Source organism: Triticum dicoccoides, chromosome 5B, assembly GCF_002162155.2.
Source record: "Triticum dicoccoides isolate Atlit2015 ecotype Zavitan chromosome 5B, WEW_v2.0, whole genome shotgun sequence".
Lineage (NCBI taxonomy): Eukaryota > Viridiplantae > Streptophyta > Magnoliopsida > Poales > Poaceae > Triticum > Triticum dicoccoides.
The window spans coordinates 507,195,973-507,268,061 of NC_041389.1; positions in this window are offsets into that span (position 1 = coordinate 507,195,973).

Below are 72,089 nucleotides of genomic sequence, written 5' to 3' on the forward strand. Positions count from 1 at the left end.
TCACGGTGCACAATCTAAGGCTACTCATAGTGGGTACACTAGTATCATATGCATGATACTAGTGTATGATACTACCTCCATAGTGCATAGTATCATAAAGTAGTATCATAGGTGATCACATTTATTGCCATGCATGACATAAACTAGCATAGCATTTAACATGATACGGTATCTACCTATGTTACTCTAACCCTCTGTCTCTTCTTTAATTGTGTGCCACATCGGCATGTTTGCTAGTCCCAAGTGCATGTTACCGGTTATATTACTCCCACTATGGCCAACCTAAGATGACTTATTCACCTAGACGGAGGGAGTATACTGTACTATTTAAAAGTCGAGGGTGGGGATTTTCCTACGCGGTAGGCGGGGCAGTTCCGCGTAGTCAGTTCGATAGAGACGTGAGAAGATGAGGGAGTAGGCTGCTGCAAACGTAGGGCTGTGTGATTTGACAGCGAGTTACCGCTGGACAGGTGGGGCCCTGTGATTTGACTTGGCATTATCATTTTAACTGCGGCGCTACGCCCGGCGTGAGTCTCCTGATTCCTGACCACCTCCATACAGGTGCCTCTCCACAATGCTCCACCATATATGTAGAGGCTAGCTCTTGCATGAGATCCAACTTCTCCACTCTTTCCTTGCCTCTTTCCTCCACATATGCAAAAATGTCGTGTAAAGCGGGCTTATAGCCCACTATTGTACTTACCGTTGAATCATAGATGGGCTTTAGGCCCATATGAACAATGATTCATGTTTAACCTTGAGGCCCATGTATGAGATGGCAGGTGTTGGGAAGTTTAGTCCCACCTTGCTAGTTGAGGAGAGTTGAGACCCCTTTATAAGGGCTGCTCTACCACTTGCCATTGGGAGCTTGGGAAGAGGACTGGTACACATGCGCTCCTCCTCCTCTGTCGCCCGCCTCGCCACGCCTCGCCTCGCCTTGCCATGACGCGCGCGCGCCATGGGTTGCGGGAATGAGCCATGCCAGAGCTTATTTTTGCCGCTCATGAACGAATTAATTAATCATGGATTAATTAACAAGTCGCTAACAGGTGGGCCACTGTCCGAGACGTTGGACTGTGGGCTGACTTGCGTTGCCGGGATTCGCTGACTCCCTTGCCGGGAGTGCGACGCTTGCTGGGACACTCCCTTGCCGGGGAGTGCGTCGACTCGGTCGTGGTCCTCCGCCCAGGCCCACGACTTCCTGCCCGAGGTAAGAAGGCTCTGCCCACTGGAGTGACCTAGTTCGGTTCACTCACTCCCTCTCGCATGACTTAGCCGTCATCTACTGTTCCTTGCTATGTGCTGCTTCTGGCGATCCCATCCCGGCGACCGCGTGCACGGTTGGTCGGGAGAGCAGGTGTGCCTCTAGAACCCTACCGTTCGAGATCCTGCCCGGGAGAACGGCAATAAGGTTTTTGGGGAGCGTCTCGACGCGACTGCTCCCGATCCATCCCCAGCTCCCTCAGCCTCTACTTCCACTACTTCCCCTACATCAACACCATGGCCGCCGCCGCCGCCGGCAAGAAGAAGGCCACGGACAAAGTCGAGGCTACTTCTGCCGCCGCCGCGTTGGCCTGGCCAACCGGAGGATATGATCTATTCATCCCTCATTTACTCGTGTTTGTGCTAGCCGTATATGTCCTTCTCATAGATGGTCTGCTTCTATGTTCTATACGTGTTGGTATGCTTAGGAATCGGTATGAGGTGCATGCCGTATTTGCCATGCTTATTGTTTACTCGTGGATTAGTCTAATTGGAAAAGTGCTAATATTTCCAACAATCCAAAAACCTTATTTTAGGCACGTTCCGATTCAAGGCTTTGCTGCGGCACTGAAACTGGAAAAGTTTACTGGGACACATTTTAAGCGTTGGCAGACAAGGACCACCTTGTGGCTTACAACAATGAACCTGTTCTGGGTTGGTGTTGTGTCTCCCATAGAAACGATTGTTCCTGAACAGGAAAAGGCGTATAGGGAGGCAACCACCATCTTTGTGGGAGCCATTCTTACTGTGATCAGAGACAAGTTGGTTGACGCATATCTCCATATGCATGTTGCCAAAAACTTGTGGGATGCGCTCGAAGCTAAGTTTGGCGCAACCGATGCTGGGAGCGAACTGTATGCCATGGAGCAGTTCCATGATTACAGGATGGTTGATAACCGTTCTGTATTGGACCAGGCTCATGAGATATAGTGCATCGCTAAGGAGCTGGAGCTCCTGAAGTGTCAGTTACCAGACAAATTTGTCGCAGGTTGCATTATTGCAAAACTCCCTCCTGGATGGAGGAACTTTGCTACTTCTCTCAAGCACTTGAGACATGAATTCTCTGTTGAGGATGTCATCGGTCATCTCAGTGTTGAGCAGGACTCGACAGCAAAGGACTCACACGTGAAAGCAGTAGAGGGTTCTTCTAGTGCCAATGTGGTGCAGAAGAACTCCCACAAGTTCAAGGGAAAGAACTCTGTCCAGCAGAATACTACCTTTAAGAAGAAGGTTAAGAAGAAAGACAAACAGAGAGATGGCTACTTTACTTGTGGTTCAGAGGAACACTGGGTAAACAAGTGCCCAAACAAGTACAAGAAGTCAGGACAAGACTCCAAGTATATCAACGTCACTCTTAGCAACAATGATGGGGCATCTAGGTATGGTAATCTGATTACCATACTTTCAGTTTGTAAGTCCACCGATTGGTGGGTTGGCACTGGGGCCAATATTCATGTGTGTGCTGATGTGTCTTTGTTTTCTTCTTACCAGGTCGCACGAGATTGTTCCGTCCTGATGGAGAATGGCTCGCATGCTTTTGTTCATGGTGTTTGCACGGTAGATCTGAAGTTTACTTAGGGAAATATCATGCAACTGAAGAACGTGCAGCATGTCCCCGCCATCAAGAAGAATCTCGTTTGTGGCTCCCTTATATGTAAAGAAGGGTTTAAGTTAGTATTTGAGTCTAACAAAGTAGTCGTATCTCGATATGGATTGTTTGTTGGTAAAGGATATCATTGTGGTGGTTTGTTCCGCCTTTCCCTGGAGGAGTTCTGTAATAAAGTCATGAACCAAATTCATTCTAATGTGAACGAATCTGAGGTTTGGCATTCACGCCTTTGTCACATAAATTTCGGTTGTATGACGCGGCTAGCTAAGATGGACTTAATCCCGAGTTTCAGTTTAGCCAAAGGCTCTAAGTGCCATGCGTGTGTGCAAGCTAAGCAACCTCGTAAGCCTCACAAGCTTATGAAGGAGAGACACCTGGCACCGTTAGAGCTCATACATTCAGATCTCTATGAAATGAATGGTGTGTTGACTAAAGGTGGAAAGAAATACTTCATGATGCTGATTGATGATTCCACTAGATTCTGCTATGTGTATTTGTAAAATACTAAGGATGAGGCTCTACACTACTTTAAAGTCTATAAGGCTGAAGTAGAGAACCAACTTGAGAATAAAATAAAACGAGTCTGGTCTGACCGTGATGGAGAGTAATTTTCTAATGAGTTTGATTTATTCAGTGCGGAACATGGTATTATTCATGAGAGGACGCCTCCCTACTCACTCCAGTCAAACGGGGTTGCCAAACGGAAAAATCATACTCTAACTGATTTGGTTAACGCCATGTTAGATACATCGGGTTTATCTAAGGCATGGTGGGGGAGGCTGTATTGACATAATCATGTCCTGAATAAAGTTCCCACAAAAGATAATGAAACTACTCCCTATGAGCAATGGAAAAATAAAAGAACTACACTCTCTTACTTACGCACTTGGGGCTGCTTGGCGAAAGTCAACGTGCCGATAACCAAAAAGCGGAAGTTGGGACCAAAGGCTATGGATTGTGTTTTTCTTGGCTATGCCAAGCATAGCGTTGGCTATAGATTTCTAGTGGTGAAATTTGATGTACACGACGTGAAGGTTGGTACGGTCATGGAGTCTAGGGATGCTACATTCTTTGAGGATATTCTCCCCATGAGAGATATGCAAAGCACTTCTAGAATGGAATCTGATGAGACTCCTGAACCTGCCATTCCGATGGAATATTATGAACATAAAAGTGATGAGAGTTCCACGGAGGATGATGAAGTAGCTCTTGTTAGGAGCAAGAGATAGAGGACTGCAAAGTCTTTTGGTGATGATTTCCTCATGTACCTTGTGGATGATGGCACTCCCAGGTTCATTTCAGAAGCTTGTGCATCTCTGTATGTTGACTACTGGAAGGATGCGGTCCGTAGCAAGATGGATTCCATCTTGGCTAACGGGACATGGGAGATCACTGATTATACCTATGGTTGTAAACAATTGGGATGTAAGTGGGTGTTCAAGAAGAAGCTTAGGCCCAATGGTATGGTGGAGAAGTACAAGGCTAGGCCTGTGGCCAAGGGTTATACCCAGAAAGAAGAAGAGGATTTCTTTGACACTTACTCACATGTGGCTAGACTGACAACCATTCGATTGTTACTCGCTTTGGCTACCTCGCATGGTCTCCTTGTTCATCAGATGGATGTTAAGGCGGCTTTCCTTATCAGGGAGCTAGACGAGGAAATTTACATGCAACAACCATATGGCTTTGTAGTAAATGGTCAGGAAAGAAAGGTGTGCAAGCTAGTGAAATCCTTGTATGGCCTGAAAAAAACGCCTAAGCAATGGCATGCTAAGTTCAACACTACTCTGACATCTACTGGCTTTGTTGTTAATGAAGCTCACAAATGTGTATACTATCGCTATGGTGGGGGCGAAGGAGTTATACTCTGTCTGTATGTCAATGACATACTGATATTTGGGACCCACCTCAGTCATTGAGGAGGTCAAGGCTTTTCTATCTCATAACTTTGAGATGAAAGACCTGGGCGTGGCTGATATTATCTTGAACATCAAGCTACTAAGAGACTCTAAGGGCGGAATTACACTTTTGCAATCCTACTATGCTGAGAATATTTTGAGCCATTTTGGATATTCGGACTGCAAACCTTTTGCAACACCATATGATCCTAGCGTGCAGATTCGAAAGTTCGAAGGCACGGCTATAGATCAATTGAGATATTCTCAAGTGGTTGGTTCACTGATGTACCTAGCATGTGCTACTCGACCTGACATCTCATTTGCTGTGTGCAAACTGAGTTGGTTTGTTTCGAATCCGGTAGATGTGCACTGGCATGCTGTTGAGCAAGTGATGCGTTACTTGCACGGTACTGCGAACTATGGGATTCACTATTCTGGGTACCCGACGGTACTTGAGGGGTATAGTGATTCAAATTGGATATCCGATGCTGATGACATAAAATCCACAAGTGGACATGTCTTCACACTTGGTGGTGGTGCTATTTCTTGGAAGTCTTGCAAGCAGACGATCTTAACCAGATCGACTATGGAAGCAAAACTCACACCATTAGATACATCATGTTGTTATGTCCATTTTGCATCATGCTTTTATATCAATATTTATTGCATTATGGGCTGTTATTACACATTATTTCTCAATACTTCTGGCTATTCTCTCTTATTTTACAAGGTTTACCATGAAGAGGGGGAATGCCGGCAGCTAGAATTCTGGCTGGAAAAGGAGCAAATATTGGAAACCTATTCTGCACAGCTCCAAAAATCCTGAAACTCCACGGAAGTTATTTTTGGAATTAATAAGAATTATTGAGTGAAGAAAACACCAGAGTGGGCCCACACCCTGGCCAGGAGGGGGGCGCCCACCCCTACTGGGCGCGCCCCCTGTCTCCTGGGCCCCCTCGTGGCCCTCCGGTGCCCATCTTCTGCTATATGAAGGCTTTTACCCTGGAAAAAAATCATAAGCAAGCTTATGGGACGAAACTCCACCGCCACGAGGCGGAACCAATCTAGGGCTCCAGCAGAGCTGTTCTGCCGGGGAAACTTCCCTCTGGGAGGGGGAAATCATCACCATTGTCATCACCAACGATCCTCTCATCAGGAGGGGGTCAATCTCCATAAACATCTTCACCAGCACCATCTCCTCTCAAAACCCTAGTTCATCTCTTGTATCCAATCTTGTATCAAAACCACAAATTGGTACCTGTGGGTTGCTAGTAGTGTTGATTACTCCTTGTAGTTGATGCTAATTGGTTTACTTGGTGGAAGATCATATGTTCAGATCCTTAATGCATAATAATACTCCTCTGATTATGAACATGAATATGGTTTGTGAGTAGTTACATTTGTTCCTGAGGACATGGGTGAAGTCTTTCTATTAGTAGTCATGTGAATTTGGTATTCGTTCGATATTTTGATGAGATGTATGTTGTCTCTCCTCTAGTGGTGTTATGGGAACGTCGAGTACATGGCACTTCACCATTATTTGGGCCTAGAGGAAGGCATTGGTAAGTAATAAGTAGATCATGGGTTGCTAGAGTGACAGAAGCTTAAACCCTAGTTTATGCGTTGCTTCATAAGGGGCTGATTTGGATCCATATGTTTCATGTTATGGTTAGGTTTAGCTTAATACTTATTTTGTAGTTGTGAATGCTTGAAATAGGGGTTAATCATAAGTGGGATGCTTGTCCAAGTAATGGCAGTACCCAAGCACCGGTCCACCCACATATCAAATTATCAAAGTACCGAACGCGAATCATATGAGCGTGATGAAAACTAGCTTGACGATAATTCCCATGTGTCCTCAGGAGCTCTTTTCTCATTATAAGAAATTGTCCAGGCTTGTCCTTTGAAACAAAAAGGATTGGGACACCTTTCTGCACTTTATTTACTTTCATTGCTTGTTACCCGTTACAAATTATCTTATCAAAAAACTATCTGTCACCTACAATTTCAATGCTTGCAGAGAAAACCTTACTGAAAACCGCTTGTCATTTCCTTCTGCTCCTCGTTGGGTTCACACTATTACTTGTCAAAAGGACTACGATAGCTCCCCTATACTTGTGGGTCATCAAGACTCTTTTCTGGCGCCATTTCCGGGGAGTGAAGCGCCTTTGGTGAGTGGAACTTGGTAAGGAAACATTTATATAGTGTGCTAAAATTTTCTGTCACTTGTTAGTATGGAAACTAATCCTTTGAGGGGCTTGTTCGAGGTATCTTCACCCCGACCAGTAGAGCAAACAATTTCTCCTCAAGCTACTGAACCTACTGAAAATGTTTACTTTGAGATTCCTTCGGGTATGATAGAGAAACTGCTAGCTAATCCCTTTGCAGGAGATGGAACATTGCATCCCGATTTACACCTTATCTTAGTGGATGAAGTTTGTGGATTATTTAAGCTTGCAGGTATTCCCGATGATGTTGTCAAAAGGAGGGTCTTCCCTTTTTCTTTGAAGGGAGATGCATTGACATGGTATAGGCTATGTGATGATACTGGATCTTGGAACTATAAACGATTGAAGTTCGAATTTCACCAGAAGTTCTATACTATGCATCTTGTTCATCGTGATCGTAATTACATATATAATTTCTGGCCTCGCGAAGGAGAAAGCATCGCTCAAGCTTGGGGGAGTCTTAAGTCAATGTTATATTCATGCCCCAATCATGAGCTCTCAAGAGAAATGATTATTCAAAAAATTTATGCTCGACTTTCTCTCAATGATCGCACCATGCTCGATACTTCATGTGATGGTTCTTATATGCTGAAGACTACTGAATTCAAGTGGGGCTTATTGGAAAGAATTAAATGCAACTCTGAAGATTGGGGTTCCGACGATGGTAAGGAGTCAGGTATAACACCTAAGTTTGATTGTGTTAAATCTTTTATGGATACCGATGCCTTTCGTGGATTTAGCGCTAAGTATGGACTTGACTCTAAGATAGTAGCTGCTTTTTGTGAATCTTTTGCTACTCAGGTTGATCTACCTAAGGGGAAGTGGTTTAAATATAATCCTCCCATTGAAGTAAAAGTAATTGCACCTATTATAGTTGAAGAAAAGACTATCACTTATAATGATCCTATTGTTCCTACTACTTATGTTGAGAAACCACCTTTTCCTGTTAGGATGAAGGATCATGCTAAAACTTCAACTGTTGTTCATAAGAGTAATACTAGAACTTATACACCTCCTGAGCAATTCAAAGTTGAACCTAGTATTGCTAGGGTTAAAGATCTCTTGGATGATAATTTAGATGGGCATGCTATTTATTTCTGTGGTGAAACTTCTAATATTGCTAGACCAGATGCTAAGATACATAGACCTGTTGTAGACATGCCTGTTATTTCTGTTAAAATAGGAGATCATTGTTATCATGGCTTGTGTGATATGGGTTCTAGTGCTAGTGCAATACCCTTTGACTTATATAAAGAAATTATGCATGATATTGCACCCGCTAAAATAGAAGGTGTTGATGTTACTATTAAGATTGCCAATAGGGATACCATTAAGCCAGTTGGGATTGTTAGAGATGTTGAAGTCTTGTGTGGGAAAGTTAAATATCCTGCTGATTTTCTTGTTCTTTGTTCTCCACAAGATGACTTTTGTCCCATTATATTTGGTAGACCCTTCTTGAATACTGTTAATGCTAGGATGATTGCAAAAAGGATGTTGTTACAATCGGCTTAGGGGATATGTCCCATGAGTTTAATTTTGCTAAGTTTCGTAGACAACCCCGTGATAAAGAATCACCTAATAAGGATGAGATTATTGGTCTTGCTTCTATTGCCGTGCCTCCTACTGATCCGTTAGAATAATATTTGCTAGACCATGAAAATGATATGTTTATGAATGAAAGAAGGGAAATAGATGAAGTATTCCTTCAACAGGGTCCTATTCTGAAACACAACTTACCTGTCGAAATCCTAGGGGACCCCCCTCCACCCAAGGGTGATCCCATGTTTGATCTCAAACCATTACCTGATAATCTTAAGTATGCTTATCTTGATGAAAAGAAAATATATCCTGTTATTATTAGTGCTAACCTTTCAGAGCAAGAAGAAGAAAGATTACTGAAAACTCTGAAGAAGCAACGTGCTGCTATTGGATATACTCTGGATGATCTTAAGGGCATTAGTCCCACTCTATGCCAACACAAAATTAAAGTGGAGAAAGATGCCAAACCAGTTAGAGATCCTCAACAACGATTGAATCCTAAGATGAAAGAAGTGGTAAGAAAGGAGATACTAAAGCTCCTTGATGCAGGTATAATTTATCCCGTTGTTGATAGTGATTGGGTAAGTCCTATCCATTGTGTTCCTAAAAAGGGAGGTATTACTGTCGTTCCTAATGATAAAGATGAATTGATCCGACAAAAAGTTATTACAGGTTATAGGATGGTAATTGATTTCCGTAAATTAAATAAAGCTACTAAGAAGGATCATTACCCATTACCTTTTATTGATAAAATGCTAGAAAGACCTATCCAAACACACACATTTCTGCTTTCTAGATGGTTATTCTGGTTTCTCAAATACCTGTGTCAGTGGAGGATCAATCAAAAACTACTTTTACTTGCCCTTTCGGTACTTTTGCTTATAGACGTATGCGTTTCGGTTTATGTAATGCACCTGCTACCTTTCAAAGATGCATGATGGCTATATTCTCTGACTTCTGTGAAAAGATTTGTGAGGTATCCATGGATGATTTCTCCATTTATGGATCCTCTTTTGATGATTGCTTGAGCAACCTTGATCGAGTTTTGTAGAGATGTGAAGACACTAGTCTCATCTTGAATTGGGAAAAGTGCCACTTTATGGTTAATGAAGGCATTGTCTTGGGGCATAAGATTTCTGATAGAGGTATTGAAGTTGATAAAGCTAAAGTTGATGCTATTGAAAAGATGCCATGTCCCAAGTACATAAAAGGTATAAGAAGTTTCCTTGGTCATGCCGGTTTTTATAGGAGGTTCATTAAGGACTTTTCTAAAATCTCTAGGCCTCTGACTAATTTATTGCAAAAGATATTCATTTTGTCTTTGATGATGATTGTGTAGAAGCATTTGAAATACTTAAGAAAGCTTTGATCACTACACCTATTGTTCAGACACCTGATTGGAATTTACCCCTTGAAATTATGTGTGATGCTAGTGATTATGTTGCAGGTGCTGTTCTAGGGCAAAGAGTTGATAAGAAATTTAATGTTATCCAGTATGCTAGTAAAACTCTTGATACTGCCCAGAGAAATTATGCTACTACTGAAAAAGAGTTCTTAGCAGTCTATTTGCATGTGATAAGTTTAGACCTTATATATATTGTTGATTCTAAAGTTACTATTCACACTGATCATGCTACTATCAAATATATTATGGAAAAGAAAGATACAAAGCCTAGACTTATTAGATGGGTTCTCTTGCTCCAAGAATTTGATTTGCATATTATTGATAGAAAGTGAGCTGAGAACCCCGTTGCAAACAACATGTCTAGGTTAGAGAATTTTCTTGATGACCCACTACCTATTGATGATAGCTTTCCTGATGAACAATTAGCGGTCATTAATGCTTCCCGTACTGCTCCATGGTATGCTGATTATGCTAATTACATTGTTGCTAAATTTATACCACCGAGTTTCACTTACCAGCAAAAGAAAAAGTTCTTTTATGATTTAAGACATTACTTCTGGGATGACCCACACCTTTATAAAGAAGGAGTAGATGGTGTTATTAGGCGTTGTGTACCTGAGCATGAACAGGAACATATCCTATACAAGTGTCACTCTGAATCATATGGAGGACACCACGTTGGAGATAGAACTGCACATAAGGTATTGCAATCCAGATTTTATTGGCCTACTCTCTTCAAAGATACTCATAAGTTTGTCTTCTCTTGTGATGAATGTCAAAGAATTGGTAATATTAGTAGACGTTAAGAAATGCCTATGAACTATTCTCTTGTTGTTGAACCATTTGATGTTTGGGGCTTTGATTATATGGGACCTTTTCCTGCCTCTAATGGTTACACACATATTTTAGTTGTTGTTGATTACGTTACTAAGTGGGTAGAAGCTATTCAAACTAGTAGTGTTGATCATAACAATTCTATTAAGATGCTTAAAGAAGTTATTTTTCCGAGGTTTGGAGTCCCTAGATATCTTAGGACTGATGGTGGTTCACATTTTATTCATGGTACTTTCCATAAGATGCTTGCTAAGTATGATGTTAATCACAGAATCGCATCTCCTTATCACCCACAGTCTAGTGGTCAAGTAGAGTTGAGCAATAGAGAGCCCAAATTAATTTTGCAAAAGACTATGAATAGATCTATAAAGAATTGGTCCAAGAAACTTGATGATGCATTATGGGCCTATAGAACTGCATATAAAAATCCTATGGGTGTATCTCCGTATAAGATGGTTTATGGAAAAGCATGTCACTTACCTCTTGAACTTGAATATAAAGCATATTGGGCTATTAAAGAGCCCAACTATGACTTCAAACTTGCTGGTGAGAAGAGGTTATTTGATATTAGCTCACTTGATGAATGGAGAACCCAAGCCTATGAGAATGCCAAGCTGTTCAAAGAAAAAGTTAAACGATGGCATGACAAAAGGATACAAAAGCGTGAGTTTAACGTAGGTCATTATGTGTTGTTACTCAACTCTCGTTTAAGATTTTTTGCAGGAAAACTTCTCTCTAAATGGGAAGGTCCTTACGTTATCGAGGAGGTCTATCATTCCGGTGCCATAAAAATCAACAACTTCGAAGGCACAAGTCCGAGGGTGATGAACGGTCAAAGAATCAAACATTATATCTCAGGTAATCCAATCAATGTTGAAACTAATATTATTGAGACCGTAACCACGGAGGAATACATAAGGGACACTTTTTAGAACGTTTCAGACTCCGAAAAGGTAGGTATGTGGTACGGTAAGTAAACCGACTCCAAAACAATTCTCATTGCAATTTTTCTTCGTTTTGGAATATTTAAGAATTTTAGGAATCGAGAAGTAATCCAGGAAGGACACGAGGCCTCCACGAGGGTGGAGGGCGCGCCCACCCTTACTGGGTGCGCCCCCTATCTCGTGGCCACCTCGTGTGCCTCTCGGACTCCGTTTTCTTGCATGTTACGTATTTTGGTCGGTAAAATTTCATTATATAATCTCCCGAAGGTTTTGACCACCGTATCATGCAAATATCTTTTGTTTTCGTTTCGAGTTGTTTCTGCCGCAGGTTAGAGCAATATGTCGTCCCAGGACTCGGAGGGAGAAAGCTATGTGGTTGATTTCCTTGCAGACCCTAAGGTCTACGGGGACTTGGAACATGGTGGCTGGACCACTGAGGAAGAGGAAGACTATGAGCCTAAGGGAAAGGAGGAGACGAGTTCAGACGAAGACGAAGCCCCATTACCCCAACCTGGGGACATGCATGTGGAGTTTAAAAAGTCAAGCCTCCCTGATAGATCAAAGAAGACAAAGATCGAGTTTATCCCTTTTCGTCTCTTGTAGGAAAATAAACAAGAACTATGCAAAAGAATATTAAGCCTTGAGCAGGAGATCGATGATCTAATGGAGCAAAATATTATCCTCAAGCGTAAATTGAGGAAGAATCCTACATCATCAACAACTCCAACTTCACCACCTCCGGGGACATAATCACATGGGAATGGGCACTCCCGTTGGCAACTGCCAAGCTTGGGGGAGGTGCCCCGGTATCGTATCACCATCACACTCCTATATTTACCGTTTTATTTAGTTTGATCCTTTTAGTAATAACTTGATATAGTGATATCAAGTAGTTTTTGAGTTTTGCTTTGTGATCTCTTTTTGCAATCGAGTCCGTGAGCTATCTATAATAAAGATTAGTGTTGAGTCAAGGGCTTTGCTATCTTGTTATGATCTTGAGGAAGTAGAAAGAACAAAAAGAATAAAAGAGTTCATATTGATCTTATGGATAGTAATGACTTCACACATAAAGAGTATGAGGCATAAAAGTTGTTGAGAGATGACAAATGTAGTTTTGGTCATCATTGCAATTAATAGGAAGTAATAAGGAAAGAGAGGTCTTAATATATAAATATACTTTCTTGGACATCTTTTATGATTGTGAGCACTCATTAAGTATGACATGCTAAAAAAGTTGATGTTGGACAAGGAAGACAACGTAATGGTTTCTGTTTCTCACATCTTAGTTAAAGTATATTGTTAGTGATCTTCCCAACATGTTGACCTTGCCTTTCCCCCTCATGCTAGCCAAAATTCCTTGCACCAAGTAGAGATACTACTTGTGCTTCCAAATACCCTTAAACCCAGTTTTGCCATGAGAGTCCACCATACCTACCTATGGATTGAGTAAGATCCTTCAAGTATGTTTTCATGTTGCAAGCAATAAAAAAATTGCTCTCTAAATATGTATGACTTGTTAGTGCGGAGAAAATAAGCTTTATACGATCGTGTGATATGGAAGTAATAAAAGTGACAGACTGCATAATAAAGGTTCATATGACAAGTGGCAATATAAAGTGACGTTCTTTTGCACTAAGATTTTGTGCATCCAACCCTAAAAGCACATGACAACCTCTGCTTCCCTCTGCAAAGGGACTATCTTTTACTTTATGTTTTTACTTTATGCTTGAGTCAAGGTGATCTTCACATTTCCCTTTTTCATTTTATCCTTTGGCAAGCTCCTCGTGTTTGAAAGATCTTGATATATATATCCAATTGGATGTAAGTTAGCATGAATTATTATTGTTGACATCACCCGAAGGTGAATACGTTGGGAGGCAACACAATAAGCCCCTATCTTTCTCAGTGTCTGATTGAAACTCCATAACCACAAGTATTGCATGAGTGTTAGCAATTGTAGAAGACTATATGATAGTTGAGTATGTGGACTTGCGGAAAAGCTCTATTCTTGACTCTTTCTGATGTTATGATAAATTGCAATTGCTTCAATGACTGAGATTATAGTTTGTTAGTTCTCAATGAAGTTTTTGAACCATACTTGACATTGTGAATTAATTGTTACTTGAGCATAAGAAACCATATGACAAAAATCTATATATGTTGTTGTTACAAGAATGATCATGATGCCCTCATGTCCGTATTTTATTTTTATCGACACCTCTATCTCTAAACATGTGGACATATTTTTCGATTTCGGCTTCCGCTTGAAGACAAGCGAGGTCAAAGCTTGGGGGAGTTGATACATCCATTTTGCATCATGCTTTTATCACAATATTTATTGCATTATGGGATCTTATTAGACATTATGTCTCAATACTTATGGCTATTATCTCTTATTTTACAAGGTTTACCATGAAGAGGGGACATGCCGGCAGCTGGAATTTTGGCTGGAAAAGGAGCAAATATTGGAAACCTATTCTGCACAGCTCCAAAAATCCTGAAACTCGATGGAAGTAATTTTTGGAATTAATAGGAATTATTGAGCGAAGAAAACATCAGAGGGGGCCCACACCCTGGCCAAGAGGGTGGGGGGCACGCCCACCCCTACTGGGTGCGCCCCCTGTCTCCTGGGCCCCCCGGTGGCCCTCCGGTGCCCAGCTTCTGCTATATGAAGGCTTTTACCCTAAAAAAATCATAAGCAAGCTTACGGGACGAAACTCCGCCGCCACGAGGCGGAACCAATCTAGGGCTCCGGCAGAGCTATTCTGCAAGGGAAACTTCCCGCCGGGAGGGGGAAATCATCACCATCGTCATCACCAACGATCCTCTCATCGGGAGGGGGTCAATCTCCATCAACATCTTCACCAGCACCATCTCCTCTCAAAACCATAGTTCATCTCTTGTATCCAATCTTGTATCAAAACCACAAATTGGTATCTGTGGGTTGCTAGTAGTGTTGATTAGTCCTTGTAGTTGATGCTAATTGGTTTACTTGGTGGAAGATCATATGTTCAGATCCTTAATGCATATTAATACTCCTCTGATTATGAATAGGAATATTCTTTGAGAGTAGTTACGTTTGTTCCTGAGGACATGGGTGAAGTCTTGCTATTAGTAGTCATGTGAATTTGGTATTCGTTCGATATTTTGATGAGATGTATGCTGTCTCTCCTCTAGTGGTGTTATGTGAACGTCGAGTACATGACACTTCACCATTAGTTGGGCCTAGAGGAAGGCATTGGGAAGTAATAAGTAGATGATGGGTTGCTAGAGTGACAGAAGCTTAAACCCTAGTTTATGCGTTGCTTCGTAAGGGGCTGATTTGGATCCATATGTTTCATGTTACGGTTAGGTTTAGCTTAATACTTATTTTGTAGTTGCGAATGCTTGCAATAGGGGTTAATCATAAGTGGGATGCTTGTCCAAGTAAGGGCAATACCCAAGCACCGGTCCACCCACATATCAAATTATCAAAGTACCGAACGTGAATCATATGAGCATGATGAAAACTAGCTTGACGATAATTCCCATGTGTCCTCAGGAGCTCTTTTCTCATTAAAAGAAATTGTCCAGGCTTGTCCTTTGCTGCAAAAAGGATTGGGACACCTTGCTGCACTTTATTTACTTTCTTTGCTTGTTACCCATTACTAATTATCTTATCAAAAAACTATTTGTCACCTACAATTTTAGTGCTTGCAGAGAAAACCTTACTAAAAACCGCTTGTCATTTCCTTCTGCTCCTCGTTGGGTTCGACACTCTTACTTATCGATCGGCCTACGATAGATCCCTTATACTTGTGGGCATCACATGCATCGAAGTAGAATGGCTTCGAGAGCTTTTGATGGATTTGCCGGTGGTTGATAAACTAGTGCCGGATGTCCTTATGAACCGCGGCAATCAAACGGTGATTGCCAAGGCTAAGAGTTCGAAGGACAACATGAAATCCACAAAGCACATAAGACGAAGATTGAAATCTGTAGAAAATCAAGAAACTCCGGAGTGATAGCGTTGGATTATATCTAGATGGCTAAGAATCTGGCAGACCCTTTTATGAAAGGGCGATCACAGGTTGTGATAGAAAATGCATCGAGGGAGATGGGTATGAGACCCACGTAAATTGCCATGGGGGTAGCCCAACCTATGTGATCGGAGATCCCATGAATTAGGACTTGGGAAAACAATCCAGCGGTCAACTGAGGAGAGTATCCTTAATTATCCCACTCAGTTGGAGATGCAATAATACTCTCAATTCTGTAAGGCAGGCTGAATTTTGTCTTAATGTGTTCCAAAGCTTATGTAAGCAAGATGCTAACCTACAAAGCATTCTTTGGAGGAACACACCTATGTGAGCCTGACTGTTGGTCATAGTCTATGAGATTGGGTGATCTCTAGGAAGCTCATGAGAAGGTACATAGTATGACTAATAAGCTCCACCCGTGGGGTTTAGCCTTCGGCAGCCACGTATCAGCTGACAATAGGTGAAACTTCTGCACGCCAGACTAACAATTCAAGGCATAGTCCATTGTTCAGTTGTGAAGAAGTCTAATCCTGTTGCTCTAGGTGGAAGTTCAACTTAACAGTCTCCACTGAAATTTCTGATATATCAAACATTGTTTGGAATAGTTGACAAACTTATGTGCTTCGAGATCTTGTGGGGGATTGTTGAATCATAGATGGGCTTTAGGCCCATATGAACAATGATTCCTGTTTAATCGTGAGGCCCATGTATGAGATGGTAGGTGTTGGGAAGTTTAGTCCAACCTTTCTAGTTGAGGAGAGTTGAGACCCCTATATAAGGGCTGCTCTACCACCTGCCATTGGGAGCTTGGGAAGAGGAGTGGTACACACACGCTCCTCCTCCGCCGCCGCCCGCCTCACCATGCCTCGCCTCGTCACGACACACGCGCGCCGCGGGTTGCGGGAATGAGCCGAGCCGGAGCTTATTTTTGCCGCTCAGGAACGAATTAATTAATCTGGGATTAATTAACGAGTCGCTAACAGGTGGGCCACTGTCTGAGACGTTGGACTGTGGGCTGACTTGCGTTGCTGGGATTCGCCGACTCCCTTGCCTGGAGTGCGACGCTTGCCGGGATGCTCCCTTGCCGGGGAGTGCATTGACTCGGTCGTGGGCCTCCGCCCAGGCCCACGACTTCGTGCCCGACGACCTATATAAGAAGGCTCTGCCCAGTGGAGTGACCTAGTTCAGTTCACTCACTCCCTCTCGTGTAACCTAGCCGTCATCTACAGTTCCTTGCTCTGAGCTACTTCCGGCGATCCCATCCCAACGACCGCGTGCATGGTTTGTCGGGAGAGCAGGTGCCTCCCGAACCCTGCCGTTGGAGATCCTGCCCGGGAGAACGGCAATAAGGTTTTTGGGGAGCGTCTCGACGCGACTACTCCCGATCCGTCCCCAGCTCCCTCAGCCTCTGCTTCCACTACTTCCCCTGCATCAACACCATGGTCGACGACGACGCCGCAAAGAAGAAGGCCATGGACGAAGCCGAGGCTGCTGCTACCGCCGCCGCGTTGGCCTGGCCAACCGGAGGGTATGATCTGTTAATCCCTCATTTACTCGTGTTTGTGCTAGCCGTATATGTGCTGCTCATAGATGGTCTGCTTCTATGTTCTATACGTGCTGAGTATGATGTGCATACCATATTTGCCATGCTTACTGTTTACTCGTGGATTAGTCTAATTAGAAAAGTGCTAATGTTTCCAACACTTACTTGCTCCAACAGGTGCTAAGCTTGCCACATAGGCATAAAGTCTGATGTGGCAAGTTAATTAAGAAGAGAGAGACTAGTTTGGTGACCCAAGGAAGAAACGGTGCTAAGCGCATGTACCTAGGTGAAAAGACAATTTTGAGTCTATAGCTAATTAAATGAAGCAAACTTAGCAACAAAAAAGTAAGCACCTATGCGTTGGGGACTTGATTGCTAAGCCATTTAATGCCCTTAGCACCTCATCTAAGCACCATTTCATTGGAAGAGGTCACTCCTTGGCAAATACAATAAATACTACTTTGATAGCCAACCTTATAGCTAACCTTCTTGTAGTATGAGTGACTAAGTGATGATTATGTATGACATGCCAACATCAGATAACCTAACGCACCGTGTTAAATCTCCAAGGGCGCGACCGCGTGAGCGACGTGACGGTTGTGGTAGGTGCGACCATGATACGGACTGTTGGCAGCCCTTGGATCTGAGATCAAACAGTCGCATGCTAAGTTGCTGAAAATTTGCAGAATAACCCTCCAGGATAGGATATTCACCCATAGGTCTAGAGTCACGCCATGCAACCGTTCGATCTTAGATCCAAGGGCTCTCGGAAGCCTGTATCATGGGAGAATGGAAAGCCACTACCCTGCCGTTCGCATGCTGGCAGTTGGCTCCTACTCGTCCAGGCACGTCCTTTAATATTATGGCGGTTCGCTCCTAAGTCATCCCGTCCTTCCACATTACGACAGTTCCACTAATCCTAACCCTCCTCCCAAATCCATGGTGTCCCAAATCTCCACGATAGGTGATGAGTACAAGGTTAGAACCATCATCGGCGATGAGTTCGACGTCATCTACACCCGTTCTTCTACGACGGTGAAAGGCTGCCTTGCTCGCTTCAGACGCATGTTCAAAAACTCAAATCATGAGTGGGTCGCAGGGCTAGATGTTGAGTACACCATAGTCCTGGGACGAGAGAAGGATATAAAGGAGGAAGAGAGGAAGAAGCCCGTCGTGATCCAGGTTTGCGTGCATGACTTCTGCTTGGTCTACAGTGATCAGCCACCAACCACACCCGCCAGCGGCGGGGGCGGCCTGTTGGCTCCGTACCAGACCAGTCGGCGGGACCCACCAGGCGGTGGGCCCCAGCTGCCGGCGGAGAAGCCGGCGACCAGAGACACTCACAGCCAGGACCGGCACCCGGCGGAATTACCATTGTACCCCTGGGGGGTAGGCCTATATAATCCCCCCAGGGCACCCATGCAAAGGGCTCCCAACCTGTTAGAACTAGCCTCCACCCTAGAAGAAGAAGAGAGCTAGCCCTGCCTCTTTCTGCCTCTAGCATACAACTCGAGGAGCACCATTGTACTCACTAGTGCTTTAGTGATCATGCGGAGACCCCCAGAGCAGGACTAGGGGTGTTATCTCCTAGGAGAGCCCCGAACCTAGGTAAAGTGCGTCGGCATTTGTGTCTACGCCTCATCCCGCTTCCAGGCATCGGTGATGTTCTACTCGCTCCCACCATGATAAGCCATCCTTTGGCATATGTCGCACCCAACCCCCGACATGCACGGAGACCAACAGTTACAATACCGCCCTCATCTACATAATAGGTCGGGGCTGCTTTGGTAACTTCCGGTTCCCCATTTCCTCTCTCCCGTTCCGCAAAAACGACTAATAACTCCACAGCACCACAGCATCTTACATCACGCAGTCCGTACTTCATCGGCCTTTCTCCCCTCCCCTCTCGAAACCCTAGACTGCTCATCCACCGGCGTACCATAGCCCATTCACTGTCAGCGGTGTCCACCTCGCCGGATCTGCTTCCGTGGCCGCATCTACCCCTCCCACCTCCCCTAGAAACAAGTAGACTGCTCATCCACCACTGTACCACAGCCCATTCAGTGTCAGCATTGTCCATGGCGCCGGATCTGCTTCGCCGGCACTCTCGTCAACTGTCGCGCATCTGCAGCGGCTCATTCGTACTCCCCACCCGAGACACTTCGTCCACACCCCCCGGAGCCGCCCCACCGACGCCCCCGTTGACGACTGAGGGAGTCCTGGATTAGGGGGTATCCGGATGGCCGGACTATGACCTTTGGTCGGACTCCCGGACTATGAAGATACAAGATTGAAGAGTCCGTCCCGTGTCCGGATGGGACTTTCCTTGGCGTGGAAGGCAAGCTTGGCGATACGATATGAAGATCTCCTCCCATTGTAACCGACTCTTGTAACCCTAGCCCTCTCCGGTGTCTATATAAACCAGAGAGTTTTAGTCCGTAGGACGAACAACAATCATACCATAGGCTAGCTTCTAGGGTTTAGCCTTTCTGATCTCGTGGTAGATCCACTCTTGTACTACCCATATCATCAATATTAATCAAGCAGGAGTAGGGTTTTACCTCCATCGAGAGGGCCCGAACCTGGGTAAAAACGTCATGTCCCTTGTCTCCTGTTACCATCCGCCTAGACGCATAGTTCGAGACCCCCTACCCGAGATCCGCCGGTTTTGACACCGACATTGGTGATTTCATTGAGAGGTCCTCTGTGTCGTCACCGTCAGGAAGGATGTCGCACCCCGTCTTTAAAGACGGCGCTGCCGCTAAAGGAGCTTTGGCTGTCGGCCAAACTCTCCGGCTAGGCAGGTTTTTGATGACCGCCTGTTCGGCCGCCGCAGCGATGATGACCTCTCGGGCCATCGAAAGCAATCTTCACATCAGCTCGGAACTCGCCGAGCAGTTAGATCCGACGGAGCTCTCTTCCCTGAATGAGCTCATGGATCGCATTGTCGCCCTGGGAGTCACTACAGATTACGGCCAGATTGGGCTTAAACCCGATCAGAGAGAGATCGACTCTCCCCAGGTCAACCACCACGTTGAAGTGGTGGAAGAACAATGCGGCGCATCTTCGCCCGCTCTAAGGACCAGATGTGTCCGGATTCCCGACCCCTTCAAGCCGGATACCCGCGGAGGGGAGGATGATGCCCAAGTCCTGAACCTAAAGTTAGGCAGCAGGCCTGATTCATTGAATAATGTCCAAGAAAGCAAGTTCCGAATTCGGAAACTTCTTGGCCCCTGAATCTTTTATCGGGCAAGGTTCCGGATTTAAATCCACCCGCCCACCCAACTATAAAGGATTTATCCCAAATACGGCAAGTGCCCGGGGAAACAGTACACCACTATTGGGCCAGACTCCTCCTGGTTATGAACAGGATAAAGGACTGCCGTGAGGAAGAAGCAATTTCATTCTTCTGTAACAACTGCACGGACATCGGAATCCTCAATGCCATAAGTCGCCGCGAAATTACACGCTTCGCCGACTTGACATCCATAGTACGAAAGTACTGTGCGACAGAAAGCGTTCGGAAAACCGAAGATAAATTCTGGGACAATCTGGCCCTGAATACAACACGAGTCCAAAACAAAAGGGCGCATTATCACCAGGCACCTGAGCCAAACATCAAAAAACAAAAACCCTCTATAGGGTATGGGACCGTACTGGAGGGTGGCTCAATGGACCCTGTAAAAATCATAGTTAAGGGGAAGTCACACCAACTCACAGCCTTAGAGCATGTTGGATACTCCGGCAGGTGGCCAGAAGTGGCAAGGAGCTTCTAACTCCAGAATACAAAGAACACCACCCCAGAAACGCCAGTATGGTGTCGACAGTCTTCGAGACCTTCACATCAAACAATGCGAGGAAACGAACCCTCCGCAACCTTACCGAAGTCTACCAAGTAGCAACAATAAACCCATGGAGTGACACGGCTATTACTTTTAATGCCAGTGACGAACCTAAATTCCGGACAGCCCGAGCACCAGCCGCATTGGTCCTCAGTCCGATAGTGGACGGCTTCCGACTCACAAAGGTACTCATGGACGGCGGCAGCGGACATAACCTCATCTACGAGGAAACCCTGCGAAAATGGAAATAGACTGTTGCCGCATTGAGCGAAGCAACACAACCTTCAAAGGAATAATACCAAGCCGGGAAGCGTGCTGTTCAGGAAAAATCACACTGGATGTGGTGTTCGGCACGCCGGATAAATACAGATCCGAGGAGGTCACATTTGAAGTGGCCCCGTTCAGCAGCGGATACCATGCTCTACTAGGGCGAGAAGCATTTACAATTTTTCAAGCCATACCCCATTACGGGTACATGAAGCTCAAAATGCCCGGACCCAACGGAATCATCACTCTTGCAAGTGATCCGGACACAGCGCTCTGCGCCGAAAACAAGACAGCCGCACTGGCCCTAGAGGCATTATCTGAAGCCCTAGCGGTCGAGGAACTAATTGTGTTGCACTCCACGGTGGACAGGGACGATGTGATACTAGATAAGAGATCCAAGTCCACCTCTTTCAAACCAGCGGACGAAATAGTCAAATTCCAAGTCCATCCAACGGACCCACAAAAACGGCCTCCATCGGGGCACAACTAAAACCCGATGTAGATGCCGCACTCAGAGAATTCCTGCGAGAAAACTGGGACATTTTTGCCTGGCACCCTTCAGACATGCCAGGAATCCCATGCAGGCTGGCTGAGCACAGCCTGAACATCCTAAAAGGGTTTAAGCCTGTTAAGCAGACTCTGCGGCGTTTCACCGAACCCAAGAGACAAGCCATGGGAGAAGAGCTAGCAAAACTACTGGAAGCCGGATTCATCAGAGATATAAAACATCCGGACTGGCTAGCAAACCTGGTGATGGTACCAAAGAAGGACAAATCCTGGCGCCTATGTGTCGATTTCAAAGACCTAAATAAGGCCTGCCCAAAGGATCCTTTCCCGCTCCCCCGAATTGATCAAATCATCGACGCCACCACAGGACACGACTCATTGTGTTTCTCGATGCATACTCTGGCTACCACCAAATCAAGATGGCAGAGTCAGACCAAGCCGCAACGACATTCATCACCCCATACGGCCCATTCTGCTTCAACACGATGCTCTTCGGGCTCAAAAACGCCGGCGCAACATATCAGCGCATGATTCAGACATGTCTGGCCATCCAGATCGGCAAAACAGTTGAAGTATACATAGATGACGTGGTCGTCAAAACAAAACACGTCGACACTCTAGTAGACGACTTGAGGCTCACGTTCGACAATCTCCGAACATATGACATTAAGCTCAACCCGGAAAAATACGTTTTCGGCGTACCAGCCGGAAAGCTCTTGGGCTTCATCGTATCCGGTAGAGGAATTGAAGCAAACCCAGCCAAGATCCAAGCTCTGTCACAATTGGATACCCAAAAGACCTCAAACAAATATAAAAATTGACAGGATGCGTGGCGGCTCTAAGCCGCTTTATCTCCCGCTTAGGAGAAAAGGCATTACCCCTCTATCGCCTCCTGCGGCGCACCGAACACTTCGAGTAGACGGATGCCACCACGGCCGGACTCGAAGAAATAAAAGCCATACTAGCAACAAATCCGGTCCTGGCCGAGCCCAACACGGGCGAACCAATGCTATTATACATCGCGGCAACACATCAAGTTGTAAGCGCGGTGCTCGTCGTCGAACGAGAAACGGACGGACACAAGTTCCCTCTCCAAAAACCAGTGTACTACGTGTCCATTGTCCTAACTCCATGCAAGTCACGGTACCCGCATTATCAGAAGATAGCATACGCGGTGTTCACGACATCCCGGAAGTTGCGACACTATTTTCAAGAGTGTTCCATAACAGCGGCATCCGAAGTAACGCTTAATCATATTATAAACAACCGCGACACAACAGGCCGGATTGCCAAATGGGCCATCGAGCTCCTCCCGTTCGACATAACTTACAAGCCAAGGCGAGCTATTAAGTCGCAGGTTTGGGCCGACTTCATCGCCGAATGGACTAAAGACGAGCTCCCTAAAGAGTACGGCGCATACTCCAACTGGATCATGCACTTCGACGGCTCCAAAATGTTGGACGGCCTAGAGGCTGGCGTCGTTCTGACGTCCCCAACCGGAGATACAGTCCAATACGTACTTCAGATAATGTACACGGATTCCAACAACGCAGCCGAATACGAGGCCCTTCTACATGGTCTCCGGATGGCAGTCTCCATGGGCATTCAGTGCCTAGAGGTCCGCGGGGATTCAAACCTTGTAATATCCCAAATAAATGGAGACTTTGACACAAAGGATCCAAAAATGGCAGCTTACCGCAACGTCGTCTTAAAAATGTCAGCCCGGTTTGAGGGGCTCGAATTTCATCACATAGCCCGGGAGAATAACTAGGCAGCAGACGTGTTGGCACGCATCAGCGCCAAGCGCGATGCCGTCCCTCCCAACATCTTCCTAGAGAGGCTGTTCAAGCCATCCGTATCATGGGAGGGAGAGTCCGGAAACAATAGCTCAGACACAACCGCACTTCCCCTCACCGAACACTCTGACACAGTTGGTGGCTCCGCCAACGAAACAACACCGTCAGCCGACACAATAATGGCAGCCATTGCCCCTTGGACAGAACCATTCCTAGCCTACCTAACTAGGCAGGAACTTCCTGAGGACCAAAACGAGGCCCGCTGCATAGTGCGGCGATCTAAAGCCTACAAAGTCCACGAGGGAGAGCTTTATAAGAAAAGCACAACCGGAGTCCTTCAAAGGTGTATCTCCGAAGAGGAAGGGCGAGACCTTCTGGCTGAAATTCATGCCGGACTTGGCGGGCACCATGCTGCATCCTGGGCCCTTGTAAGCAAGGCCTTCCGTACCGGATTTTATTGGCCAACGGCCCGGGCAGACACTCAAGACTTAGTGCAGCGATGCGTCGGTTGCCAGTTATTCGCCAACCACAGCCACATGCCGCCTACCGCCCTACAAACTATACCCATTACCTGGCCTTTTGCGGTCTGGGGGCTTGACATGGTTGGACCCCTTAAAGGAGGAACCCACAAGCAAAAATATCTACTGGTCATGGTGGACAAATTCAACAAATGGATAGAGGCCAAGCATGTAAAGACGGCTGAATTCGGACCGGTGATAGACTTCATATCCGGGGTCGTACACCGTTACGGCGTCCCCCACAACATCATAACTGACAACGGCACAAACTTCACGGTCGATGAAGTTAAAGCCTGGTGCAAAAACATGGATATTAAGCTCGACTACGCTTCAGTCTATCACCCTGAAACCAATGGTCAAGTCGAGTGAGCCAATGGTCTCATTATGAGCGGCATCAAACCTAGACTAGTGCGATCCCTCAAGGAATCGAACACGCACTGGGTAGAGGAGCTTGACTCCATACTCTAGGGGCAGCGGACCACGCCGAATCGCACTACCGGATTCACACCATTTTTATGGTATACGGCGCAGTGGCAGTACTGCCATGCGACATAATTCATGACTCACCTCGAGTGCGCATGTACAAAGAAAGAGAAGCCGAGCTCGATCGGCAAGACAGCTTGGACGCATTGGAGGAGGAGCGCGACATGGCAAAAGCTCGTTCCGCATTCTATCAATAGCAGGCTCGAAGATATCAAAGCAGAGAAGTATGGGCCAAAACTTATAACGTTGGCGAACTAGTTCTACGTCTGCCGGACAAGAAAAAGGACAAACTAAAGCCCAAATGGGAGGGTCCCTTCATAATCGACCAAGTACTGACTGGTGGAGCGTACCGTCTGCGAAACGCATCGAACAACCGACTCGAGCCGAACCCATGGAATGCAGCACGCCTACGAAGATTCTACGCCTAGCGCTGGACTCCGTATTCGTCTCCTTCCTCTGTCCCCTTTTTATCTTTATTTTTACTTTTTCACATTAGCTGTCCGGGATTTCGCTCCCTCTCCCTACCCTTCTTCTCCCAAGCCCTTAGGGGCTTGCATGTGCGTTTTTCGCACATACTTGACGCGCCACCCGCGCTCATCATACCTGGGGGCTTCTTTATCAGAAGTTTATATAAAATGGGCCTCATGCCCAAAACATGCTCACACTTCCGCATGAACCTTTTATACACCATTATATGCATCGATATGACTTAAGTTTTGGCCAAGATGGGTTGCCTAGCTCTTGTGCTTACCCCTACGTTCCCGTTCGTTCGGCTAGGTGGTAAAGGGAGCACCTCTGCGATTGTTACTGCCAGGTCAGCCGGATGTGTACCTCAGACTGGGTGAAGCCGAAAGCTAGCGTTCTTAAAGGAATATTCGGTTGGTGAAGTAAAAGATGATCTTTCGTGTTTATTTACCTGCCCCCAGATGCTTTTCTGCTCTTTTTAGCAGTTCGGACATGCACTTTAGGGCATGCCTCCCAGGGAAAGGAACCCCTAACGGAACTATTCTCCCTGGAAGATGTTTCTTACTGACCATGTAATATAACATAACTAGTTGGGCACTTGTCTGCTAAAGCAATTATGACCCCTACGCCTTGTCTCCATGCATGCCCCGGTTCTTACATAATCAAGAGGGTATTCGGACACACTCCGGACTATAGGGTCTAGAGGTCGAAGCGAAAAGGTCCGCAATGACAAACGATCTACAATCCGGCTAGAAGGCATTTTTCATGTCATTTTAAATTACAGAGTCAATCCGACTCGGTATATTCTTCTTCAATACCATCCAACAGGCGGTCTAATTTATAGTCCTGTTGGGAATACTTTGCAGCCAACTCTACCTGGCCATATACTAAGCTGACAGGGATCTCCTTTCCGTCAGGACCCATAGGGCCGACCTCGGCCATGTGGTTTGGGTCAGGCTTCGTGTATCGAGTCTTCACCATGGCCCAGGCCTCCCTGGCACCTTGACGGCAGGCCGATATCTTCCACAGCCGGAAGCGCTGCCGCACTCCCTCCAGCTTCTTTGTAAGCTCCCCAAGGCCTTCGGGCACGGAGAGGGATGGCCACATAGCCTGAATGACGCTCTGCATTGCCTGCCGAACTCGTTCGTGCAGTTGCAACAGCTCGGGAAGAAGGTCTCCCGTTGAACCGGGCATTTCCTCCGCAAGACGACCCATCAGCAGACCTACAGACATAGCTCTGTTAATCAACTTCCTCGCCGAATTCTTTTTTCGAAGGTTCTTTCAATCACTTACTAAACATGTCGCGTCGAAGTCGCCGATTCTCCTTTACGGAAGCAGATAGCTGAATGCGAACATCCTTTAGTTCCTCGCCCAGCTGGGTATTGGCGTCTTGAAGTTTGTTCTTCTCTTGCCTCACCCTCATCAGCACGCTCTCGCCAGCCTTTAGTCGGCGTAGGAGTTGTTGCTTATCCGGATCTACTCGGCCCCATCTACACTATCATAGTTAGAGTTGCACACCTGCTGCACTTCACAATGGAATTATCTTTCGAAGTAGGTATTACCTGAGGGCGTCCCCTTGGCATTTTCTGAAGTGGCCAGTGCAGCCTCGAGTTGGGCCTTGCACTCTTCAAGCTCCTGGGACAGTTGCGTATTCTTCTTTGTAAGACACTGCATAGCACATGATCATTAAAACAATTATCTTTATTGTTTCAAGTCTCGGGGGCTACTGACATATATAACCTTCAATTTTACTCACCTGTATGTCTTTTACATACTACTCTGTGGCTCTGGCTAGACCATTTTGAGCGGTACGGAGATACGCATCTCCTGTATTAAAGGCGTCCAATGCCTCTGGGGAAAAACATGCGTCACGAAGAATAGTCCGGTGACGCCTGTGGTTCAGGGAACTCTCCACCTCTGAATTAGTGGCAGATAGCCCGTCTGCGTCCTCTGTTGGAGGAATGCCCGAGGCGCGCCCCGTGCCCGTCTCCATTTTCGGACCCGACCTTGAACCTTGGCCAGCGGATATAGTCCGGTGGACTCTCTTCTTTCTAAGAAAATCATGAGCGTTAGTAAGACTCAAGGGCATAAACCCTAGGCGTTAAATTTGCACGTCGTACCGTTGTGCCGGAATCTCGATCTGGTCTGCACTTCTTTTTGGCCCGCCTGGCTTCAGCGGCACTTGTTGGCTGCCTGTCGCAGGCTCGGCCTTCCGCCTCAAGGATTTACCCTGCGAAACAAAACACTATTAGTTCACGGCATTCAAGATAAAGCATGGAGGGATCTCCTTGAAAATACTGGGACTTCGGTCTCGGTTACCTTTGAGGCTGGAAGTAGTCCGGGATAGTCGGCCGTAATGGCCACTGGGGTGTTGTCCCTGCTCAATTGATGAAACACCCCGTCAATTAACTCCACACATAAGTCCGGATCCTCTTGGGAATCTGGATCGAGGGACCGTTCCGGGTCCTCGGGTTGTGGAGGAGGGTTGTTTATCTCCTCCACAGTCTAGCGCAGCTCCTACGTTAACATTGTTAGACTAAGTACTCAATTATGGGAATTTCGAAAGCGGGTCGGCAGGTGAAAATGTTCGCTCACTCAACTGGGAGGATTGTACATTGAGAATCCGCCCTCCGGGTTGGCACGGAGAAATTCCTCTTCTTCCCCCTTGTACAAAGCAGATAAGATTCTCGTTAAAGTGGCTGCCGGATCTGGCCCCTTAGGACCGCACCGGGTGGCTTCGTCCTCCCCGTTGAAATCCCACATGGGGTGGCCCCTGTATTGAAGCGGCTACACCCCTCGCGTAATGCATATGGCCATGACCTTGATCATGGTCAGTCCAGAATGAGCCAACAACCTTATCCAGCTCATCAGGTAAAGGACGTCCCTGTCAGTTTCCCTCTGAGGGTTCCGCGGGCGCCAGCTCGGGCGCTTCTACAACGGAGCATTGTTGAACTCAGGGAAGCTGTCGGTGTCAAAACCGGTGGATCTCGGGTAGGGGGTCCCGAACTGTGCGTCTAGGTGGATGGTAACAGGAGACAAGGGACACGATGTTTTTACCCAAGTTCGGGCCCTCTCGATGGAGGTAAAAACCTACTCCTGCTTGATTAATATTGATGATATGGGTGGTACAAGAGTGGATCTACCACAAGATCAGAGAGGCTAAACCCTAGAAGCTAGCCTATGGTATGATTGTCGTTCGTCCTATGGACTAAAAACTCTCCGGTTTATATAGACACCGGAGAGGGCTAGGGTTACACAGAGTCGGTTACAATGGGAGGAGATCTTCATATCGTATCGCCAAGCTTGCCTTCCACGCCAAGGAAAGTCCCATCCGGACACGGGACGGAGTCTTCAATCTTGTATCTTCATAGTCCGGGAGTCCAGCCAAAGGTCATAGTCCGGCCATCCGGACACCCCCTAATCCAGGACTCCCTCAGTAGCCCCTGAACCAGGCTTCAATGATGACGAGTCCGGCATGCAAGTTGTCTTCGGCATTGCAAGGCGGGTTCCTCCTCCGAATACTTCATAGAAGATGTTGAACACCAGGATAGTGTCCGGCTCTGCAAAATAAATTCCACATGCCACCGTAGAGAGGATAATATCTGTACAAATCTAATCTGCTGACGTATTCCGTAGAGGGACGTCACGGTCAGGCCTTTATTCGAATCGTTTTACTGTTCCACCTCAATGCGTTTAGCGAGGCGGTTTCCTTGGCACGTCTTGTCAAAGCAGAGATCGTGTCCCCTTATTCCAGGATTCTCATCAATACGGACATGGGTAACCCAACCGTGCCTTTGGTATGACTCCCTAATTGAAAGCGAGTCCCAAACGGTTATGGGGAGGGCCCTTGATATTCTACTCCTTTATAAAGGGACCAAGGCTCGGCTCCCCTCTTCTTAATCCAATCAAATCCGCCCCTTGCTTCGAGTTCCAACACTCAAAGCTCTAGTTTTAGCCGCCTCGGACCTTCGACGATGTCCGGCTCCGACCTTCAAGGTTGGTGGATGCCTTCCTTTGTTACGAAGAAGATGTGCGAAAGCTGAGAGATGCCAGGTATCTAACCAGCGAAATCTCACATAGGCTGCCTGCTCAAGGGCAGGCCATTCCCACTCCCCAGCCCGGTGAGAGCGTGGTGTTCGCATCTCACTTCCTTCGGGGGCTAGGCTTCCTGATTGATCCCTTCGTGAGGGGGCTTATGTTTTATTACGGGCTGGAGTTCCACAACTTAGCTCCGGACTCCATCTTCCAAATCTCATCATTCATTGTCATGTGTGAGGCCTTCCTCCATATCACTCCTCACCTCGGATTGTAGCTAAAAACCTTCAAGGTGGAACCGAAGATGATCGAGGGGCAGCATGCTGAGTGCGGAGGAGCTATAATAAGCAAGATGGACGACGCTCCATGGCCCGAAGGCTCTTTTCAAGAGGAGTTCGGCTTATGGCAACGGGGCTGGTTTTACATCACAGCCCCCAGGGGCACCACATGGGTGGCGCCACCTACTTTTCGCTCGGGTCCCCCACCACGGCTAGCGTCATGGGTTAATGAAGGACTTATCTGGGGGCCGCCCAAAGACGTGCCCTCGCTGTAGGACCGCATTCGAGATCTTCTAGAAAGAGATATTGATTTGACCGTAGTGGCGCAAGTCATGCTGATTCACCGCACACTGCCCTGCAAACGTCGACCTCTACGTCTGTGGGAATTTAATCCGGAGGGACCGCGAGTCCTCCAACATTTCATGGGTGCGGCACCCGTGGAGATGTACAAATTGTTCTTCGGATCACAAGCAAGGTATCCGGATTTGTCCGAGGACGCAGGTCTTAGCTGCAATCACCCAGATGATAAGGTAAGTAGCCCCGTATTTGGACACACCATCCGTATTTTCATTACAAAATTACCCTTAACAGAGTTGTCCCTTGAACAGGAGTGGATAGTGAAGGCAAAGCTTATCAGATGTCCAGCCCCCCTGCCCGAGACCGCGCCGAATCCCATGCTAACCAGGATGCTGGAGGTCGCGCTTCTGGCGGAAGGCGAAGGGGGGAACCAAGGAGCTACTGCCTCCACGAAGGAGGCTGTTAGGAAGGGAAGAATCGAAAATTCCCCCGACCAGGGCAAGAAAAGGACTGCCTCTGAAGACCCGGAGGTGATGGCCTCAAAACGGGGGAAGAAATCCTCGCCAGAGGTTTCGGCACCGGAGAACGCCCTGGCCGAATCGCCCCTAAGGGGGACCCGCTCTCCCCCAAGACGTAAGTGAAGGGAGGGGTTCCATAATAAATGACACTCCTGTTTTATTTCTGAGGAAGATAACCGAAACATTACCTTGCAGTTCGGATCTCAACCTTTCTCAGCAGAGCTCATCTTCAGGGGATCTTCGTCCGGAAATGATAGAGAGCGAAACGCCTCCTCTTTTTGCACCGTCTCACGAGGCAGGCGACCCTGAGGTGTTATCTCGGAGGACCTTCGCAAGTCCGGATCCTGGAGAAGGTCGTCAGGCTAGTCCGGCACCCTCTGGTGCACAGTCGGAGGGGCTGGAGGATCTGCTTGAGAGGGCGTCCATTTAAGAAGAACACCGTATGTTGATGAATACAGTGATTGGAAGGATTTCATCCGCGGAAAGCGGATTGTACGAGGCTACTAGGAGTTTACTAACAGGCTTTGAGGTACGCAAAAAGTTGTACCTTTTGGTAGAGCCGCATATTAAATGCGCCCTGTATAAATAGTAGCCCCTGAGACTCTGTGCGTCGTCAAGAGTGACGGCGCGCAGAGGATCATAACCCCAGGTATAATATGTCGCATTTTTCCATGAAGGTGGCGAGGCGTTCGGTGGCTAGCCGGTCTGATGAATCTGCCGAGCTAAAGCGGCAACTTGATGTGGCAGATGCCGACATCGCGCTTGTAAATAAGCGGCTAGACGAGGCACAAGGTATGTTCCAAGGACACCTGGTAATAGGAGCTTGATGCTCGGGCCTTATATATATGTGCTTAATGTAGATGGTGTTGCTGCCATGGAGAACCTTCGGGTGGAACTTGCCCGAGCCAAGGAGAAAGCAAGGATAAGTGATGCGGCTGCCATTAAAGCGGTTGAAGAGTTAAAAGCCGAACAGGCTGCTCACTGCCAGAGCAAAAAGGTGATAGCCGAAATGACCATAAAGTTGAAGGATGCTACCGACCGCTGTAAATTTCTTGAACAAGAAGATAGAGCGGCTCAGAAGGATCTTGAAAAGATCGCTGCCGAAGCCAAGGATACTCGCTCTGCAATGAGAGCTATGAAGGAGGAGCTGCGTCGGGCCGGAGATATCACGTCTGGAAAGCCCTATATGCTGCGGATGAAGTTCGGAGACCCCAAGTATGCTCCATTAGACCGGCAGTGGAGTGCGGAAAACACTTATCTGGATTTGGCAGCTAGTGCGGCGGACGCGGCCGAACACTTCTGCGGCCGAGGTGACCATGGATTGGAAGAGCTTTTTTGGTCGCAGTTCCACAATCCAAAACACCCACTTTCGGTATCAGACCGTTTGGCCGCCTGGGCGGAGCTGAACAGGTTATCCGGACTCGCCATGAGGTATGTTGCGAGTCGTCTGTGGCCGGAGAAGCCGGAAGAGTTATTTTGGCTTGGTGCAGCAGTTCCTTGGTTCGGTGCCGCATGATGATGCAATGAAGAGGTCGGCGTGCATAGAGGGCGCACGGATGGCTCTTGACCATGTCAAAACATACTAGGTGGATATGAAGGCCAGTGTTGTTGCATCCCGGGATACAGACAAAAGCCGAGTACCTGCCAAGCACTACTTTGAGGAAGTTCTTCATGGCGCTCGTTTAATAGAGTCGCAGTGTTTGAAGGATTTTGTGTTCTAATAGCGTGTGCTACTTGTAAAACGAATATTTTGATGGAATATAAAAGCTTTTTATACTTGTGCTTACAAGAATTATGATGCCTCTTGTCCGGCCGTTTAATGTATATATTTGTATATAACCTGAAAGATGGCAGTCGTTGGCTTCAGCCCCCACGCATAGAATGCGGGGGTGTTCGCAAAAAGGCGCTTTTCACACTTAATCCAACGTCTTGGTCCTATAAAGGAGGTGGTGGTGCGGTGAACTAGGAAACCGGACTAGAATGCTTTATCACTTTCACTTAGCCATAGGAGTTTGACAGTGGGGCTACTGCGCGCTCACCCGGATTCGGGGCGCGAGTGTGCCTGACCGGGAAGCGGCCCTTCGTTAATGCGGAGGAATCCTAAAGATTCCAAAAGTCATCGAGTGGTTGACCAGTCTCTCGCTATATCATGACAGTCAGTTTTCGGCTTTCTCTACTGAGGTGCTCGCCTGGCCGAACCGTGGCACAATCGCAGTAGTTCTCCTGGCGCCGCGTTAGCCGATATAACGGAACATAAGGCAGCAAAACACAGGAGTCGGGCAAACCCAACATTTGACCAAAGACATGATTCGGAGCTGATGCATATAGGGCCAAACTCGCGACGCCGAACACTCCCTAAGGTATTCGGTCTTTATGAGGACGGGCCGAAATAGAGCCCTTGGTAAAAAAGCCCCTGGTGTCCAGGTACGCGCAAAAATTTTGGCGTGGCCAAATGCCAAGACGCCAGCCTCCTCCTCGGCTATAGCAAAAACCGGGGGATGTTGTCAACAAGAGACAGTAAAAAAGGTTTATGCAGGGTCTTAATCTGAAAAGAATCCTTGAAATGGGTCCCTGCTGCACGTCTACGCCTGTGTCTCCGTTGTGCCGTATCCTGGACGGGCGTAGCACGATGTTCGTCTGCGAAAGAGAGGAACTTATTAAAAAATAAGCGTGCGAGAAATCTATATTAAAATAAACAAAATATAGTTGGAGCAAGAGTTATGTCGTATTGTCTCCGGGCGTGAACACGCGGAGCCCCTTGTACGGGGTTATGCGGCTATTAAGCATATGTATATTTATGCCGGACTCGTCGAGCCGTGTCCGGGATAGTAGGGCTGGATTAGTGGGCGGCTGTCTAGGCGGCCGCACCATTGCCCGTACTTTGGGGGTCAATTTATATTCCCCTGTAATGAAATGATGCCTCGTGGACCGGGCATTTTAAGTGTAAGGGATGCATAATGCGGTATTGCGTTAAAGCGGGCGAAGGCTTCTCGTCCCAGTAGCGCTTGATAGCGACTTACGAATGGGGCGATGTGGAATGTTAGCTTTTCGCTTCGGAAGTTATCGGGTGAGCCGAACTTGACTTTTAACGAAAGGGAACCCATACTTTGGGTATCTGGACCCGGCGTGACTCCTTGAAAGGAAGTGTTGCCTTGGCGGATTATAGCTGGGTTTACCCCGAGTTTGCGGATTGTGTCCTGATATAACAGGTTCAAGTCACTACCGCTGTCCATAAGGACATTTGTAAATTGGAGTGCGTTAATAATCGGATTCACGACCAAGGCAGTCCAGCCTACGTTCTGGGCTCCTTTGGAGTAATCCCGATGATCGAAGCTGATTGGTTGTAACAACCATTGGCGGTGCCCCTCTGGGGCTGGCCATACGGCGCGTGTCTTCGTAAGAGCCGTTCTGTTTTCCCTTTTGTCATCTGAAGTGAATTTACTGTCTTGACTTCTTGTGGGAACTTCTTTTGTTCTCCGGTGTTCTGCTTGTGGGGTGCGTCGTCATCCTCGCTTGGTGTGTCGAGCCCCTTTTGTTCGGCGTTGAGTTTGCTGGACTGCTTGAAGACCCAACAATCTCTGTGGGTATGGTTTGCAGGTCTACCAGGAGTGCTGTGGATTTGACATATTTTGTCCAAGATTTTGTTGAAGTTGGATAGCTCGTCCCTGTCATCTTTGGGGGCGGCTTTTTCTGATTTTTGCCGAGAGCTTTTGAATCCGGCGTTTACTACCGTGCTCATCAGGTTGTTGTCCTTTATATGGTGCAGTTTCCCGTTCCCATCTCTGGGTTCGGATGTATTCGGGTCGCTGGTGCTGCTTCTTGCCAACCAGCTATCCTCTCCTGCACAAAAGCGGGTCATGAGGCTTGTTAATGCGGCCATTGTTCTTGGCTTTTCTTGGCCGAGGTGTGTGGCGAGCCATTCATCTCGGACGCTATGTTTGAAAGCTGCTAGGGTCTCGGTGTTCGGACAGTCGACTATTTGATTCTTTTTAGGAAGGAATCTGTTCCAGAGTTTCCGGGCGGACTCTCCAGGTTGCTGAGTTATATGACTCAGATCATCTGCATCCGGAGGTCGGACATAGGTCCCTTCAAAATTTGCCTGGAAAGTGTCCTCGAGAGCTTCCCAACTTCCCATGGTGTTTTCGGGAAGGCTTTTAAGCCAATGCCGGGCTGGCCCTTTGAGCTTAAGGGGTAAGTATTTTATGGCGTGGAGGTCATCTCCTCTGGCCATGTGTATGTGGAGGATGTAATCCTAGATCCAGACTCCAGGGTCTGTTGTTCCGTCGTATGCTTCTATGTTTACGGGCTTGAATCCCGCTGGAAATTCGTGGTCCAGCACCTCATCGGTGAAACATAGGGGATGTGCGGCGCCCCTGTATTTAGGTGTGCCGCGATGTTCGTATATTTTTTGCATTGCATTGCTCACTGGAGCTTGCTTTCTTGGCCCATAGATGGATCTGGTTGGGCCAGTTTTTTGATGCGAATTCTTGGACGGGTCGCGCGCCGTATTGAGTGCGGCGCCCTTCGTTGCTTGAGATCGATCATGGGGCCGTCTATCCGACCTTGTGGCTTCCTTATTTTTTGACTATGGGGATTTATGGCCTCTTCATCAAATTCCGGTAGTAGTTTCCGCTTCGGATAGAACTTTGTGTGACGACTATTGCCGTACTTGTGTGCGGTATTGAGTACTTTGCCCCATCTGATTCTTAGTGCATCTTCCGTTGTTTTCAATCTCCGCTTCTGCTTTTCCAGGCTATGTGCGGTGGCGATGAGCCTTTGGTGGAGGTTCTGATGCTCCAGCAATTTGTCTGGTTTGAGATCGTCCAGACTATTATCCTTCCCGGGGATGGGCTGTTCGGATTGTCTGCCCTGTTTGGACGGTTGCTCGATGGCATGTTCCGTTGATTCACCCTGCTCTATAGCAGGGTCTTTGTCGAGGTGGGGCTTAGCCTTGCGCTTACGCTGCTGCGTTGATTGTTTTTCCAGGGAGCGATCCCTGGTTGCGCCCTTTTGATCCTCGTTGTCATTTCTGTTAGGTGTGTCCACCATGTATACATCGTATGATGGGGTGGCTTTACAATTCCCTATAGGTGCTGGTTCTTGTTCGTCTCCTTTGTCGGCGTCCACACCGTCGATGTCTTCGAAGTCGAAGTCGAGCATGTCGGTTTGATCGTCGACAGTGGCTACCAAGTGGGTGGTGGGTGGGTTTCGAATTTCTTCGTCGTCCGCATCCCAACCATGTTGACCGTAATCCGGCCAGGGCTCTCCTGACAAAGAGAGAGACTTTAGTGAATTCAGGATGTCGCCAAAGGGCGAGTGCTGAAAGACGTCCGCAGCGGTGAACTCCATGATCGGAGCCCAATCGGGTGCGATCGGAAGGGGTGCGGAATATACGGAATCCGGAGAGGAGTCCGGCACCTTGGAGTCACGGGCCTTGCAAAGGACTAGGTTGGTTTTCGGCTCTATCGCCATAGAGATTGCGGATCCTGGGGCGGCGTCCAACCGTCCGTCCCTGGTTAGCGTAGTTGGCTCCGGGCTAATGGTCGGAGCGGACACCTGAGCGGTGCTCTGGGCGCTGTCCGGCGGCAGAGCTAGATCATGCCCATCGAGACAATGCGGCGCGCTTGGCCGTGCCTCGAATCCCTCGAAGATCAAGTCCCTGCGGATGTCGGCCGTGTAGTTTAAGCTTCCAAACCTGACCTGATGGCCAGGGGCGTAGCTTGCGATCTACTCCAGATGGCCAAGCAAGTTGGCCCGCAGTGCGAAGCTGCCGAATACGAAGATCTGTCCAGGGAGAAAAGTCTCACCCTGGACCGGTGATTGATGATCGAAGAAGCCATCAGGCCTAAAGGTGATGACATAAAGGAACTCTCAATGAAAGCACCAATGTCGGTGTCAAAACTGGCGGATCTCGGGTAGGGGGTCCCGAACTGTGCGTCTAGGCGGATGGTAACAGGAGACAAGGGACACGATGTTTTTACCCAGGTTCGGGCCCTCTCGATGGAGGTAAAACCCTACTGCTTGATTAATATTGATGATATGGCTGGTACAAGAGTGGATCTACCACGAGATCAGAGAGGCTAAACCCTAGAAGCTAGCCTATGGTATGATTGTCGTTCGTCCTACGGACTAAAAGCTCTCCGGTTTATATAGACATCGGAGAGGGCTAGGGTTACACAGAGTCGGTTACAATGGGAGGATATCTTCATATCATATCACCAAGCTTGCCTTCCACGCCAAGGAAAGTCCCATCCGGACACGGGACGGAGTCTTCAATCTTGTATCTTCATAGTCCGGGAGTCCGGACGAAGGTCATAGTCCAGCCATCCGGACACCCCCTAATCTACGACTCCCTCAGAGGCCGATCCGCACAGGGTCCAGCAGGGGGACGTCATCTATATAGAACCACTCCGAGGACCAATCCTCGGACGTCCTCTTTGGGGTACGGATAGATATCCGGTCCCGGCGATGCGCCATAATTCGGCTCCGCCCACTTGATAAATAGACCCCTCCTGAGAACGGGGCACGAGGCAAAACAACCTCTTCCACAGCGTGAAATGGGCCTCAATGCCCAAGAACAGCTCGCAGAGGGCCACGAAGCCCGCAATGTGCAGAATGGAGGCGGGCGTGAGGTTGTGTAGCTGGAGGCCGTAGAACTCCAGCAACCCTCGGAGAAACGGATGAATTGGAAATCCGAGTCCTCTCATCAAATAAGGGACTAGGCATACCCGCTCTCCTTGAGAGGGATTGGGGACGCTCTCCGCCTGCTCTCCGCCGCTATAGGTAGCAATCCCGGCTCGGACTAGGACCATGTATGCTGGGGGAAGAAGCCCCTTGGACTGAAGCACTACAAGCTCGCTATGCGGGACGGAACACCGCCCCCAATCTCCGGGCCGAGGGCTGGAGAGGCGAGAAGAGGAGCTGCACCGACCGGCCATGGTGGAATGGATCTCTGTCGACAGCACTCTGATGAAGGCTCGCGGAGGGAAGATGGTGTGAATTGGATCTGAATCCCCGTCTCTTTTATGGGCGGTTCATTAACGCAACCGGGGGGGTAAATGAAAAAATCCCCTGGCTTTTCGCATTAATTTGACACGTGGAAGATGGTTATTATGGGGCACAGAAGCCGAGGAGGGCAGCACACACTAGAAGCCGGACACTATTCGACGGGTATAGGGAATTTGAAGAAGAACCCGCCTTGCAATGCCGAAGATAACTTGCGCGCCGGACTGGTCGTCATTGAAGCCTGGTTCAGGGGCTACTGAGGGAGTCCTGGATTAGGGGGTGTCCGGATGGCCGGACTATGACCTTTGGCCGGACTCCCGGACTATGAAGATATAAGATTGAAGACTCTGTCCCGTGTCCGGATGGGACTTTCCTTGGCGTGGAAGGCAAGCTTGGCGATACGATATGAAGATCTCCTCCCATTGTAACCGACTCTATGTAACCCTAGCCCTCTCCGGTGTCTATATAAACCGGAGAGTTTTAGTCCGTAGGACAAACAACAATCATACCATAGTCTAGCTTCTAGGGTTTAGCCTCTCTGATCTCGTGGTAGATCCACTCTTGTACTACCCATATCATCAATATTAATCAAGCAGGACTAGGGTTTTACCTCCATCGAGAGGGCCCGAACCTGGGTAAAAACATCGTGTCCCTTGTCTCATGTTACCATCCGCCTAGACGCACAGTTCGGGACCCCCTACCCGAGATCCGCCGGTTTTGACACCGACAATGACCTCTGATCCTCTTCGCCGCCACCTTCCTCAACCCTACCGGAGCCGCTTCGCTGACACCATCGTCAACCCTACCGGAGTAGCTTCGCCTATACCATTCTCAACCCTACCAGGGCCGCCTTGCCAACTCACAAGTCCATGGCCTCAGATCCATTTCCTCGCAACCTCATCCAACCTACCGGAGCAGCTTCTGACGCCCCGTCCATGACCGCAGATCCGCATCATCGACACCATCCTTAACCAAACCACCGGAGCAGTTTCCAACGCCCCGTCCACGGCCGCATATCTGCATCGTCGACACCATACTTAACCCAACCACCGGAGCAACTTCACCTATGCCCTCGTCCACGGCCACAGATCCACTTCGCCCACACCGTAGTCCACCCTACTGGAGCCGCTCCACAAACACCCTACTAGACGGTTCTAGATCTCCTTACCGGACCACGACAGCCAGCGCAGCGTCATCACCCTTGACGTTTCTAACTTGATTCCCACTGTCTGGCAAGATGCCAAGCACCCGCCGCAGCCTAGGTACTTGTCACCTTTAAACCCGTCCAGCATCACCTGCCCAATGTATGATATGTCTCCAACGTATCTATAATTTTTGATTGTTCCATGCTATTATATTATCTGTTTTGAATGATTATGGGCTTTATTATACACTTTTATATTACTTTTGGGACTAACCTATTAACCGGAGGCTCATCCCATATTGTTGTTTTATTGCCAGTTTCAGTATTTTGAAGAAAAGGAATATCAAACGGAGTCCAAACGGAATGAAACCTTCGGCAACGTGATTTTTTGGAAGAATATCATCCTGGAGACGTGGAGTTCAAGTCAGAAGATACTCGAGGACTCCACGAGATAGGAGGGCACGCCCCTAGGGGGCCGCGCCCCTGTCTCATGGGCCCCTCGAGCACCTCCCGACCGACTTCTTTCGCCTATATAGTCCCACGTACCCTAAAAACATCCAGGGAGAAGATAGATCGGGAGTTCCGCTGCTGCAAGCCTCTGTAGCCACCAAAAACCTCTCGGGAGCCCTTCCCGGCACCCTGCCGGAGGGGGGATCCATCATCGGTGGCCATCTTCATCATCCCGGCACTATCCATGACAAGGAGGGAGTAGTTCACCCTCGGGGTTCAGGGTATGTACCAGTAGCTATGTGTTTGATCTCTCTCTCTCTCTCTCTCGTGTTCTCTCTCGTGTTCCCTCTATGGCACGATCTTGATCTATCCCGAGCTTTGCTATTGTAGTTGGATCTTATGATGTTTCTCCCCCTCTACTCTCTTTGTGATGAATTGAGTTTCCCCTTTGAAGTTATTTTATCGGATTGAGTCTTTTATGAGAACACTTGATGTATGTCTTGCCGTGCTTATCTGTGGTGACAATGGGATATCATGTGCCTCTTGATGTATGTTTTGGTGACCAACTTGCGGGTTCCGCCCATGAACCTATGCATAGGGGTTGGCACACGTTCTTGACTCTCCGATAGAAACTTTGGGACACTCTTTGAAGTACTTTATGTTGGTTGAATAGATGAATCTGAGATTGTGTGATGCATATCGTATAATCATGCCCACGGATACTTGAGGTGACAATGGAGTATCTAGGTGACATTAGGGTTTTGGTTGATTTGTGTCTTAAGGTGTTATTCTAGTACGAACTCTTTTATAGATCGATCCGAAAGAATAACTTTGAGGTGGTTTCGTACCCTACCATAATATCTTCATTTGTTCTCCGCTATTAGTGGCTTTGGAGTGACTCTTTGTTGCATGTTGAGGGCTTGTTATATGATCTATCTATGTTATTATTGTTGAGAGAACTTGCACTAGTGAAAGTATGAACCCTAAGCCTTGTTTCCTTCATTGCAATACCGTTTACACTCACTTTTATTGCTTGCTACCTTGCTGTTTTTGCAATTTCAGATTACAAATACCTTTATCTACTATCTATTTTGCACTTGTATCACCATCTCTTCGCCGAACTATTGCACCTATACAATTTGCCATTGTATTGGGTGTGTTGGGGACACAAGAGACTCTTTGTTATTTGGTTGTAGGGTTGTTTGAGAGAGACCATCTTCATCCTACGCCTCCTACGGATTGATAAACCTTAGGTCATCCACTTGAGGGAAATTTGCTATTGTCCTACAAACCTGTGCACTTGCAGGCCCAACAACGTCTACAAGAAGAAGGTTGTGTAGTAGACATCAATGTACTTCAAATATACTAACAGGTCGCTGTTACCTGTTATGTAGCTGGCAAAAACTACAAGGACGATTTTCTTCTGGATCTAACAGCTTGGCCAACCAAGATCCTGAACTGTGGCATTGCTATGATCTTGTAAGTGTGTGTCTCTCTCTCTCTCTTGTATTGTTCTGTGCCTGCCAGTGTGCTTTCCTAGGATTTTCGACTAGTAACCCCTTTGTGCAGACAATGATTTCCACTATTGGCTACTAAATTAGATATGTAGATGTCATACATGATACTACCTCGTACCTCCGTTCCTAAATATATGTCTTTCTAGAGATTCCACTATAGGCTACATATAGAGCAAAATGAGTGAAACTACACTCGAAAGTCCATCTATATACATCTGTCTGTGGTCCATACTGGAATCTCTACAAAGACATATATTTAGGAACAGAGGCAGTACATTACACAAAATCATAGGTGGCATGTAGAAATTCTAGTGCACTACATTAGGCTCCCTTAGAGTGCCTGCTAGTTGATACGTCTCCAACGTATCTATAATTTTTGATTGCTCCATGCTACTTTATCTACTATTTTAGGCAATATTGGGCTTTATTATCCACTTTTATATTATTTTTGGGACTAAGGTATTAACCGGAGGCCCAACCCAGATTTGCTGTTTTATGCCTATTTTGGTGTTTCGAGGAAAAGGAATATCAGACGGAGTCAAAACGGAACGAAATCAACTGGAGAAGTTAATTTTGGAAGGAAACCCACCTGAACGACTTGGAGTGCACGTCAGGGGAGCCCGGGCTGCCCACGAGGGTGGGGGCGCACCCACCCCCCTAGGGCGCGCCCCCCTGCCTCGTGAGCACCCCAGAGGTCCACCGATGTACCCCTTGCACCCATATATACTCACGTACCCTAAAACTTCCAGAACAGAAGATAGATCGGGAGTTCCTCCGCCGCAAGCCTCTGTAGCCACCAAAAACCTCTCGGGAGCCCGTTCCGGCACCCTGCCGGAGGGGGAACCCATCACCGGTGGCCATCTTCATCATCTCGGCGCTATCCATGACGAGGAGGGAGTAGTTCACCCTCGGGGATGAGGGTATGTAGCAGTAGATATGTGTTTGATCTCTCTCTCTCTCGTGTTCTCTCTCGTGTTCCCTCTATGGCACGATCTTGATGTATCCCGAGCTTTGCTATTGTAGTTGGATCTTATGATGTTTCTCCCCCTCTACTCTCTTGTAATGAATTGAGTTTCCCCTTTGAAGTTATTTTACCGGATTGAGTCTTTTATGAGAACACTTGATGCATGTCTTGGTGATCAACTCGCGGGTTTCGTGACATGGGGAACCTATGCATAGGGGTTAGCACACATTCTTGACTCTCCGGTAGAAACTTTGGGGCACCCTTTGAAGTACTTTTATGTTGGTTGGATGAATCTGAGATTGTGTGATGCATATCGTATAATCATGCCCACGGATACTTGAGGTGACAATGGAGTATCTAGGTGACATTAGGGTTTTGGTTGATTTGTTTCTTAAGGTGTTATTCTAGTACGAACTCTTTTATAGATTGATCCGAAAGAATAAGTTTGAGGTGGTTTCATACCCTACCATAATCTCTACGTTTGTTCTCCGCTATTAGTGGCTTTGGAGTAACTCTTTGTTGCATGTTGAGGGCTTGTTATATGATCTATCTATGTTATTATTGTTGAGAGAACTTGCACTAGTGAAGGTATGAACCCTAGGCCTTGTTTCCTACTATTGCAATACCGTTTACGCTCACTTTTACCACTTGTTACCTTGCTGTTTTTATTATTCCAGATTACAAAAACCTTTATCTACTATCTATTTTGCACTTGTATCTTCATCTCTTCGCCGAATTACTGCACCTATACAATTTACCATTGTATTGGGTGTGTTGGGGACACAAGAGACTCTTTGTTATTTGGTTGCAGGGTTGTTTGAGAGAGACCATCTTCATCCTACGCCTCCTACGGATTGATAAACCTTAGGTCATCCACTTGAGGGAAATTTGCTACTGTCCTACAAACCTGTGCACTTGCAGGCCCAACAACGTCTACAAGAAGAAAGTTGTGTAGTAGACATCAAGCTCTTTTCTGGCGCCGTTGCCGGGGAGGTTAGCGCTTGAAGGTATATCTTTAGATCTTGCAATCTAATCTTTTTGTTTCTTGTTTTAGAACTAGTTTAGTTTATAAAAGAAAACTACAAAAAAATGGAATTGAGTTTGTCTCATACGCTTTATCTTTTTAATATCTTTCGTGAGTATGATGGAAAGGAAAGTTGTGCCAAAGTGTTAGAAGAAGAATGCATTAAAATGTTTGGCACTAAATCTTTGAATGATGAGCATGATTGCAATGTTGTTAGTATGAACTCCTTGAATATCCATAGTACTAATGATGATTGCACTAGTTATGATGAAAATGCCTCCTATAAACATGTCAATTTTTGTGGAGCGCATTGGGTTTGCAAGTACACACCAAATAGGGAAGATAGATATTGCAAGAGGCATAAGTACTTAGAAACCAAATTGTTGCAAGAAAGGCTAGATGTTTGTGCTGAAGATTTAAATTATCTTGGCCGTACTTGTGGACTTTGCAATGAAAGTGGTCATTTAGCTATCCGATGCAAATTGTTTCATGATCTAATCATGTCCAAAAATTGTGATGACTTGATTTCCCTTGCACATTATAATGAACTTAGTTTGCTTATGGGCTATGAAGAAATGAAATGTATAACCAACTATCTCCCAGATTTTGCCCGTTATAAACTTCTTGGTTTTGATCTAGAGGAAATTTATATGTTGTACGGAGAATTGCATTGAAAATCCTTATATTGCCAATTACATAAAGAAAAGAAAGCAAATAGAAGATGAAGAGAATACTAATGAAAGGGAAGATACTTCCCAATCTCCTCCTATTATTCTTATGATGAATCAGGTAACGAGTAGGAGCCTTCTATTCAACCAATCTCATCAATAAGGAGCTCAAAGAGGAAGGTTGAACCCACACATAATGTGAAGAAGAAGAAGAAAAGAAGGAGCAAAAAAGGTAGAAAGGTATTCCTCCCAAATGATGTTGCTCCTACTACTCATTGTGATGATGATAATTGCTATACTATTGGTGCTATCAATATTTTTAATGATGAGAGTGATTATGCTTATGATATGAAAGGGCCCAAGCTTGGGGAAGCTATGTTTGATTGGGATGAAATATTTGAGAATATATTTTCTGGAATTAATGTTTGTCCCAAGCTTGGGGATGCTATGTTTAATGAAGATGATATTTTTAGCATCCCAAGTTTTGATATGCAAAGTTGTTATGATGATAGCATGCCTCCTACCTATGATGATTATATTGATGAAAGTGGGTTCGGAAGAGAGTCAACTTTAGGAAGTAGTGATCCCACTATTTTGGAGGATGTTGAATTTTATTGTGATGAATACGAAAGTGGATTTGGAAGAGTGTCAACTTTATTTAGTGATTCCAGTATCTTGGGAGAGGTTTCAATCGATTATGATGAGAACGAAGTTGCTACTTATGATGATTATTGTGATGAAACTTATGCTATAAAAAGTAGTGAGGATTATATTTACAAATCTTGTCATGATTATGATTACCCTTTTTCTGAACATTACTCTTTTAATGTGGAAACAATTTTTAGTGTTCAAGTCTCTCATGATACTCCCTCTACTATTCATGAGAAGACTTTTTCTTATGTGGAGAGTAGTAAATTTTCTATTCTTGTAGATCATGAAAAGAATGCTTTAGGTGCTGGTTATATTGTTGAATTCATTCATGATGCTACTGAAAATTATTATGAGGGAGGAACATATGATTGTAAGAATTGCAATAATATCAAGTTTCCTCCCTATGTGCTTAAATTCTTGAAGCTATGCTTGTGTTACCTTCCTATGCTAGTTGATTATTGTTCCCATAATTTGTTTTCTCACAAAATCCCTATGCATAGGAAGTGGGTTAGACTTAAATGTGCTAGTCATATTCTTCATGATGCTCCCGTTATGTTTCAATTCTTATCTTTTATGTGAGCATCATTGTCATCATCATGCCTAACTAGAAAGGCATTAAAGAAAAGCTCTTGTTGGGAGACAACCCAATATTTATCATTAATGTTTTTGTGTGTCCACATGATTATGATACTCTAGTAATCATGTTTTATAGCTTTCGTTTCAATAAAGTGCCAAGTAGAACCTTTGGGAAGACTTGGGTGAAGTTTATGTGATCTTGCTGTGAAAAACAGAAACTTTAGCGCTCACGAGAATAGCTGCCATTTTTTACTTAATAGTGATTTTAGGTTTATTCTTTTTGCAGATGATTAATTCACAAATTTCTCAGGTCCTTCAATTTATTTCATAATTTTTGGGGTTCTATAAGTATACTTTTTATACAGATTACTACAGACTGTTCTGTTTTTGACAGGTTCTGTTTTCATTGTGTTGTTTGCTTATTTTGATGCATCTATGGCTAGTATTAAGTGGTATGAACCATAGAGAAGTTAAAATACAGTAGATATTACACAAATATGAATTTAGAATGAGTTCATTACAGTACCTAAGTGGTGGTTTTATTTTCTTATACTAACGGAGCTTACGAGTTTTTTTTTTGAGTTTTGTGTGGTTGAAGTTTTCAAGTTTTGGGTAAAGATTCGATGGACTATAGAATAAGGAGTGGCAAGAGCCTAATCTTGGGGATTCCCAAGGCAACCCAAGGTAATATACAAGGACAACCAAGAGCCTAAGCTTGGGGATGCCCCGGAAGGCATCCCCTCTTTCGTCTTCGTTCATCGGTAACTTTACTTGGAGCTATATTTTTATTCGCCACAACATATGTGTTTTGCTTGGAGCGTCATTTTCTTTTGTTAGTTTTTGCTTTCTGTTAGTTATAACAATGTTTTGCATCTTTAGTTTCAATAAAAAAGTCAAGTATAGCCTTTTCCATGCTTATTTTGCTAGTATACATGTTGCTGTTTGAAAACAGAAAGTTTACCGCTGTTGCAAAAATTCCCTAGAAAATCAGAGAATGGTATAACGTTGAATATTTTTGCATATTAAGCTCTGATAAATTTATTAAAATGGGAATTTTAGTTCATAATTTTTGGAGTCAGGGAAGTATTGTTACTCTTGCATGCTTTACAGACTGTACTGTTTTGGCAGATTGCTGTTATGTTTGCATTGTTTGCGTATGTTTGCTTGTTTAATGATTCTATTTGAGGATAGGAGTATTAAATATACAGAGGCATTTAGTATGAAATGTTGAATAATAATTTTAGTGATTTGTTACAATACAAAATGATAAGGTTTTGCATTGGTTTATACTAACCTATCTCACGAGTTCTTGTTGAGTTTGTTGTGAATGAAGCTTTTGATAAAAAGAGAAACCATGATATGAGGAAATAAGGAGACACAAAAATTCAAGCTTGGGGATTCCCAAGGAACCCAAGATAATATTTCAAGAAGTCTCAAGCATCTAAGCTTGGGGATGCCCCGGTAGGCATCCCACCTTTCTTCGTCAACAACTATCGGTTAGTATCGGTTGAGCCTAAGTTTTTGCTTCTTCGCATGAGTTGTGCTATCCTTGCAATGTAGTTTTATTTAGCTTTGCTTGCTGTTTGAATAAATTATCAAGATCTGAAATTATTAAATGGGAGAGTCTTCACATAGTTGCATAATTATTCGACTACTCATTGATCTTCACTTATATCTTTCGGAGTAGTTTATCATTTGCTCTAGTGCTTCACTTATATCTTTTAGAGCATAATGGTGGATTTGTTTTAAAAGAAACTATTGATCTCTCATGCTTCACTTAGATTATTTTGAGAGTCGTTAATAGCATGGTAATTTTCTTAATATTAATATACTTGGTATTCAAGATATGTGAAACTTTCTTTTGAGTGCGTTGAATACTAAGATAAGTTTGATGCTTGATAATTGTTTTGAGATATGGAGGTGATAATATCAAAGTGATGCTAGTTGGGTGATTATGAATTTAAAGAATGCTTGTGTTGAAGTTTGTGATTCCCGTAGCATGCACGTATGGTGAACCGCTTTGTGATGAAGTCGGAGGACAATTTTATTTATTGATTATCTTCCTTATGAGTGGCGGTCGGGGACGAGCGATGGTCTTTTCCTACCAATCTATCCCCATAGGAGCATGCGCGTAGTGCTTTGGTTTTTGATGACTTCTAAATTTTTGCAATAAGTATATGAGTTCTTTATGACTAATGTTGAGTCCACGGATTATACGCACTTTTTCCCATCCTTCCACCATTGCTAGCCTCTCTAATACCACACACTTTTCGCCGGTATCATACACCCACCATATACCTTCCTCAAAACAGCCACCATACCTACCTATCATGGCATTTCCATAGCCATTCCGAGATATATTGCCATGCAACTTTCCATCGTTCCGTTTATTGTGACACGCTCCATCATTTGTCATATTGCTTTGCATGATCATGTAGTTGACATCGTATTTGTGGCAAAGCCACCGTTCATAATTCTTTCATACATGTCGCTCATGAGTCATTGCACATCCCGGTACACCGCCGGAGGCATTCATATAGAGTCATATTTTGTTCTAAGTATCGAGTTGTAATTGTTGAGTTGTAAGAAAAATAGAAGTGTGATGATCATCATTATTAGAGCATTGTCCCAGTGAGGAAAGGATGATGGAGACTATGACTCCCCCATAAGTCGGGATGAGACTCTGGACGAAAAAAAAGAGGCCATAAAAAAAAGAGAAAAGGCCCAAACAAAAAAAATGAGAGAAAAAGAGAGAAGGGACAATGTTACTACACTTTTACCACACTTGTGCTTCAAAGTAGCACCGTGATCTTCATGATAGAGAGTCTCATATGTTGTCACTTTCATATACTAGTGGGAATTTTTCATTATAGAACTTGGCTTGTATATTCCAATGATGGGCTTCCTCAAAAGTGCCCTAGGTCTTCGTGAGCAAGCATGTTGGATGCACACACACTTAGTTTATTTTGTTGAGCTTTCATATACTTATAGCTCTAGTGCATCCGTTGCATGGCAATCCCTACTCACTCACATTGATATCTATTGATGGGCATCTTCATAGCCCGTTGATACGCCTAGTTGATGTGAGACTACCTTCCCACCTTTTGTCTTTTCCACAACCACCATTCTATTCCACATATAGTGTTATGTCCATGGCTCACGCTCATGTATTGCGTGAAAGTTGAAAGAGTTTGAGATTATTAAAGTATGAAACAATTGCTTGGCTTGTCGTCGGGGTTGTGCATGATTTAAATATTTTGTGTGGGGAAGATGGAGCATAGCCAGACTATATGATTTTTTAGGGATAACTTTCTTTAGCCATGTTATTTTGAGAAGACATAATTGCTTAGTTAGTATGCTTGAAGTATTATTATTTTTATGTCAATATGAACTTTTGTCTTGAATCTTTCGGGTTGAATATTCATGCTACAATTAAGAAGATTTACATTGAAATTATGCCAAAGTATCACTCCGCATAAAAAAATCTCTTGTTATCATTTACCTACTCGAGGACGAGCAGGAATTAAGCTTGGGGATACTTGATACGTCTCCAATGTATCTATAATTTTTGATTGCTCCATGCTACTTTATCTACTGTTTTAGGCAATATTGGACTTTATTATCCACTTTTATATTATTTTTGGGACTAACCTATTAACCGGAGGCCCAGCCCAGATTTGCTGTTTTATGCCTATTTCAGTGTTTCGAGGAAAAGGAATATCAGACGGAGTCAAAACAGAACGAAATCAACTTGAGCAGTTAATTTTGGAAGGAAACCCACCTGATAGACTTGGAGTGCACGTCAGGGGAGCCCCGGGCTTCCCACAAGGGTGGGGGTGCGCCCACCCCCCTAGGGCGTGCCCCCCTGCCTCGTGAGCACCCGGGAGGTCCACTGACGTACCCCTTGCACCCATATATACTCACGTACCCTAAAACTTCTAGAACGGAAGATAGATTGGGAGTTCCGCCGCTGCAAGCCTCTGTAGCCACCAAAAACCTCTTGGGAGCCCGTTCTGGCACCCTGCCGGAGGGGGAACCCATCACCGGTGGCCATCTTCATCATCCCGGCACTATCCATGACGAGGAGGAAGTAGTTCACCCTCGGGGATGAGGGTATGTACCAGTAGCTATGTGTTTGATCTCTCTCTCTCGTGTTCCCTCTATGGCACGATCTTGATGTATCCCGAGCTTTGCTATTGTAGTTGGATTTTATGATGTTTCTCCCCCTCTACTCTCTTGTAATGAATTGAGTTTCCCCTCTGAAGTTATTTTATCGGATTGAGTCTTTTATGAGAACACTTGATGTATGTCTTGGTGATCAACTTGCGGGTTTCGTGACATGGGGAACCTATGCATAGGGCTTGTTACACGTTCTTGACTCTCCGGTAGAAACTTTGGGGCACTCTTTGAAGTACTTTTATGTTGGTTGGATGAATCTGAGATTGTTTGATGCATATCGATAATCATGCCCACGGATACTTGAGGTGACAATGGAGTATCTAGGTGACATTAGGGTTTTGGTTGATTTGTGTCTTAAGGTGTTATTCTAGTACGAACTCTTTTATAGATTGATCCGAAAGAATAACTTTGAGGTGGTTTCGTACCCTACCATAATCTCTACGTTTGTTCTCCGCTATTAGTGGCTTTGGAGTGAATCTTTGTTGCATGTTGAGGGCTTGTTATATGATCTATCTATGTTATTACTATTGAGAGAACTTGCACTAGTGAAACTACGAACCCTAGGCCTTGTTTCCTACCATTGCAATACCGTTTACGCTCACTTTTACCACTTGTTACCTTGCTGTTTTTATTATTCCAGATTACAAAAACCTTTATCTACTATCTATTTTGCACTTGTATCTTCATCTCTTCGCCGAACTAGTGCACCTATACAATTTACCATTGTATTGGGTGTGTTGGGGACACAAGAGACTCTTTGTTATTTGGTTGCAGGGTTGTTTGAGAGAGACCATCTTCATCCTACGCCTCCTACGGATTGATAAACCTTAGGTCATCCACTTGAGGGAAATTTGCTACTGTCCTACAAACCTGTGCACTTGCAGGCCCAACAACGTCAACAAGAAGAAGGTTGTGTAGTAGACATCACTTGTCCAGCACACAGAGTCATGGCTAGTTTATGCTATGCGCACAATCATTAATTGGTGGTTTAAATATGTGCAAGGGATATGCAATGTATTATCATGTAGAGATGTCTGAAATTATCCATGTCAACTTGCAGATAGGGTTGCACAATGAAAAAGTACAAGCTTTATGTGGCAATTTCATGGAACATCGCAAAAAAAGAGAGGCAGCAGTGAGCCTATATAGTGTGCTATGGTACGTCACTCCTCCATTGCAATCATCATGACATCTTATTTGTATGTCAGTTCTATTGGCCAAGTTTCTTAGAGACAGTTATTACGAGTTATCCTAAGAAAATAAGCACCTATGAATATAAGCTCCATGTAATAAGCCAGCCAGTTCTTTTCATTGCATTTTCAGCTTATCTTTGGTATGATCAGTGAAAAGTATAGATTGCATTATATTTTTTTCATTTTGCTGCCCATATGAAAATTAATTTGACTTGCAAACATCACAAATTGAACCCAGTGCCGTAATTAATATGATAGGAAAACATACCATCACTATTTGCTCAAAATGCAAATACAAAGATACCATCTACTTGGCACAGTCTACTTTGGTCAATGTTTTCCATAGAGATCCCATTGCCTAATTTAAACGAAGAACGCATGACCCACATTTAAATGAAGAACAATTATTTATTGAAATTCGATGGTCCAAGTGGTTGGTTATTATCATATAGCAGCACCACCTGAAAGCATCATATAGCAGCAGCATCCGTGTGCAATTCATCATATACCAGCAGCAGCTCATAGCAATTCATCATATAGCAGCAGCATGAGAAGCTCATAGCAATTCATCATATAGCAGTAGCAGAATAGCTCATAGCAATTCATCATATAGCAGCAGCAGAAGCAGCTCATAGCAATTCATCATATAGCATCAGCAGGAGCAGCTTATAGCAACTCATCATATAGCAGCAGCAGCTCATAGCAATTCATCATATAGCAGCAGCATCAGCTCATAGCAATTCATCATATAGCAGCAGCAGGAGCAGCTCATAGCAATGCATCATATAGCAGTAGTAGAAGCAGCTCATAGCAATTCATTGTATAGTGGATCAGAATGAAAAATTGGCAAAAAATCAAAGGAGATCCTCACCTTGTTGGATGAGCTCATCCTTCAATAGCACCTCAAGGCCACGGCCTGGGAGGAGGGGAGGGGGAATAAGGTGCCTTCTGTCGCAGTGTGGCATCAGCCATTGTTGTGCAGCGCCCACCGGAGTAGTGCGTTGGACGAACCACAGTGGAGCAGCTGCTGGAGACCATGAGAATGAGGGGCGACGCCAGAGGGAGGAGCAGCCAGGGAGATTTGCCCCTACCCACCGGCCATCTATCCTAGCTGGACAGAGCATCGTCGAGGACCAGGCCAGATGGGACCAATGGCGACGGCTCGCTGGAGGAACCCTAGTGCTACACGTAGGGGATCGAGGTAGAGGGAAAGGGGAGAGGAGATGCAAGCGGGCAGGGCAATGAATGCTTGCGTGTTTGTTTTTACTTGAGGGTCAGGTGTGACACGCGCGTCAGCAGTTGCATTTTGAGTGTAATATAGGTAGACAACAGAGTCATTTCACTATTCCCCATCCCTTCAATTTTTAGTGAGGTTCTACCCGAAACACCCCCCTCCAAAGCGAAATTAGTTAAGCCCAAGCCCATAACTCAAGAATGACTTCTTTACATCTTTTATGGCTTATTTTTACAATAAGCCCTGAAAAGGCAGAATCGAACTAGACCTTAACCTGTAATTCAATTGTGCGTGCAATGATGAATCACTCCTGCCTGCTATAGTGTACATTTAGGCATCCTCATACATTGGCATAACCTAATACATGTGCATTCCATTGCAGAATCTGGAATATGCAATGTTTATGTTAGTTCATACCACTGTTCAAGATATCTTCAGATATTCCGATAAATCAGCCGATTTATCGCTTACCGTGGTCTGGTCGATAAGATAAACCGGCCGATAAATCAGCTGATATGGCGATAAATCGGCCGATATGCCGATAAACTTCATGATTTACCCCTTATCATAGGTCGACCGATAAGTTCCCGATAAGCGATATCCCCAACATTGGTTCATACGTTGCACATGATGTTTAAATGCCCCTTAAATCTGGTCAGTCAAGTGATTTTCTTTAAGCCTCCATCTTTGCTTCTTTTCTTGATATGTAAGATTTTCTCACACATCTATTCAATTGCTTATTTGCATCAGCCAACCATACTAGGACTGTTTGCTTTGATTAATTGTTGTTCTTGACCTAACACTCTAAGAGAGCTTGTCAACAATTTAAACACTAAGGGATGTTGTAGTGGGGCCTTGTCTAACTCATAGGTGACATAAAGGTTTGGCTGTACACTAAAGTAGGCTCTCCAAGAGTACCTGGAGATCCAGTTCGCAGGTATGCCTAGTTTTTACATAGTGCAGACATAGTAAATGCTCATTTCATTGTGTGCAAGTGCAAGAGATGCGGCATGTTTCATTATGTGGTGTTGTTTTGTTATAATCTCATCCTTTTGTGTTCACAGACTAGAAAGTATGCATATTTATCTTCCAAGGAGACGAGAACTAGTTTGTGTCACCTTGTAGAGGGGGTGCAATGAAGATAAGATTGAGGATTTCCAAGTACAAGATGTTAGGAAGGAGCCTTGCAAGAGAAGTAAGAGCTACGCTAAGCCTCTTCAACCTATTAAAGTAAGTCACTGTATCCAAGTCAACAGTTCAATTCCTTGTTTGTTTCAGGCATAGTTAATTTGCTCTTTTCAATTGCTTTATTTGTCCTTAGTTAATGAGATGCCCAAAGAATGATGCCTGATGTTGGGTACTTGTATAACTATTAGTTGACATAATTAAAGGCCTTACCATTTAATTACTCTGCCGAAGTATGCCTGAAGCTTTGAAGTCTATTAGCCAACTATTATTGCATGAGGCTCGCAATCTAGTTTATACTAGGCTAATGATTGCATAGTTTTGCTTGTTGTAGTATGTTTGTATGAAACCGTCTGCTATCCATTATGCTCCCTAAGACTTTAATTGAGCTACAGAATGGCCAATTGCTTGCTTACTTATACGCAACATGCTGTCTAAATTTGTAACTTGTCTGTGTTTTGGATTGGGCCCCAACATCATGCTCCTCTGGTGAGCTAAGAGAGATTTCTGTATGCATGCTGCATAGGCTACCTTGTTTATAATTTTTAAAGTATCACCTGCTTATTCTTCATGACGTGTAACATTATTGTTAGTCCTGTTTTGCCATGTACTCCCTCTGTCCCAAAATAAGTGTCTTAACTTTGTACTAGCTCTAGTACAAAGTTGTACTAACCTTGAGACACTTATTTTGGGACAGAGGGAATACAAAATAGTCTGTCTTGCTCGCTTCACTATTGTAACTATAATTTTGCCCTAGTCATGTGTACTTACAGAAACATTTCAGGATGAAGTGACATCAACACAAAGATCTGCGAGCAGTGCGGCATGGCCGTTACCGAATGATTATGGATTGGAACTGGAATGTGCTGATGTTCTCGAGCATCAACTAGAGGTGGCAAGACAACGTGTACATGATTCTCGACGTACAATCAACAAGTTGAGACTGGACATGCAGGTATTAGATGTAGGAGTCAAAAAATGAAACAAGACATTGAGGTAACCACGAAGGAATTGGAGATTTTGCAGACTGAAATTTGTGCTATTTGAACCCGACCAATCCTATTTTCTGAAGAGATTATAGTTCAAATGGAGTTAAGTTCATGCGCGTCCATGATGTATGAGCTGTATTTGCCCAGTGTATGTAATTTGTTGTTTGTGTATGCTTTATTATCACCGATGCCGAACCATAATGCCAAGTGGGTATAATCGGCTATAATTTCTTTATTTTATAGTGTAGGATTATTCTACATTTCTATGCCTTGGTCTCTTTGTTGTATAGTGTATGTTTTTTAGAGGTGATAGTATAGAGTAGGATAATTCTTTGAATATGCTATATCGCTCAAATGGGGGCCAACTCGCCCAAACGGTGTAGTGACCATGGCCCTCCACAGGCCGTACGATCCATGGGCCATCTACGGGATGGACGATCCATGGCCTTCTATGGGCTGTCGGATCCATGGGCCTTCTTGGGTCGTTGGATCCATGGGCCTTCTATTGGCCGTCGGATCCATGGGCCGTCGGGTCCATGGGCCTTCAATGGTCCGTCAGATCCATGGGCCTTCAATGGGCCTATGGATCAATGGGCCTTCTATGTCCCGTAGGATCCATGAGCCTTCTACGGGTCGTCTCATCTATGGGCCTGGTACGGGCCGTATAATGGGCAGTAAACGGGCTAGAGTGGAAATCGTACGTTTTATGGGCTGACCATAATGGGCCGTTAATAGGTCGTATTTGATGATGCTATGAAAATGGCCCAACAGATTAACAGGCCAAAACGGGGCGACTGTATCCATGGGCTGAATATGGCCCACAAGCAGAAAAGGCCAGTAACGGGTCGTAAGTAACAGAATGATCGAAATGAGCCCAAGAATAAATGGGCCCTGAGAAGGCCGAAAGGTAACACGGGGTGGAAATAACCCAATGGAATAATGGGCTGCTAATGGGTATAAAGCGATACATTGTTCATTACGGGCCGGTTTCACCACGGGCTGTTAATGGGCCAAGAGTTACAAAGGGACTCATATGGGCCGAAAGACGTCATAGGCCATATATGGGCCGGAAGTTACAACGGGTTGGAATCATATTGGATGGCCCAGATGACGCTACTGGGCCTAATACCGTTAGGCCGTAACATGTCGTGAGTTAGCGAGCTGTAAATGGGCTATATGCGAACATACCGGTAACAGGCTTTCCGTGGGCCGTCCCGCCACCTTTTAACCAAGTCAAACGGGCCGGCCTTTTCACAGGAATGGGCCTCTGTCGGGCCATGCCACGTGTTGACGTATCATAGGCTCCTTGTGTCCAATGAGTGGATGACATCTGTCCCAACGGTGAGCCGACACGTGTTTCCTCTGGACAATGATGATTTTACACATGGAAAATCCCTAATATTCGGTGCTGTTAACGGGTTATCGGATCCAAAACTGGACCCGGTAGCTTAACGGCGTTCCATGACGGTGGATGCCACGTGTCAGTCACCCTTGATAAAAGCACTTCTGTGACGCGGGATTTATCGTCATGGAAGTGGAAACTTCCGTGATGATAATTTTGGTAATGTCATGGAACACTTCTACGACAGCACAGGTATGACTATCTTGATTCTGTCATAAAATCGTCATGGATGTACATGCATGACAAAAACGAGACCTACTATGACAAACATGTATCATCACGGAAGTGTATTTTTTTTGTAGTGTATGCATAAGTAACATTGGGTACTAACATGAGTAGGATATGAACAACATGAACATAAATATCATAGAGGCTATGTTGGTTTTGATTTAACTACATGCATGAACATGTGCCAAGTCGAGCCACTCGAACATTCAGAGAAGGATACCATATCATCATACTACATCACAATTGTTTTAACACAATGTTGATATCCAAGATAAGTCATTATTCACTCCTAGCTACTTATGCATGGCATGATAAACTATAATCTCTAATTGTCACTGCAAACAAATTTGATCATAATAGGCTGAAGCATGGATACTAGGTTAAACATATTTATAAAAACAGAACAAGTCGAGTTCATACTCATTTCTCTCTGCCACGGCCAGCTCATCTAATATCGTCATCATTGCCTTTCACTTGCATGACCGAATGATTTGAAATAATAATAGTGCAAGAGTGTCGTGGACTAAGCTGTAATCTGCAAACATTTTATTCAAGAGGAGTAGACAAGATAATATGGGATCTTTGTTAGATCAACAATAATGCAAATTAGAGCCACTCAACATTTTCATCGTGGTCTTCTCCTCGGTATGACTCGATAAAAGAAAAAGAAATTCAGAGAATCACACTAAAATATTTTTGGAGTTTTTGATTTTTTGAAAGCAAGCAAATGAAAAAGGGAAAAGAAAAAACGAGAAAAACTATTTACACAGGAAAGCTTTTAACAAATAAAAAAAGAACAAGGAAATCATTTTGGGTTTTCATTTTAGTACTACAATAATTTAAACTAGGAAGAAAAATCAAAATGAAGCAGGAAACATATTTTTGGAATTTTCTCAAAGTTTTTCAAACACACAAGAAGAAAGCGAGAAAAATAATTTAAGCATGGATGATACAATGAAAAAGTGTGGACACCTACAACTGGAATGAAATGTGTGAACATGAATGAAATGTCGGTGAGAATACGTACTCCCCCAAGCTTAGGTTTCTGGCCTAACTTGGTAATCACCAGTCGTAGAAGCCATGAGGTCCAATGTTGAAGTGCTGGGGAGCGGGCACCATAGGGTCCCACTGCTGGGGCTCCGCCTGTGCCGCCGCCAGGTTGTTCCGGTAAGCAACAATGTCCTCATGCATAACTATGTATCCGTTCCTGGCAACATAATCAAACAAAGCAGGTGCAGGCAAGGGGATAACATCACGAGTAGTCTCACTAAAAACTAAATTATAAGGCAAGTCAATATCAGGGTAATCAGCAGCAAGAAACTGATGGTCGTTCATAGCTGCTCTGTCTAGGTAAACCTTAGGCAAGGGGTGATCATGTTGGCGTATCTGCACATTGAAGTGAGTCGCCAGATGAGTAGCGTAAATGCCCCCATGTATTTTACCCTTGAATCTGTTAAGGTGAAGGCGACGTGCCACAATAGCTCCCAAGCTAAAAGTGTTGTCGCCATAAAGTGCGCAATGCAAAACAGCAAAATCTGGGGCGCTAAGTGAATCCACCTTCTCTCTCGCTAACAAGCACTTTGCGATAAATAATGCAAAATAATGCATGGCAGGAAACTGCAAGCTGACGGCAGTAGTGCCTGGTACTCCTCTCTCATACCCCATTGTCAGAGTACGATAAAAAACATCAAAATCTAAGGGCCTAGGCTCTACCAAACCCCCATCAGAAGAAAGCATGCAAATATCACAAAATTCAGTAAGTGGGATTTGGCGGTGTTCAGCATATAAGTTAAATGACACCTCAGGGGGATTATTCCTAGAATGGAAATGAAAGTTTTGCACAAAGGAATTTGTGAGGAGATGATACTGTTCGCATTCATCTGCGATGAAGTCGGTGAGGCCGGCATTAGCAGCATATTGGTTGAACTCTTGGAGGATTCCGGCCTCTCCCTTGAACTCATTGTCCGGCCACTCACACGGTCGTAGTTCCGCCAACCTTGGAGTATGAAGATCATTGTCAGATAACTTCCCAATGACCCCCTTAGAGTTCTTCTTGGAAGCAAACTTCCTGAAGATATTCATCTTTTTCCCATGAACAAAAGAAATTTTTAGTTCACAAAATATTTCTCAACAAATATTCACAAAATTGATAGCAACTACTCATAGGGATGTATAGAGGCCATAGCAAGCATTCAAAATACTTAAAACTCGAAGAATTCAACATGCAAGCTCATCTACAGCAACACCAAGAGTAGCTAATTATTCTAAATATAACCCACTAAAACAAAACTAATTGGACACATGGAGGAGTCACATACCAAGCAACAAATCCTCGAAACAGTTTCGGAAACAGAGCTTTGAGCAAAGAGATCAAAATCCGTGGTTTCAAGAGCAAGAACACGAGAGAGAGAGAGAGAGAGAGAGAGAGAGAGAGAGAAAGAGAGAGAGAGAGAGAGAGAGAGTTGGTGATTTTTTCTCTAGGTGAATGGAGTGGTGTGGGAGGAATAAGTAAGTGAGGGGGCACACCAGGGCGCGCCTGGGGGTGCTGGCGCGCCCATGTGGGTTGTACCCACCTGGTGCACCTCCCTCTGATATTATTTGCACCAGAAATTCACAAATATTCAGAAAAAAATTGTATCAAATTTTCAGAGCATTCTGAGAACTATAACAAAGTCAGTCAAGATAGTAACATTAGCAGCAACAACAGGCACATCCTCACAAATACTGATAGGTATGGCAGTTGAATTGTCAGCCATTTGCAATGATATTTTAGTCGGTGTGAGTTTATTCAAATCAAGTCTTTTATATAAAGAGAAAGGTATAACACTAACACCAGCTCCCAAATCACATAAAGCAGTTTTCACATAGTTTGTTTTGATGAAGCAAGGTATAGTTGGTATTCCTAGATCTCCAAGATGTTTAGGTACTCCATCTTTGAAAGTGTAATTAGCCAACATAGTGGAGATTTCATCTTCCAGTATTTTTCTCTTATTAGTGATGATGTCTTTAATGTACTTTGTATAAGGAGGCATTTTCAAGATATCAGTCAAGCGAGTATGCAAAAAGACTGGCCTAATCATTTCAGCAAAGCGTTCAGATTCTTCATCATCTTTCTTTTTAGTGGACTTAGGTGTAAATGGCATAGGCTTTCTAACCCATGGTTCTCTTTCCTTTCCATCTTTTCTTGCAACAAAGTCTCTTTTGTCATATCTTTTATTCTTAGGTTGTGGGTTATCAAGATCAACAGCTGGTTCTATCTCAACATCATTATCTGGTTCTTTATCATTAGGTTGAGTGTTTTCATAAACCTCATCATTATCTTTTTCATTGTCACAATATGAGTGTTCATTACCAGATTGAGTTTCAGCAGCAGAGATAGAAACTTCATTATCATTATCAGGAGGTTTTTCTATTTCAAGTTCACTAGAAGCAGGCAAAGTCTTCTCATTTTTATTTTTCCTTTTCTTTTTAGAAGAACTAGGTGTAGTGGTGTTGTTCCTTTGAGAATCTTGTTCAATTCTCTTTGGGTGTCCCTCGGGATAAAGTGTTCCTGAGTCATTTTACCTCCTCTACTTGCTACTCTAACAGCAAAGTCACTTATATTGTTGTTCATTTCATCAAGTAACTCTGTTTGAGATTTAGCAACTTGTTCTAATTGAGTTCAAACCATAGAGGCATGTTTTCCTACACATCTAACATCATTTGAGATTCTAAATAACAAGTCACTTAAGTGAGCAATCATATCAGAGTTGTACTTCAGTTGTTTCATAACATTTGCATTGAAGTGATCTTGCTTTCTAATGTAATTATCAAACTCATAAAGGCACTAGGATGTTTATTATGAGGATCATCACTATCATTGAATTTCATTAAAGATTTTACCTCTACCACCTTGGTTGGTGGTGGTGCTTCATGCTCATGTATTTCTTCGATAGGTGGTAATTTTTAACATCCTCGGCCTTAATACCTTTTTCCTTCATAGATTTCTTTGCCTCTTCATATCTTCAAGACTAAGATATAAAATACCCCTCTTCTTCGGAGTGGGTTTAATAGGTGTTTCAGGAGGGGTCCAATCATCATAATTTTTCAATATGTTATTCAATAATTCTTCAGCTTGCCCAATAGTTCATTCCCTGAAAACACAACCAGCACAACTATCTAGGAAGTCCCTAGAAGCATTGGTTAGTCCATTATAGAAGATATCAAGTATTTCATTTTTCTTAAGAGGATGATCAGGAAAAGCATTAAGCAATTGGAGAAGCCTACCCCAAGCTTGTGGGAGACTCTCTTCTTCAATTTGCACAAAGTTAAATATTCCTGCAAGGCAGCTTGTTTCTTATGAGCAGGGAAATATTTTTCAGAGAAGTAATAAATCATATCATGGGGACTACGCACACAACCAGGAGCAAGAGTATTGTACCAAGATTTAGCATCACCCTTTGGTGAGAACGGAAATAACTTGAGAATATAGTAATAGAGAATCTTCTCATCATGAGCAAAAAGGGTAGCTATATTATACAACTTAGTAAGATGTGTCACAACAATTTCAGTTTCATAACCATGGAAAGGATCAGATTCAACCAAAGTGATTAACTTTGGGTCGACAAAGAATTCATAATCCTTATCAGCAATAACAATAGGTGAAGTAGCAAACTCAGGATCACATTTCATTTTAGCATTCAAAGATCTTTCTTTATACTTGCATAATAATTTCTCTAGATCATCTCTATCCTTACACGCAAGAATATCTCTAGTTGCCTCCTCACTCATAGTATAACCTTCTGGTACCTTTGGCAATTCATATCTAGGAGGACTAGTTCTAGTAGGTGTTTCAGTATTTTTAGTTTCAAGTTCATCATCAGATTCAACAATATCATGTTGTCTTACTTTAGCAATTTGTTCATCAAGAAAGTCACCTAGCGGCACATCATCATCAAGCAAGGTACTAGCATAATCATGAGTAACATTCTTAACAGAAGTAGCATCATCAATAACTTGCTCCATATCAAGATTAATAGCATGTTGTGGTGTTGCAAGTTTACTTATAATAGAAGGTGAATCTAAAGCAAAACTGGATGGCAGTTCCTTACCTCCTCTCATCTTTGAGGGAAAAATCATAGTCTTAGCATCCTTCAGATTCTTCATAGTGATAATATGATAATAATCCCAAGTGACTCAACAAATATAGCTATGCTCCCCGACAACGGCGTCAGAAAATGGTCTTGATAACCCACAAGTATAGGGGATTGCAACAGTTTTCGAGGGTAGAGTATTCAACCCAAAATTTATAGATTCGACACAAGGGGAGCCATAGAATATTTGAAGGTATTAGCAGCCGAGTTGTCAATTCAACCACACCTGGAGATTAATTATCTGCAGCAAAGTGATTAGTAGCATAGTAGTAAGATAGTTTTGATGATAGCAGCAGTAGTAACGGTAACAGTAACAGTGATAGTAGCGATTTTGTAGCAGTAGCAACAATAGTAACTTAGCAAGAAAAATATAAGATAAATTCATAGGCATTGGATCGGTGACTCGTTGGATGATATTCATCATGGGACAGTTATAACCTAGGGCGATACGGCACTAGCTCCAGTTCATAAATATAATGTAGGCATGCATTCCGTAAATAGTCATACATGCTTATGTAAAGAACTTACATGACATCTTTTGTCCTACCCTCCCGTGGCAGTGGGGTCCTATTGGAAACTAAGGGACATTAAGGCCACCTTTTAATAGAGAACCAGAACAAAGCATTAACACACGGTGAATACATGAACTCCTCAAACTACGGTCATCACCGGGAGTGGTCCTGACTATTGTCACTCCGGGGTTGCCGAATCATAGCATGTAGTAGGTGACTATAACTTACAAGATCGGATCTAGAACATGGATATAATGGTGATAACATAAACAGTTCAGACCTGAAATCATGGCACCCAGGCCCAAAGTGACAAGCATTAAGCATGGGAAAGTCATAGCAACATCAATCTCAAAACATAGTGGATACTAGGGATCAAGCCCTAACAAAACTAACTCGATTACATGATGAATCTCATCCAACTCCTCACCGACCAGCGAGACTACGAAGGAATTACTCACTCCCGATGGGGAGCATCATGGAATTGGTGATGGAGATGTGTTGGTGATGACAAAGATCAATGATCCCCCACTCCGGAGCCCCAAACGGACTCCAGATCTGCCCTCCCAAGGAAGAACAGGGCTTGGCGGCGGCTCCGTCTCGTGAAACGTGATAATTCTTTCCCCCTAATTTTTTTCTGGAAATATGGGATTTTATAGCGTCGGTTTGGGGGTCAGCGGGGCCACTAGGTGGGCAGCACCCACGAGGGCGCGCCTGCGGTGCTGGCGCGCCCTGGTGGGTTGTGCCCACCCGGGTGCCCCCCTCAGGTCCCTCCTGACTCCAAAAATTCTCATATTTGATATAAAAAATCCTTGGAAAGTTTCGTTTCATTCCGGGAACTTTTATTTTCTCCACAAAAATAACACCATGGTAGTTCTGCTGAAAACAGCGTCAGTTCGGGGTTAGTTTCATTCAAATCATGCAAATTAGAGTCCAAAACAAGAGGAAAAGCGTTAGAAAAAGTAGATACGTTGAAGACGTATCAGGCACCCTCCGGAAGTGATATTGTCATTAATGACTAGGCGAGCCACAGATCGCTTTTGGCAGACAGCACGACAGAGCTCTCCATGAAAGCACCAATGTCGGTGTCAAAATCGGCAGATCTCGGGTAGGGGGGCCCAAGTTGTGCGCCTAAGGATCGATGGTAACAGGGAGCCAGGGGACATAGTGTTTACCCAGTTTCGGGCCCTCTTAAGGGAGGTAAAACCCTACTCCTACTTGATTATATTCGACGAATATGAAGATTACAAGAGTTGATCTACCTCGAGATCGTAATATCTAACCCTAGATGTCTAGCCTATGAGAATTCCAATGATCGCTAAGATAGCCTCTATGGACTAACCCCTCCTGTTTATATACACACCATAGGGGTCTACGATTTGTACAAGGTCAGTTTATCAAGGAAGGAAGCCTCCAGACTCTATTCTTGTCATCCATGTATTGAGAAGTCCCATCCGGACACGGTGGATAATCTTCAGCTTGATCTTTGTGCGGCCCATCCAGCCGGGCCCATGCTCCTAGGCCGGACACCTAAGGACCCCCGAATCCAGGACTCCCTCACTCGGACCGCCACGGCCGTGGTGTCAAAGAGGAGCCCACATCACCACCGCGTCGGTCCCCCGCACCGCCCGCATTCTCCATCGCACCCACAGCCGTCGGCGAGCGTGACCGGCACTACATCAACGCGGGCGTATGCTAGTGTTATTGGGAGACGAGGACGCCGCTCCCCTGGAGCTGCGCGCACCTCCCCAATAACTGGCATCTCTCTACTGACAGGGTGCCAATCCCGCCGGTCCCGACAAGCGGTCGTGCCCGGCGCCAGGAGATCGAGCGCTCACCGCCTCCTCCCTGGCGACCTCTTCTACAACCCCAGGTTTGCCCCCGACTCTGAGCTCTGGGACACGTGGTTAAGGGACGAGCACGACGTGTGGCGCGCCTCCTTCTTCGCCGGCACTTCGTCTGGGCCGCGGTGGCCACGTCTAGAGCGCAGAGCGGCTGCTCCCTAGGTGCGTGGGCGTACGCGGTGCGCGGCCTCACTCCCGCGCCGTCGCCTTCACCATCTTCGTCGCCACCACCGCCTCCTTGCATGACAGAGGAGGAGGAGTCCTGGTTCATCCAACGTGTCATGGAGGACTCCATGAAGACGCACGATGAGCGCCAATGGGAGGGCCTCGAGGAGATGATGGCCCTCTCTGCGGCCGGCGACGTCGCCATCCCCGAGCTGGAGATGATGGACGGTGAGGAGGAGGTCAACGAGGAGCAGCCCATCGCCGCCTTCCATCCAAGGCTGGTGGGCCATGGGTGAAGCTGGTCGTGCACGGCACTGGAGATGGCCGACGCCGTGGGAGGGGGGAGAGGGGTGAACTGGTGCCCCACGTCGCCACGGTCACCGGAGCGGGAGGCGTCGCCACGGGAGGAGGTGGTGCAGGCACCTCCCGCCTTCCAGCCCGCCCCCGTGTACCAGGCACCGCCATCCCACCTTTGGACGCCGCCGGCCTACGTCGACTTCGTCAGCGATGACGAAGACAACGGTGGCCACTGAGAAGACGGCGACGGCCACAGCATCGACTGGCACGGCAGGAGCGCGCGGATGGCAGATTTCTTTTGTTTTTTTATGTTAATTATGTCTATGTGGACTGTGAAACTGGGCCGTTTTGTGACCGTGATGTTTAATTATGTTTTATGTTTTTATGTTTGCGTTTATTTTATTTTTTTGGCATTTCATTTTAGTTTTTGTTTTTTTAATCACGTCTATCCCGGACATGATTTGGGGTGCGGCCGCGCGTTGGGCGCACCAGCAATCCAACAGCCCTAAGCTGACATGGACGAACCCATTATCGCCCCGAACAAATGAAAACAGGCCAAACCGGACGTCCGTTTGAGGTCGTGAACTGGAGTTGGCCTTAGACGCACGTGGCGCCAACGGTCGTCACCTGGATGACGAAACGACCTTTTTCCCTTCTCGCCCGTGCGCCCGCAGCAGAGATTGCCCTTAAAGCCGCCCCCAGCCGAACCGTCCCCGAACGAGTTCTGCCCAACCCACCGTTCGGTTCTCTTCTCTTCTGTTCTCTTCTGCTCTGAAAAGAAAAAGGCAGAGCCGGTTTTACCTTAGTTGCGCGCTCAGCGTGGGCGTGATTGCGACATTGAGTGCCGTTTGGAACAAGGAACATGATTAAATTGCATCGTTAGCAAGCTAGGTGTTGCCGTTGCCTCCCCACCCCCCACCCACAGATCCCCACCCCACCCCCAACTATATCAGCGGCACTATAATCCCAGCATAATACACCCCACGACAATACTTGCTAGTAGACACTCTTGTCTTTATTTATGTAGACACTCTTCTCTTTATTTATGATAGATATTCCCTCTATTTCTAAATATAAGTCTTTTCAGATATTTCAATATAGGAGTAGACTAAATGCGGAGCAAAACGAGTGATTCTACACTCTAAAATAAGTCGATATACATTTGTATGTAGTTTGTATTGAAATCTCTAAAACGACTTATATTTAGGAACGGATGGAGTGGATCATTTTGAATTATTATTATTTTCGTCGCCTATTCTTTTCATGGCAATGGTGGGAAGTTTCTCGCGCTTGAAGTGAAGGTGATACATCTAATGATTTTATTTATATATATACTTGTGTTATGGCAGCCTCCATGGGCCACGGTAGCATAGGGGCGACGACGGCCTCTGTTCGCCACAACGGCATGGGCGGCGATTACCGGATCCCGTTAGGACTAGTTATGGTGGTGGCGGCGGACTCTGTTGATCATTGCTGCGAGGGTGGCGGCCCTCGACGACAGTGACAATGAGATCAAGGGGCGACATGATGGCGATGATCGCGTGCGGAGCTATGGATAATCGTTAGCGGCACAAGAGGGATTTTCTCTGTTGCGAGGACAATGGCCATCAGACGAGGAGGCTTTGTGACGCCATAGATTGCGTCCAATGCTACTGAGTGAGGGGTGCACTGGTGGTTGTCCGATGATATCTAGCACCTGGGTATCGGTCCCGAAGTTGCCACAGGACGATACGACCACCGACGAACTTGTGTCATTACCTTATTGAAGGTGTTGTCTACTTGCTATTTTTTTTAGAAATTATTGGCTGGTCTCGGCAATCGGGGTGAAAAACTTTGTCCAACCCATTTTCAACTAGATGTGGCGATGATGGCGAGAAGATGTTTATCCCTTCTTAAAGGCATTGCTACGGGAGAAGTGGACTTAGTCGTATGTGTTTAATTCATATCTTGCAATGATGCAGAGGCCGGGGGTTTCAATCCTTTAAATAAATCATCCTTCAGGACATGGATAGAATCTATGATAGGACTTCCAAACATTATTGGGTGCTCACATTCTCACGGCTTATTAGTACTTTTAAACGACAGAATGACAACACACACAACTCGGTGGGATAAATTTCCATAGATGGATTTAACAACGGAGAAGAGATGGGTTTGTTACCTTCTAAACTAACACGTTTTTGTTGTATGCATTGTTGGGCATTCGACTGCTTTATTATTTTCATCCACAATGTTAATCAAAACCCCTGGCCCACCACATCTATTGCGCAACATTTTCACTATTGTCCCCCTACCGTAACCGTGCCAACAATAAGAGTCAACTATTGAATATAATATAGATGTAAAAATAATCATCAAAATTAGTTAATATCAATACACATGAGAGTTCAATTCAAAACCAGTATATAACTATCAATAACATAGTTGACCATAATCATGTATTACAGAGGCGATTTCCGGCACACATGTGAGGGGGCACCCAGTTTACCCGAGTGTTGTCGACCACACAATTGCATCAAAAATAACAAACTCATTTGCTCCCCTGCATGTGTTTAGGCCTAAGTTACCTTAAATGGGGTCCATGCCTGCAGCTTTTCACAGAGGTTACATGGGCTTTCCACCCCATCTCTATTATATATTTAATGCTGAAAGTCTTAATGTTTCGTTTGCATATTCGAGTTCCTTGTTGTGCAGGCTTTGAAACAAGATGGCTCTTGAATACGTTTTGACTAGTTTTAGAAACTTCACCAAGTTTCAACTACTAAAACTTGATAGGAACAAATGACAAATTCACTAAGTTTGAGAAACTAAAATTTAAACCCTAAACACTAAGCCCTAAGCCCCTAAACCTTAAACCGTACAAGCAAATGAAACTTGGTAAAAAAAATTAATATTACAACTGTCAAGTTTTAATATCTGAAACTTAATAAAATTTAAAAGTTGTCAAATTGTACTCAAGAGTGATCTTGTTTGAAAGTTCTGGTTGCAATGAACAGAAATATTCAAACAAAACTTAATTTGAACGAAAAGTTCAAACGATATAATAGATTAAAAATTGAGATGAAATGAAAAGGTATGAGACGTGTGGTGGGTGGAGCATGCAACTCTCCCACAACTCTGCCCAAAGTTGTCAAAAGTTGCTTGCATGAACCTTGCCTAAAGCTGCTTATGGACTAAACACATACAGAGAATCAAACAAGTTTGCGGATCACAAAGCAATCGCTCACCCCTGCAAACTTCTGTCATGTACGACAACTCATATGAGCATACACACTCAAGCACAATGAAAGATATTACTGCACAACACAGTTCTCGGTGAACTACTCACATTTCATCCTAGGAGCGGCACAATCACGAATTTAGTGGAGCTGACCAATATTTACCAAAATACACAAACAGATCAGTTTACGGTTTTTTTTCTCTTTGTCAGTGTGTTCTCCTCAGTGATGGCGTAAAGACACGAAGTTAATTGACCGTTGTTGAAGGACTCCAAAGAACGATGCATGTGGACCCTGTGTGCCAGAGTGGCGCGTGTAAGACAAAGCATGCCAAGGTGCCTCTTCTTGGTCATACTTTTGCGAGCCTTTTCAGATCACGCCTCGTATTTTCTCCTGATTTTTTACTAAATTGTTACCTTTTCAATAGAATGTTCAAACATATCAAAGTTTACAGATAAGTACATATTTGTTGATTATTCCTATAAAGTAATCAACTTATTAAGAGAAAAAAGAAAGTAGATTTTCAATAAGAAATAGATATATTCATATCATGGTTTTCGCAACTAGTGATAAGCAAACTTATCCCCGTGCTAGCTACTTCATGGTTTAGTCGTGTTAAATTGCAGAAGTCAAGGGAGTCCCCTTTACACAATTGGGAGACAAAACAGAAAATTATTCATGAAATATCTGAGCCATGGAATCTCCTTGCATCAAGCATACCAAAGTTCTCCTTTTAACTACATACCCCAAGAACACTGATGTAGTCATCTTCGGTTGCACCATTGTTGTCTCACCTAGACATATCGTACATCCGTGTCCACTGTTAATATCTTGCCCGCTTTGGGGCCCTATCTTGTTCTAGGTATGACTACCGCCGATCATATATTTATTCCCGCCCATCTCTCTAGCCATGCCTTGTTCAATCACGACCATGGTTGAACCCCTCTAGTTATAGGTAACATAGTTTCTTCTTATGCTGGGTGCCCCTCCCCCCAAGCCGACGCACCATGAACCCTCCAATCTTGCTTTTGTTAGCTCTACACTCCTCCGGCTCATCTCCAGTAGCTAGAGGCAATTAATCTAATTGTAGTAGTGGTTATGAACATTGGTTCTATAAGAGATATAAATTCTCTATGCAATCCTTTCTGCCGCCAATTTTCACCAGGTAAGTGAAAATATAGGTGATGCCTAGTTTTGTTTGAAACAGTAACCAATATGTGACATCGTGCCACATCTAGTCCATGGTAACATCATCTATGCATGTTATGTGACATCAGTAGAACTTTGGCTTGACAGACATCCAACAACCAGTTACTATTGACTAGCAAGCCGGCATGTGGAGCAAATAACTTTTGGTGTCGATTTTGTGTAGCATAATCTTTGTATCATTGCAATTATTGATGAAGCCAAATTGATTTTGTTGGATATATTTGAGAATGTTGCATATATAGACAAAGTTAATGTACATATGGCACAACCAATACGTGATCTAATTTATTGGATTGGGAGAATCCACATCATGCTATTGTGGGATTTCTTCCCCTCGTAGCAAAGAAGTCATTCTCGATGGCCATTCTTTGTATTTATTTCGACCAAATTTAGGTAACATTGACTAATATAAGATAATGAAAGAATATTGTGTTGGGTAAACTTGCAGAAAATAAAAAATTTCCTATGGTTTCACCAAGATCCATCTATGAGTTCATCTAAGCAACGAGTGAAAGGGGAGATGCATCTACATACCACTTTGTAGATCGCGAGCGGAAGCGTTCAAAAGAACGGGGTTGAAGTAGTTGTTCTCGTCGTGATCCTATCACCGGAGATCCTAGCGCCGAACGGACGGCACCTCCGCGTTCAACACACGTACGGTCAGCGTGACGTCTCCTCCATCTTGATCCAGCAAGGGGAAAGGAGAGGTTGATGATGATCCAGCAGCACGACGGCGTGGTGGTGGATGCAGCAGAACTCCGGCAGGGCTTCGCCAAGCTGCTGCGGGAGGAGGACGAGGTGTAGCAGGGGGAGGGAGGCGCCAAGACACAGGGTACGGCTGCCCTCCCCTTGCCCTCCTTTATATAGGCCCCCAGGGGGGGCGGCCCTGGGAGATCAATCTCCCAAGGGGGCGGCGGCCAAGGGGGGTGGAGTGCCCCCCAAGGCAAGTGGTGCCCCCCCCCACCTAGGGTTTCCAACCCTAGGCGCAGGGGGGCCCAAGGGGGGGCGCACCAGCCCACTAGGGGCTGGTTCCCCTCCCCTTCAGCCCACGGGGCCCTCCGGGATAGGTGGCCCCACCCGGTGGACCCTCGGGACCCTTCCGGTGGTCCCGGTACAATACCGGGTGACCCCGAAACTTTCCCGATGGCCGAAACAACACTTCCTATATAGTTTTCTTTACCTCCGGACCACTCCGGAACTCCTCGTGACGTCCGGGATCTCATCCGGGACTCCGAACAACATTCGGTTTGCTACATACTCATATTCATACAACCCTAGCGTCACCGAACCTTAAGTGTGTAGACCCTACGGGTTCGGGAGACATGCAGACATGACCGAGACGGCTCTCCGGTCAATAACCAACAGCGGGATCTGGATACCCATGTTGGCTCCCACATACTCCTCGATGATCCCATTGGATGAACCACGATGTCGAGGGTTCAAGCAACCCCGTATACTATTCCCTTTGTCAGACGGTATGTTACTTGCCCGAGACTCGATCGTCGGTATCCCAATACCTCGTTCAGTCTCGTTACCGTCAAGTCACTTTACTCGTACCGTAATGCATGATCCCGTGACCAGACACTTGGTCACTTTGAGCTCATTATGATGATGCACTACCGAGTGGGCCCAGTGATACCTCTCCGTCATACGGAGTGACAAATCCCAGTCTCGATCTGTGTCAACCCAACAGACACTTTCGGAGATACCTGTAGTGCACCTTTATAGTCACCCAGTTACGTTGTGACGTTTGGTACACCCAAAGCACTCCTACGGTATCCGGGAGTTACACGATCTCATGGTCTAAGGAAGAGATACTTGACATTGGAAAAGCTCTAGCGAAACGAACTACACGATCTTGTGCTATGCTTAGGATTGGGTCTTGTCCACCACATCATTCTCCTAATGATGTGATCCCGTTGTCAACGACATCTAATGTCCATAGTCAGGAAACCATGACTATCTGTTGATCAACGAGCTAGTCAACTAGAGGCTTACTAGGGACGTATTGTGGTCTATGTATTCAAACGTGTATTACGATTTCCGGATAATACAATTATAGCATGAATAAAAGACAATTATCATGAACAAGGAAATATAATAATAATACTTTTATTATTGCCTCTAGGGCATATTTCCAACAGTCTCCCACTTGCACTAGAGTCAATAATCTAGTTACATTGTGATGAATCGAACACCCAAAGAGTTCTGGTGTTGATCATGTTTTGCTCGCGAGAGAGGTTTAGTCAACGGATCTGCGACATTCAGATCCGTATGTACTTTGCAAATATCTATGTCTCCATCTTGAACATTTTCACGGATGGAGTTGAAGCGACGCTTGATGTGCCTGGTCTTCTTGTGAAACCTGGGCTCCTTGGCAAGGGCAATAGCTCCAGTGTTGTCACAGAAGAGTTTGATCGGCCCCGACGCATTGGGCATGACTCCTAGGTCGGTGATGAACTCTTTCACCCAAATTGCTTCATGCGCTGCCTCCGAGGCTGCCATGTACTCCGCTTCACATGTAGATCCCGCCACGACGCTCTGCTTGCAGCTGCACCAGCTTACTGCTCCACGATTCAACATATACACGTATCCGGTTTGTGACTTAGAGTCATCCAGATCTGTGTCGAAGCTAGCGTCGACGTAACCCTTTACGACGAGCTCTTCGTCACCTCCATAAACGAGAAACATGTCCTTTGTCCTTTTCAGGTACTTCAGGGTATTCTTGACCGCTGTCTAGTGTTCCTTGCTAGGATTACTTACGGCAAGGTTTACATCAGGTCTGGTACACAGCATGGCATACATAATAGATCCTATGGCTGAGGCATAGGGGATGACGCTCATCTCTTCTTTATCTTTTTCCGTGGTCGGGCATTGAGCCGTGCTCAATCTCACACCTTGCAGTACAGGCAAGAACCCTTTCTTGGATTGATCCATTTTGAACTTCTTCAAAATCTTATCAAGGTATGTGCTTTGTGAAAGACCTATGAGGCGTCTCGATCTATACCTATAGATCTTGATGCCTAATATGTAAGCAGCTTCTCCAAGGTCCTTCATTGAAAAACACTTATTCAAGTAGGCCTTAATGCTGTCCAAGAATTCTATATCATTTCCCATCAAAAGTATGTCATCTACATATAATATGAGAAATGCTACAGAGCTCCCACTCACTTTCTTGTAAACGCAGGCTTCTCCATAAGTCTGCATAAACCCAAACGCTTTGATCATCTCATCAAAGCGAATGTTCCAACTCCGAGATGCTTGCACCAGCCCATAAATGGATCGCTGGAGCTTGCATACTTTGTTAGCATTCTTAGGATCGACAAAACCATCCGGCTGCATCATATACAGTTCTTCCTTAAGATGCCCGTTAAGGAATGCCGTTTTGACGTCCATCTGCCATATCTCATAATCATAGTATGCGGCAATTGTTAACATGATTCGGACGGACTTAAGCTTCGCTACGGGAGAGAAAGTCTCATCGTAGGCAATCCCTTGAACTTGTCGATAACCCTTAGTGACAAGTCGAGCTTTATAGATGGTAATATTACCATCCGTGTCCGTCTTCTTCTTAAAGATCCATTTGTTTTCTATCGCTCGCCGATCATCGGGCAAGTCTGTCAAAGTCCATACTTTGTTTTCATACATGGATTCTATCTCGGATTGCATGGCTTCTAGCCATTTGTTGGAATCTGGGCCCACCATCGCTTCTTCATAGTTCGAAGGTTCACCGTTGTCTAACAACATGATTTCCAGGACAGGGTTGCCATACCACTCTGGTGTGGAACGTGTCCTTGTGGACCTACGAAGTTCAGTAGCAACTTGATCATAAGTACCTTGATCATCATCATTAATTTCCTCTCCAGTCGGTGTAGGCACCACAGGAACGTTTTCCTGAGCTGCACTACTTTCCGGTTCAAGAGGTAGTACTTCATCAAGCTCTACTTTCCTCCCACTTACTCCTTTCGAGAGAAACTCTTTTTCCAGAAAGGATCCGTTCTTGGCAACAAAGATCTTGCCCTCGGATCTTAAGTAGAAGGTATACCCAATGGTTTCCTTAGGGTATCCTATGAATATGCATTTTTCCGACTTGGGTTCGAGCTTTTCAGGTTGAAGTTTCTTGACATAAGCATCGCATCCCCAAACTTTTAGAAACGACAGCTTAGGTTTCTTCCCAAACCATAATTCATACGGTGTCGTCTGAACAGATTTTGACGGTGCCCTATTTAAAGTGAATGTAGATGTCTCTAGAGCGTATCCCCAAAATGATAGCGGTAAATCGGTAAGAGACATCATAGATCGCACCATATCCAATAGAGTGCGATTACGATGTTCGGACACACCGTTACGCTGAGGTGTTCCAGGCGGCGTGAGTTGTGAAACAATTCCACATTTTCTTAAGTGTGTACCAAATTCGTGACTTAAATATTCTCCTCCATGATCCGATCGTAAGAATTTTATCTTTCGGTCACGTTGATTCTCTACTTCATTCTGAAATTCCTTGAACTTTTCAAAGGTCTCAGACTTGTGTTTCATCAAGTAGACATACCCATATCTACTTAAGTCATCAGTGAGAGTGAGAACATAACGATATCCTCCACGAGCCTCAACGCTCATTGGACCGCACACATCGGTATGTACGATTTCCAACAAGTTGGTTGCTCGCTCCATTGTTCCGGAGAACGGAGTCTTGGTCATTTTGCCCATGAGGCATGGTTCGCATGTGTCAAATGATTCATAATTGAGAGACTCTAAAAGTCTATCAGCATGGAGTTTCTTCATGCGCTTGACACCAATGTGACCAAGGCGGAAGTGCCACAAGTATGTGGGACTATCGTTATCAACTTTACATCTTTTGGTATTCACGCTATGAATATGTGTAACATTACGTTTCAGATTCATTAAGAATAAACCATTGACCATCGGAGCATGACCATAAAACATATCTCTCATATAAATAGAACAACCATTATTCTCGGATTTAAATGAGTAGCCATCTCGTATCAAACGAGATCCAG